At 37.4% G+C, this 72,089-nt stretch overlaps 2 protein-coding genes across 2 annotated transcripts; both read left to right on the top strand.

Moving 5' to 3' along the window:
• Positions 1 to 31,525: 31,525 nt before the first annotated feature.
• LOC118486782 (transcription factor RF2b-like) lies at positions 31,526 to 33,951 on the top strand. The gene is made up of 4 exons (XM_035983538.1): positions 31,526 to 32,089; positions 32,954 to 33,086; positions 33,211 to 33,295; positions 33,400 to 33,951. The coding sequence occupies exons 1-4, from the start codon at positions 31,644 to 31,646 to the stop codon at positions 33,756 to 33,758; spliced, it is 1,023 nt and encodes a 340-aa protein (XP_035839431.1). The 5' UTR covers positions 31,526 to 31,643; the 3' UTR covers positions 33,759 to 33,951.
• Positions 33,952 to 52,511: 18,560 nt separating this feature from the next.
• Positions 52,512 to 53,824, top strand: LOC110904929 (expansin-A8). Its single transcript, XM_022150792.2, has 3 exons — positions 52,512 to 52,671; positions 52,766 to 53,078; positions 53,174 to 53,824. Exons 1-3 carry the CDS (start codon positions 52,551 to 52,553, stop codon positions 53,475 to 53,477), a joined length of 738 nt encoding a protein of 245 aa, XP_022006484.1. The 5' UTR covers positions 52,512 to 52,550; the 3' UTR covers positions 53,478 to 53,824.
• Positions 53,825 to 72,089: the final 18,265 nt, after the last annotated feature.

The following is a 72,089-nucleotide window of genomic DNA, read 5'->3' as shown; positions in this document are numbered from 1 at the left end:
GCGCCGTTAATTACTAAAGTTTATTTAAATTGCGCTAATTAGCATAACTCTCATTCTAGACCTCGGATTGACGTGAAACTTTAAGGACATGCTTATAATTTAATAAGCAAGGTTATGGTCCGTTCACGTGTCCGAAATACTCGTTTTATTTTATAAAGGCCGTTACGGTCAACTTTTAGGCGAATGACGGAAATACGTAAAAGACTCGGATAACTCATGAACCGACCACAGAGGTTTATACCAACATGTGACCTGGTCCTAAGAGAGTGCTAAGGTATATTTATACCTCACTAAAACGGGTCAGAACTGAAGTCAAAGCAAAAGTCAAACTTTTGCGACATTCGGCTCCGAACCGGGTCAATATAGCAAATGATCGATTCAAACGAGCGCAAACAAGTTTATATACTTATTATCATATTTTATAAGTGTCAAAACAGGTTTCATAACATATACATTACAGATTATGCATAAATCGCTAAAATAGCTTTCTGTTGACTTTTTAACCGCACATTTGACTCGATATTTGACATAGTTAGAGTGGTGATCAGGGGGAACCTTTTTAGAGGTTTATTACCCACATAAATACCAACTCATAACCACTTTTGATTCGTCATAAGACTGAACCATTACTGATTTATTGTAAAGTCAAACCGTAGTTACGACGGTTTGGTTCTTAGCCATTTACTAAGGAAATGTGAAACCACAAAGGGTTAGATCACTTACAGAAGTTGTGTTCTTGCTTATAGAGCAGAGAAAAGGACTTGAGAGCTCTTGCAATGATCAGAGGTGTGTGTTTTTGATGTTGTGAATGTTATGTGCATAAGGTGACTATTTATAGCCAATGCCAAGCAACTATGATCATTGCAAACACTCACAATAGTCCAGAGATGATGGGTAGGTGTCCCCTAAGTGTTATGGGTCGAGCATAGAGTGCCCATGCCCCATTAATTGGTTGTTGGTCGTTCAAATGGTCCAAAGGTCAAGTAGTTACAATGTTTCTGCATCTGGGCGTCTAATGCGGCCCGCATGGAAGTTCCATGCGTTTATAATGCGGGCCGCCTAAGATTCAAAGATCAGACGCGTAAAAGAGGAGGCTCGCGGCCCGCCTCAACTTAACCCATATGCAATGCGGGTCGCGTGGGGTTAAGATTTCAGAAATTTTAAATCTTTTGTCATGATTGCGAAATCCTGGTAATTAATAACGAAATCTTTCGTAATGATTTACCTGACCTTTCGGTTTTGAAGGGGTAACTTTGCGGTTTGGCCCTCGGTTATTTACCGATAGGGGCCTCGTGTTATTTACCCGCATTATAAAGTCCTCGGTTAGTTTATTAATTATTCAGAAAGCCTTAACTTTCATTATTAACGCTTTTAACCCTTCTTATACGAACTTGAGTATAACTCCTTCGTTTTAAGACGGAACTTCGCGGTATTTATACAGTATATTCTAGTGAGCGTATAATACTGTTACAAAGCCTTGGGAACGTTAAAGGGTCACTCAGAGGTAATATTAAACATGTTGACACAGTTAACCCCTGTAGCTCGTAATCTCTCACTTTCTTCCGCGTTTCGTTTCCGTACGATTTATGATTTATTCGTTTAAAGGTACAAGCATTTATTTAGGGTTACTATATAGTATATTTACCCTTGTTGACATTTATAACCCTCGAATTTATATACTTTCAAGGTTTGTCAAAATCAGTCCTTTATTTAATATCAATGCCACGTGTAAACAAATGACACGTGTTAACACATTATTGGACACAAAAATTCGAGGTGTTACATCCTCACCCCCTTAAAATAAATCTCGACCCGAGATTTACTCAAATAAATAGGGGTACTTTTCTTTCATTGTTTCTTCGACTTCCCACGTATATTCAGGACCTCTACGAGCATCCCATTTGACTTTTACAATCGGTACGTGTTTTCTGCGAAGCTTCTTCACCTGTCGATCTTCAATCGACAAAGGTTTTTCTATAAATTTTAAGCTCTCATCTATATGCACATCTGTGTGTGGAATCACCAATGATTCATCGGCGAAGCACTTCTTGAGATTGCAGATGTGGAACACATTGTGAATTCCATTGAGCTCTTCAGGCAAGTTCAACTTATAGGCGACTGATCCGACCCGTTCAATGACCTCAAAAGGTCCTATGTATCTCGGACTCAGTTTGCCTTTCTTGCCGAAACGCATCACCCCCTTCCAGGGTGATACCTTAAGCAACACTTTTTCACCTACTTCGAAGTGAAAATCCTTACGCTTTGGATCAGCGTAGCTCTTCTGCCTATCGCGGGCAGCCTTGAGACGTTCCCGGATCTGGACAATCTTGTCCGTCGTCTGGAAAACAATCTCTGGTCCCGATAATTGGACCTCTCCTACTTCCGCCCAACAAACAGGCGATCTACATTTCCTACCATATAATGCCTCGAAAGGCGCAGCCTTTATGCTGGTGTGGTAGCTATTATTGTAGGAGAATTCGATCAGGGGTAGGTTCTTATCCCAGTTACCACCTAAATCGATCGCACATGCACGAAGCATGTCTTCTAGCGTTTGGATAGTACGCTCACTTTGACCGTCCGTCTGTGGATGGTAAGCCGTACTAAAGTTTAAACGCGTGCCCAAAGATTGCTGGAAACTCTTCCAGAAATGAGATGTGTATCTAGTATCCCTGTCGGAGATAATAGACACAGGTATGCCGTGTAAGGCTACAATCTTATCAACATAAAGTTGGGCTAACATATCGGAGCTATACGTCTCCTTGATGGGTAGAAAATGAGCTGATTTAGTCAGCCTATCGACTATGACCCATATTGTATCATTTCCTTTCCTGGTTTTGGGTAACTTGGTTATGAAGTCCATAGTTACGCATTCCCACTTCCACTCGGGAAGTTCAGGTTGTTGTAGCAAGCCAGACGGCTTTTGGTGCTCGGCTTTGACTTGAGCACAAGTCAAGCACTTTGCTACATGGGCGGCTACAGACTTTTTCAAGCCTATCCACCAATAATTTGCCTTTAAGTCTTGGTACATTTTGTCAGCACCAGGATGGACTGAGTATTTGGAACTATGGGCTTCCTGGAGAACAACATCTCGTAGTCCTCCATAAATCGGAACCCATATACGTCCGTTCAACCTAAGAATTCCATCCTTGCTAAGAGTCAACTGCTCCTCAGTTACTCCCAGCTTTTCATTAGGATAATTAGCTTCCAACACAGCCTCTCGCTGTGCAGCTAATATCCTTTCAATTAATTTGTTCTTGACCTCAATGCTTTTGGCATTGATTCGAATAGGTTTTACCCTTTCTTTTCTGCTCAAGGCATCGGCGACTACATTCGCCTTGCCGGGATGGTACCTGATTTCACAGTCATAATCATTCAGGGTCTCCATCCAACGGCGTTGGCACACCCCAACCAATGGCGGAAACATCGGGATGAGACGAAGTGTGAAGATTGCTCGAGACATCATAACGCTATTTGTGACAATAATTTAATAATCCAAATTTCATTTCCAAAATAAATTGTCAAAACATTACAAGAAAGCAAATAACAACATTGTTCAACATAACATAAACAAAATTGATACAACACTTTAAACCTAAACGTCTAAGTGAGTATCTAGGCATCTTTGCTATCCGTTTTCATTTCATCATCATCAACCTGTAACATGTTTGAAAATACAATTCAATGCAAAAGCAAAGGCGAGTATACAAGTTTGGTACGTACATAGCATAAGATAAAAAGTGTGAACAATTCCTCATGGCAAGCATATCATTCAAGATAAACATTAAATATGGCATGTGTCTAACATATCAAACCAAGAAAACGCAATATGCTCAAGACATAACCTCAAGTTTACGGGCGGGTCGTTAATCATATAGCGCTACATATGTCAAGGTTTGGCTCGTACGAAGTTAATGATAAGTTCAACACATAAGAATAACCCAAGTTTAAAGTATCAAGCCATCACGTATACAAGCATGTTATAGGAACGTTCATGTGTTTAACAAAGTGTTCATGTGTAAGTTTTCAATAGGTAAACATGTTACACCCCAAAAGTGGTAAAAGTAAAAAGGGGGAAAATACGAGTATACTCACGGTTTGCAAGTCTTTAGCTTGAGGTCCGAGAGTAAGTTGGTGGTTTAGCTAGTTGGAGCACCTTGTTCCTCTACACAAAGAAACAAAGTGTATGAGTTTGGGGGATTCGGAAGATTCGGAATTTAAGTAACATGAAAATGTAATAGAATATAATATCAAAGTATTCATCTTCCCTTCAACACTTGCATGACACTTGGTAACCACAAGGGTCTTAGTGATTTCATGAGTTGAACACTCATAAGAATCATGACAAGGTTTTAGGTCCTTAGATGATTATCAAAGATGTGTATGTACATATATATTATTTAACTTGTAGGATATATATATTTTAAGTATTCAAGTAAGAGGTAGAAGATTTATTCTTCATTTAGGTACCTCAAGATGTGTCATAGATGTCACGTATGGGGTAGGAAGACAAGCTTCCATTTAGGTACCCCTTTGATGTTCACCACTACACTTGATGTAAAAACAACCAAGGAGGGTCATGAACTAAGCTTATAACAAGTACATTAAGTAAACTAACTATTAGAAATCATCAAACCATGTGAGGATTTTATGTTTGGAACAACCCAAGTTGTTCCATAATCACTCATGTATCAAAGCTTAAGTTTGACATGATTTGTGGGTTAAAACCCTAAATAAAACGCCAAGTTTATGAGGTTTAATCCTCTGATTTTTAAGTGTCTCAACCTTGTTTTTAAGCCTAACCAACCACAAAAAGTGTTGTAAGCATTAGGACATAGGAATGAGATGAGTAAACTCAAGTTTGATAAGGAATAACAAGTTGTTGAAAAATAAAATATAAAACAGAAAGTTTTGGTCCATTTTAAGCCAAATCCAAGCATGATTCTTCCAAGGAAAAACCAAGGATTCAAACCTAAGGACATAATGAAGCATTAGGAAGAAGAACCAAGTGATTTGGTTAAGAAATGAGTGAGTTACACTCACTTTAGTAAAGATACGAGAAGCTGTCCAAACTCAGATTTTCTGCAGATTTGAGAGTGTTTTAGTGAAGATTAGAGAGTTGTGAAAGTGTCAAATGGGTTGGAGAAGGTGGGTATTTATAATTAGGGAGTTAGAAGGTGATTGGAGGTGATTAGAGGTGGATTAAAGGTGATTGGGTGAGATTAGAACTTGGGATTTCGTGCAAAATTTGAAAGAAACACAAGTCTGCCGAAAACAGGGGCTCGCGTGACGCCAAGGAGCCTCGCGTCACGCGGCGCCCTTGATCTCCAGACTTTCGTTTTGTTACAATTTAGCCCCTGAAGTTTTGAGTTTGATGTTTTTAGGTGCAAACTTGAGAGTTTAGGGACTTGTTTTGACATAAAAGCATAGTATAAGATGCAATCAAGCACGATAATCATAACCGAAGTATAATTAAGCGTATAAGTTTCATAATCAAGTATTGTTTACGTTCAAAATACGTTTAATGCACAAGTTTCATGTATTTACAAGTTTAGTACATAGTTTCCAAGAATTACGAATAAGTATCAATCGTTCCATAAAAGTGAATGTTTGAGCATATAAAAAGTGTGTATAACATATTTGTATCAAAATACGAGTTTCATTAATGATCCAAGTCTCGGTTTGATAATGATTACAATGAAAGGAGCGATTACAAGAATACAAGGTTTCCAAAAATAGAAATACGAACAAAACTTTCTAAAAATGGAAAGTACAAAAGAGCCGGGCGTTACAGTCTCCCCTCCTTTAGGAAATTTCGTCCCGAAATTTAGGAAGACGTAGGGAAAAGATGAGGTCTCGTCAAGGATAATCGAATATAATGCGTTTGTGAGTTGTCTAAGGTTGTAACAGGTCTAAATGGTCTGTAAAACACTGAATTTCTCATGGCACGTTTTACGAGAGTTTGGTACATGGTGAAAACACTTATATATAGGAAGTACCAGCGGCGTATCCACCATGTTTTGACCATGTGACGTCCGTTTCGTATCCGGTGTCATGTTACGTTCCGTGTCTTACCATACACAATAGTACACTCTATGGTTCTCATACGACTATCACTATAATCCCGTGTGCACCCCCGACTACATTGATCGTCACATGATCCGCATAACTTGTACTAGTTGCGTATGAATTAAGGTATAAATAAATTCTAAAAAAATAAGATTGCGTGCATAGAGGCATAGCATATAAGCATGCTTGTGTTCCAAATAGTATAACAACGTAAGCGAATCTCTCGGGTTTCGCCCGCGTATAGTGCGCAAGTATAAATTTTGTGTAAAAAGCATGAGTCTAGGATAAGTTTAAATATGAACACGCACGAGAGCGCATGCCAGGAGTATGAGTAAAAATATGAGTAAATATATGTGAGTACAATTTTGAGCACAAACGAATGAGCGTGATAAGTATGAGTCTATCATAAATTGTATAAATGCGAGTATAACTATGAATTTACGTATAAACATAATTGTATTGGTATGAGGAAAATATATGGATGTGAATATAAGTTCAAGCATAGTTGCATAGGTACAGGTACAAATAGGATATATGAGTATAAACACGAATATGAATATTAGTGTAGATGTAATTGTATAAATGTGAGTGTAAGTATAATCGTATTAATATAAACTTGGAGATAATTATAATGTAAATGTATAATTTGGGAACACGAGTATAATATAAAACGTATGAATATAGATATGATTATAAATGTGTAAATATAAATATAGGTGTAGACATAAGATGTAGAAATACGAATATGGATATGAGTGTAATACGTAATGATTTTTGTTTATGATAGAATCGTAATATACGAATTTAAACATGAAAGAAAAGGCCAAGAAGTTTTGAGTATGAAGGTAAAAATGGGGGTATAAGTGTAATTGTCACGAGATATAAACTAAAGCACATAAAATGATATACATATATAGTTGTTTTGAGAAAAAGCGTGACGTTTAATTAAAATCAAAATAGATCGAGTTGACATGACATATAGAATCTAGTTCATAAATGTACGGAGAGCATAAAATATTTATTAGTTATGTGCGTTATACTTTTGAAAATTTCGTGGGCAATGGATTTATTGAACCAACTAGGTTGATAAGTAGCATTTCGTAATTTTTGAAAATCGAGGCATAAGCGTTTATGGTAAAGGTTGAGAATTTTTGTGTGTATGAGCAAAAAAAAAAAAAAATAGATTGTAGAATAAGAATTCCGTTCATATAAACAATGCATGCTGAAATAAATAGAGATTTGCCTAATGATAAACGATTTAGTTATAAACGTGATCATGTTTACGTAATATAGTCTATTAAGGAAAATATTGGTAACGATCACCTAAGTAAGGGAATCACCCCTAATTCATTGGCGAGGTCGTTGTAAGATGAGAAAAGAAACGGAGTTAGTCGTCAAGGTAAGGAAATCACTCCCATCTTGATTATATGTCTCCATTTATTGTTACAAGGGGGTATAAATAAAATTATGTGAAATCATGTATGCGGATAATGTATAAATGTATGATAAAGTATTTGTACGTGATATGAGTAAAAGTGAAATTTCAAAAATAATTCGAATTTGAAAAGAGGGAGTAGATGAGACTTGGTCATAATGTTTGTTTAAGAAATAATGGTTGAACAGGTGCTGAAGGCTTTTGTGATCTGAATAAATCACAAATTTAATACCATAGAGGTAATGCCTCCACAACTTTAGTGCAAATACAACGGCACCCAACTCCAAATCATGGGTGGTGTAATTCTTTTCGTGCACCTTTAATTGCCTTGAAGCATAGGCAATCACCTTGCCCTTCTGCATAAGAACACACCCCATGCCTGTGTGTGATGCATCGCAGTAAACTACGAATTCATCAGTACCTTCTGGTAATGTTAACACAGGTGCGTTGCTTAGCTTTTGCTTCAGTATTTCGAAGGACTCTTGCTGCTTTGGGCCCCATATGTACTTTTCTTTCTTCTTGGTCAAGGAAGTCAAGGGCGCAGCAATCCTCGAAAAATTTTCAATAAATCTCCGGTAGTATCCTGCTAATCCCAGGAAACTACGGATTTCGGTAGGCGTCTTTGGCTCTTGCCAGTTCATGACCGCCTCTACCTTAGCGGGATCCACTTGGATACCACGCTCGCTCACAACGTGTCCTAAAAATTGAACCTCTCGTAGCCAGAATTCACATTTCGAGAATTTGGCGTAGAGTTTCTCACGCTGTAGTAATTCGAGAATGCAACGGAGGTGCTTCTCGTGGTCTGCTTGGTTCTTGGAATAGATAAGGATATCGTCGATGAAGACTATGACGAATTTGTCCAAGTACGGCTTGCAAACGCGGTTCATGAGATCCATGAACGCAGCCGGTGCATTTGTGAGCCCAAAAGGCATCACTAGGAACTCGTAATGACCATAGCGAGTCCTAAATGCTGTTTTGTGTACATCTTCATCTCTGACCCTTAGCTGATGATAACCCGATCTCAAGTCGATCTTGGAGAAGTAGCTTGCTCCTTGCAACTGATCGAATAGATCATCGATCCTTGGTAAAGGATATCTATTCTTTATGGTAACTTTATTCAGCTCTCGGTAGTCGATGCACAACCGCATCGATCCGTCCTTCTTCTTTAAAAATAGGACAGGAGCTCCCCAGGGAGATGAACTAGGTCTGATAAAACCTTTCGCCAGCAGTTCATCCAACTGGGTCCTCAGTTCTTTCATTTCTGTTGGAGCTAGCCTGTAAGGTGCTCTTGCTATCGGAGCTGCTCCAGGAATGATGTCAATTCTGAACTCCACTTGTCTATCTGGTGGCAAACCAGGTAGTTCTTCAGGAAAAACCTCGGGGTATTCAGAAATGACGGGAAGATCCTCGATCTTCGGCTTTGGTTCTTCTATTATCACCTGAGCCATGTAAATTACACAGCCTCTGTTCAAACACCTTGAAGCTTTCAGCATAGATACATCTTCGGGCAATCCGTAATGCGTATCCCCCTGAATGGTAAGAGATTCACCACTCGGAGTCTTTAAGACTATCTGCCTTTTGCCGCAAATGATTTGGGCCTGATTATGGGATAACCAGTCCATGCCTAGCACAATGTCAAAACCCGCTAATTTGAAGGGAAGTAGAGATAAAGGAAAAGAATGGTTCCTAATGGACATTTCACATCCTTCTATAACAGTTGAGACGGTTTCTATCGTGCCGTCTGCTAACTCTACTTCGTATTTCACGTCAAGGGTTTTGATTGGCATATTTAGTAGTTGGCAAAATTTCTGGTCTACAAAGGATTTATCGGCGCCAGAATCGAATAATACTCTTGCAAATATATTATTTACGAGAAAAGTACCTGTAAGCACAGTGTCGTCCTTAACCGCTTCCTTTGCATCCATGCGAAAAACTCTCGCATTCGACTTCTTCGTCTCTTCCGCCTTCTTGGCATACTTTGGGCAATTACTCTTGATATGTCCCTTTTCATTACAACCATAGCAGGTTGCATCCTTTATCTTTTTGCACTCCACGGTCTTATGATCCTTGGACTTGCATAGCCCACAGGATGGAGTCTTTTGTTGCGACTGTGATCCAGACGCAAACCTACACTTCCCGGAGTGAGGTTTCTTGCAGACCTTGCAGTGAGGTCTTCCATCAGTTTGCCCCTCCTTCTTTGCCTCCGACCCTCTCTTGCCCTCACCGTTTCCATGGTGCTTTTTCCCAGACTTTCGTGAGGTATCATCCTCACGTTTTCGCTTTTCAGCCTCCTTGCTCCTTTGTGCCCTCAGACGGACAGCATCAAGTGTAAGAGACAAGGAGAGGTCAGTAACTGACCTGAAGGTCGTCGGCCTAGAGGCCTTCACACTGGCCTTGATCGCCGGCTCTAAGCCCCCAATGAAACGGGCAATTCTTCTGGGTTCTGGTGTCACCAGGTATGGAACTAGACGAGACATGGTATTGAAACTCGTCAAATACGCCTGGCAGTCCAGGTTCGTCATTACCAGTGAGACAAAATCAGCCTCTATCTTCTCAACCTCGTGCTGAGGGCAGTAGTTTTCTTTTATGAGGGCAATAAACTCCCCCCATGACATTTTGTATAAGGCAGACTTACCTGAAGCCTGCACCAGAGCTCTCCACCACGCCAGGGCCTCGCCCTTGAATGACTGGGACACAAACTTAACCACGTCCCTCTCAGCGCACCCGCTGATGTCCACAATCGTGTCCATCTCGTCTAGCCAGGTGATACAGTCAACCGCACCTTTCTCCCCTGTAAATTCACGGGGCTTACATGATACAAAGTATTTGTAGGTGCAACCCTTGGCACTGGATGCATCAGTATATTCTCTATCGCGATGAACGCTGTGCTCAGTGGACGAGTGTTTGTCGTCATCTTTCTTGGGTTCAGAGGGTGGTTTGGAGTGTGTATTTGGTTTAGAGGGTGGTTTTGACACGGTTCTGCCTTGGGACTCAGTATATTGACGATCAATAGCTGCCTGAACGGCATTGTCAATTAGAGCCTTCAGTTGTGCGCCGGTCAAATGCACTGACGCATTGTCATAGTCATCTTCATTTGTGTGGCTGTTCTCTCCATTGGGATCCGCCATTGTAATTTGAATCTGTTACAGAAGATAACAAAACTTTTATTTAGGCGATTATTATATAATTGTCTTTTATGACAATTCGTCAACCATGGTACAGAGACCATATTTGGTTAACTTATTATTTTATTACATATTAGGATTTGAATATATCCTATTTCAGCTATATAGATAGTATTGGCGGCATAAAGCCTAATCATGATGATGTTTTATAATATTAGCCGAGATTTCAGAGAATCAAAGGCATAGAGATTTGAACCGTAGTTCTTTTATCTCTTTCTGACAGAGAGTCATAGACTACCACTGCCTTTTGTCTTTATAAGACAATTATTATGGCCCATAGGCACTACACCTCAAATGGATGTTTTAATATGGTTGGCCCGTAGGCACTACATCTCAAATGGATGTTTTTAATAAAGTTGGCCCGTAGGCATTACATCACTAATGGATGTTTTAATATGGTTGGCCCGTAGGCACTACATCACTAATGGATGTTTTTATAATACTGGCCCGTAGGCACTACATCACTAATGGATGTTTTAATAATATTGGCCCGTAGGCACTACATCACTAATGGATGTTTTAATAATACTGGCCCGTAGGCACTACATCACTAATGGATGTTTTAATAATACTGGCCCGTAGGCACTACATCACTAATGGATGTTTTTATAATACTGGCCCGTAGGCACGACATCACTAATGGATGTTTTAATAATATTGATCACCTTTATTGGTGATTTAACCCACGATTTATAAATCATTTAGTTGGGTTTTGAAATCCTTAAAGGATCATTGTATAAGAATGACGTGCGTGATTTTAACGAATCACATCTGCCATGATTGTTAACATGCGTGCAGAGGTTAACATGGAATCAGAATCTTTTCAATTAGGTCGTACCATCTTGACTGGATCTTAAAAGACACCAAGCTAGGTTTCTCCTTTTAAGATTCTTTATTTAGGCAGATCAATATAAAAGGAATGGTTTTGATTTATTTTATACATATTAAAACAAAATTCGTAACATACATTCCAAAAATCTCAAATACGAGTACATATTGCCCTAAACGGGTCTTTCAAATAGTACATACCCCCATAGGAGTTTAAAATAAGTGACAAGTCCACGCAGGGACTAATACAAGACAGGTGTCCATGCAAGGACTAAAGATAAGTCCACGTAGGGACTGAAATATGATAAGTTGTCCACGCAGGGACTTATTTCAAAGTAGAAATTACATTAGTACAATTATCAAGGGCTAGTGGTCACGTTTCTTCTTTTTGCCCTTTAGTAGATTCGCCAAGCCTTTGAGAAATCCTCGATGGCTTTTCTTCTCTTCCTCGAACTCTCTCTCCACACGATCTAGTCGATGGAGTATTTCTTCCTGTTCAGGAGGAGAGAAACGTGGTTGTGGCGCTTGATGCGGAACTGAAGGTCTGGGAGCTATTGGATACCCATGAGCTGAGTAATCCGGTGGCCCCATGTTTCCATGTAACACCTCAAATTTTTGTGTCCAATGATGTGTTAACACGTGTCATTTGTTTACACGTGGCATCTATAATAAATAAAGGACTAATTTTGACAAACCTTGAAAGTATATAAATTCGAGGGTTATAAAAATGTCAACAAGGGTAAATATACTGTATAGTATCCCTAAATAATGCTTAAACCTTCAAACGAATAAATTATAGATCGTACAAAAACAAAACGCGGAAGAAAGTGAGAGATTACAAACTACAGGGGTTAACTGTGTCAACATGTTTAATAATACCTCTGAGTGACCCTTTAACGTTCCAAAGACTTTGTAACGGTATTATACCCTCACTAAAATAATATATATGAATTTCGCGAAGTTTCGATATGAAACGAGAAAGTTACGATCGAATTCGTAGAAGAAGGGTTAAAAGCGTCAACAGTGAAAGTTAAGGCTTTCAGAATAATTAAATAAATAAACCGGGGACTTTATAATGCGGGTAAATAACACGAGGCCCCTATCGGTAAATAACCGAGGGCCAAACCGCAAAGTTACCCCTTCAAAACCGAAAGGTCAGGCGAATCATTACGAAAGATTTCGTTATTAATGGCCAGATTCTGTAATCATTATAAAAGATTTGAGAAATTCAGAAAATATAACCTCTCGCGACCCGCGTGAGGTTTAGACATAAGTTGAGGCGGGCCGCGAGCCACCTCAGATACGCAACTGATATTTGATCTTTAGGCGACCCGCATTAAAATGCATGGGAACTCCCATGCGGGCCGCGTAAAGTGCCCAGATGCAGAAACTTTGTAGTTTCTTGCCTTTTGGAGCTTTTGAACGATCAAACACCAATTAATGGAGCATGGGCGCCCCCTACACGACCCATAACCCTTAGGGACACCTGCCCATCATCCATGACCAGTTGTAGGGCAATGTGGAATGATCTTGGAGCCTAAAATGCACTATAAATAGCCATGTTGTAGTTACAACATTCACACAACTCAAAACACAACTACTGATCATTCTAAGAAGCTCCAAGCATTCTCTTCTGCTCCATATTCAAGTACTAACTTCTGTAAGTTACCTTGATCATCCATAGTTCAGCTTATGCTTAGTTTTTAGCTAAAAACCAAACCGTCGTAACTACGGTTTGACTTTACAATAAATCAGTAATGGTTCAGTCTTATGACGAATCAAAAGTGGTTATGAGTTGGTATTTACGTGGGTAATAAACCTCTAAAATGGTTCCCCCTGATCACCACTCTAACTATGTCAAATGACGAGTCAAACGTGCGGTTAAAAAGTCAACAGAAAGCTATTTTAGCGATTTATGCATAATCTGTAATGTATATGTTATGGAACCTGTTTTGACAATCATAAAACACGATAATAAGTATATAAACCTGTTTGCGCTCGTTTGAATCGATCATTTACTATGTTGAACCGGTTCGGAGCCGAAAGTCGCAAAAGTTTGACTTTTGCTTTGACTTCAGTTCTGACCCGTTTTAGTGAGGTATAAATATGCCTTAGGACTCTCTTAGGACCAGGTCACATGTTGGTATAAACCTCTGTGGTCGGTTCATGAGTTATCCGAGTCTTTTACGTATTTCCGTCATTCGCCTAAAAGTTGACCGTAACGGCCTTTTAAAATTAAAACGAGTTTTTCGGACACGTGAACGGACCAAAACCTTGCTTGTTAAATTATAAGCATGTCCTTAAAGTTTCACGTCAATCCGAGGTCTAGAACGAGAGTTATGCTAATTAGCGCAAATTAGAGAAAGTTTTGTAATTAACGGCGCAATTAGCATAACGCCTATCTAATCCAAGATTTCGTCACCAAAACTTTTACCCACTGTGGTAAAATAATATTTTGGGAATTTTAAAGATTTTTAATAATTTTTACCTTGCTCATAACCTGCGGTTATGGCTACGGTTCGGTAAATACCGAATATGCCCTTTTTGGCCAAAACGGGAGTTCTACAAGGTCTTTTGACCCGATTCCAATTGCCACTGGTTTTAAATAATAAATAAAGTATTTTAAGCTTTCTAAGCTGTTCGGGAAACTCAGATTTCCTTTAGAACTCGAGAAGCCTTTTTAAAGTCTTTAAAATGACCGAAAAGCCCCTACGGGGCATAATATTAACTTAAACTCGTTACGGGCGTCACGGAAGGTATCCTACTGATACCACAATACTTTTAAGGCATATTGACTTAGGAAATAAGCGTAGGACACTTATGGTTAACCGTTTCGCCTATTTGCGCACACGGTACGGCTCATGGAACTAGTTTTCGTGCAATAGCCGATATGGGTCAAATTATATTATTTGAACCCCAAAATCCAGAGTGTGAACTATAAACCCCTATAAAACAAGTCTCTGAACTTGTTGGGTCCAGATCATACTCCACTCCCGGTTTTCGCCTTTTCGTGCGAATTAACCATATCTATATATCGGAATCAACCGGTTTAAGCTACGGCTAATATAAGGACCGCTAGGATTCTAAGAGGTTAATTAAAACCTTCGTTCCAGATTAGGAGCCCCAGTAAAAGCTATCGGTGACTTGATCTAAATTAAGGGTTAATACTTGCAAAGGTAAATACTTAAACTTATTTCCCCTATATGGGCTTGGGTTACGGTATATTAATACCGCTTGATTGAGCATTATATAATTCCATCGCTTAGGTGGTTATTTGATTAAATATGATCGGCTCATTTAAACAGTTTTGTTGCTTATAAGCCTTTGGGGGGTTTAATGACCGTTGTCCCGGATATCCTTGGCATCATTTTACGAAATGGCCACGACCATCGACATCCCGGTGTAGGCGTACACCCGGTATAAAGTGTCGACATTAAAATTAAAAGACGTAGCCGTTGGTTTTTGTACTACGGTTTTACGCAAACGTGGTGTGTCTATAAATCTTTAACCCGGCACGACCCGGGCTACTGAACGCATAAAAGAACATGTAAAACGTTCACAAGATCATTATGAATTTTCCCAAGTTATAAAAGAGTTTGTGCCTTGTGCATTCAAATCAATTTTAATAAACATTTTCAAATGTGTCAGTTGAATGTATTTACCAGTGTAAACTGACGTATTTTCCCCAAAAAATTAAGTGCAGGTACCTAAACGTAATTGGCTGGTATTAGCTCCCTAGCGCCGGGATAAGCCTCGCAAGCTTGATTGCAGTATCTAATGGAACAATACTTTACCTTTATTTACGATCCACTGTGGATATTCAACTTCTGTAATACATTGATATTATCACCAGAGGTTGAAATATATATATTTATCTTATGCTTCCGCTGTGCATTATATAATTGTGTGGTTTGACTATATTGTTGCCAACATCGTCACGGTAATCCCCCACCGGGCCCACCGGTGAGACACGTGGAAATCGGGGTGTGACATTCCATGTGCTCCGTCAGGGTAGCGCGTATTATATCTAGCCGACACCACATATGGGTCGCGCTCATAGTCGTAGTTGTATTGTGCTTGTGACGGTTCGAACGGGTTGTAAGCCGTCGAACCCGTATAAGCAGGTATGGGTTGGTCATACCCGAATGGTGGCGAATTTCGTGCAGCTGGTGCGGAGTTCGCCTCCTGTATAGGACTTGAAGGTCCTTCTTCTTGTAGCGGCGGATAGTGGCTACTACTAGAATGTCGAGGAGTGCTGAAGTGGATACCCCTTCCTCCTCGTGTAGACATACGAGCATTTGTCCTCCTACGCCTCGGCGGATCAGGTATTACTGGTTGTGCCGGTGGCGGAGGTGGTGGCGTAACTGCCTCAAAGCGTGAATCCTCAGAGGGATCCTGTGGATGTCTCGGTTGTTGAGATGTCTGTTGAGGTGGTGTGTAATACCACTCATGTCGGTCAAACATTGCTTGGAAACTGTCTGGTCCTTGATAGGGCGTTCCACGGAAGGATGACCCATCAGAAACTTCTATCGGATGCGTGGGCGTACCACGAGCTGGTTCAGTAGGATCCTCATCTTCCTCCATGGGATCTTCAGAAAAGTGGTCTTGTGGACCAAGCGGAACAAATCCTGAAGGTTCCTGTATGTAGTCAGCTGGATTAAACTGACCTATGTAGTATGGAGTAGGGTCGTCATAATTCCGGTGCGAAACCGAACGTTGTAGAGGTATGAAGGAAGGTTGTGGGTTGTTGGGATCATTTTCTGAATTTGGCCCAAAGGAGTGCCGGTAGGATGGCGTCGAGCTGTGCGAAGTGGAATGCCTCGCGGGTTCGTAAAGATCTCTTCGTCGTTGTGGTTCTTCGCTCCGTGTCATCGAAGGATGTCTTGTACCAGATGGTCCAGCCTCGTTATCGTGATGTGTCACGATTTCTCCTCGGCCTCTTCTTCCCCTTCCTCTTCCTCGGAATATAACAGGTGGCATTTTCCTGCTCCAAAACTTATTAAAAATCAAATCGAAAATAAAGACAAAAAGGAGTGATAATCCGAATTTGTCCTAAGTTATTGTCTAGACTCAAGTATGTGCAATTGTATCATTGAGATTAAACACAATAGGATAGTGTTTAATTCACTCAATGTTGGCTCTGATACCAACCTGTCACACCCCGATTTCCACGTGTCTCACCGGTGGGCCCGGTGGGGAATTACCGTGACGATGTTGGCAACAATATAGTCAAACCACACAATTATATAATGCACAGCGGAAGCTTAAAGATAAATATATAATCTCAACCTCTGGTTGTAATATCAAATGTATTACAGAAGTTGAATATATCCACAGTGGATCGTAAATAAACATAAAGTATTGTTCCATCAGATACTGCAATCAAGCTTGCGAGACTTATCACGACGCTAGGGAGCTAATACCAGCCAATTTACGTTCAGGTACCTGCACTTAATCTTTTTGGGGAAAATACGTCAGTTTACACTGGTAAATACATTCAACTGACACATTTGAAAATGTTTATTAAAATTGATTTGAATGCACAAGGCACAAACTCTTTTATAACTTGGGAAAATTATAATAAAATCTTGTGAACGTTTTACTTGTTCTTTTATGCGTTCAGTAGCCCGGGTCGTGCCGGGTTAAAGATTTATAGACACACCACGTTTGCGTAAAACTGTAGTATAAAAACCAACGGCTACGTCTTTTAAATTTAATGTCGACACTTTATACCGGGTGTACGCCTACACCGGGATGTCGATGGTCGTGGCCATTTCGTAAAATGATGCCAAGGATATCCGGGACAACGGTCATTAAACCCCCCAAAGGCTTATAAGCAACAAAACTGTTTAAATGAGCCGATCATATTTAATCAATTAACCACCTAAGCGATGGAATTATATAATGCTCAATCAAGCGGTATTAATATACCGTAACCCAAGCCCATATAGGGGAAATAAGTTAAAGTATTTACCTTTGCAAGTATATTTCCTTAATTGGATTAAATCACCGATAGCTTTTACTGGGGCTCCTAATCTGGAACGAAGGTTTTTAATTAACCTCTTAGAATCCTAACGGGTCGTTATAATGGCCGTAGCCTAGACCGGTTGGTTCCGATATACATAGATATGGTTTAATCGCGCGAAAAGGCGAAAACCGAGAATGGAGTGTGATTCTGACCCAACAAGTTCAGAGACTTGTTTTATATGGGTTAATGGTTCATACTCTGGATTTTGGGGTTCAAATAATATAATTTGACCCGTATCGGCTAATTTATGAAAACTAGTTTCATAAGCCGAACCGTGCGCACAATAGGCGAAACGGGTAACCATGAGAGTCGTACGCTTATTTCCTAAGTCAATATGCCTTAAATGGGTTGTGGTATCAGTAGGATACCTTCCGTGATGCCCGTAACGAGTTTAAGTTAATATTATGCCCCGTAGGGGCTTTTCGGTCATTTTAAAGGCTTTAAAAGGGCTTTTCGAGTTCTACAGGAAATCTGAGTTTCCCGATCAGCTTATAAAGCTTAAAATACTTTATTTATTATTTAGAACCAGTAGCAACTGGAATCGGGTCAAAAGACCTAGTAGAACTCATGTTTTGGTCGAAAAGGGCATATTCGGTATTTACCGAACCGTAGCCATAACCGCAGGTTATGAGCGAGGTAAAATTTATTAAAAATCTTTAAAATTCCCAAAATATTATTTTAATACAGTGGGTAAAAGTGTTGGTGACGAAATCTTGGTTTAGATAGGCGTTATGCTATTTGCGCCGTTAATTACTAAAGTTTATTTAAATTGCGCTAATTAGCATAACTCTCATTCTAGACCTCGGATTGACGTGAAACTTTAAGGACATGCTTATAATTTAATAAGCAAGGTTATGGTCCGTTCACGTGTCCGAAATACTCGTTTTATTTTATAAAGGCCGTTACGGTCAACTTTTAGGCGAATGACGGAAATACGTAAAAGACTCGGATAACTCATGAACCGACCACAGAGGTTTATACCAACATGTGACCTGGTCCTAAGAGAGTGCTAAGGTATATTTATACCTCACTAAAACGGGTCAGAACTGAAGTCAAAGCTAAAGTCAAACTTTTGCGACATTCGGCTCCGAACCGGGTCAATATAGCAAATGATCGATTCAAACGAGCGCAAACAAGTTTATATACTTATTATCATATTTTATAAGTGTCAAAACAGGTTTCATAACATATACATTACAGATTATGCATAAATCGCTAAAATAGCTTTCTGTTGACTTTTTAACCGCACATTTGACTCGATATTTGACATAGTTAGAGTGGTGATCAGGGGGAACCTTTTTAGAGGTTTATTACCCACATAAATACCAACTCATAACCACTTTTGATTCGTCATAAGACTGAACCATTACTGATTTATTGTAAAGTCAAACCGTAGTTACGACGGTTTGGTTCTTAGCCATTTACTAAGGAAATGTGAAACCACAAAGGGTTAGATCACTTACAGAAGTTGTGTTCTTGCTTATAGAGCAGAGAAAAGGACTTGAGAGCTCTTGCAATGATCAGAGGTGTGTGTTTTTGATGTTGTGAATGTTATGTGCATAAGGTGACTATTTATAGCCAATGCCAAGCAACTATGATCATTGCAAACACTCACAATAGTCCAGAGATGATGGGTAGGTGTCCCCTAAGTGTTATGGGTCGAGCATAGAGTGCCCATGCCCCATTAATTGGTTGTTGGTCGTTCAAATGGTCCAAAGGTCAAGTAGTTACAATGTTTCTGCATCTGGGCGTCTAATGCGGCCCGCATGGAAGTTCCATGCGTTTATAATGCGGGCCGCCTAAGATTCAAAGATCAGACGCGTAAAAGAGGAGGCTCGCGGCCCGCCTCAACTTAACCCATATGCAATGCGGGTCGCGTGGGGTTAAGATTTCAGAAATTTTAAATCTTTTGTCATGATTGCGAAATCCTGGTAATTAATAACGAAATCTTTCGTAATGATTTACCTGACCTTTCGGTTTTGAAGGGGTAACTTTGCGGTTTGGCCCTCGGTTATTTACCGATAGGGGCCTCGTGTTATTTACCCGCATTATAAAGTCCCCGGTTAGTTTATTAATTATTCAGAAAGCCTTAACTTTCATTATTAACGCTTTTAACCCTTCTTATACGAACTTGAGTATAACTCCTTCGTTTTAAGACGGAACTTCGCGGTATTTATACAGTATATTCTAGTGAGCGTATAATACTGTTACGAAGCCTTGGGAACGTTAAAGGGTCACTCAGAGGTAATATTAAACATGTTGACACAGTTAACCCCTGTAGCTCGTAATCTCTCACTTTCTTCCGCGTTTCGTTTCCGTACGATTTATGATTTATTCGTTTAAAGGTACAAGCATTTATTTAGGGTTACTATATAGTATATTTACCCTTGTTGACATTTATAACCCTCGAATTTATATACTTTCAAGGTTTGTCAAAATCAGTCCTTTATTTAATATCAATGCCACGTGTAAACAAATGACACGTGTTAACACATTATTGGACACAAAAATTCGAGGTGTTACATGGTCGGATCTCTCTGCCGTTGTTTGGGGCCACCGGAATCACGCGCCGCCACAACAGTTGGGTGGCCAGCAATTACTGTCGAGACGGAGGGGAGGGGTGTTTGGCTAGTGGTGGTCGCCGGAAACAGGGGCACCTTGGGGTGTGGGTGGGTTGCAGGTTTGTGATGAGAGAGATGAAATACAAGCTCAAGCTTCAGTTTTAAAGACAATAAATAAGAGAGAGGATAGATAAAAGGTCTGATACAATTAATGAAGATAGAGAGAGAGATTAGACAATTGGAGTAAATGACCAAAACACCCATTTTGTTGGTGTAATCTGATTGGTGGAGAGTGGTTCTTTTGGTTCTTACAACTGGAGGTGGTTTTCATATAGGGGAGGGTTATCTTGAGAACGCTAAATATTGCGAGAACCGTGAGAACGAATTAAAAAACCAATTTTTTTTATACAAACCTCATTGTAATTAAGATACAACATCATAACAAGAATTTATAACATCAAATAATTTATTTCTCATTTCAAAATCATTATTTTTAGATTTTTTACACATGTGTAAATATAGCAGATTTACATATGTGTAAATGGTAAACTTACACATGTGTAAATTTTCTTTATTATTGAATTCACGTAAATTTAAACGTGTAAATTGAATTTCTAACATTGTATTCGAATAATAATGATAAGTGTAGAAAAAAAAATTGAATTTGAATTGTTTTTGACCAAGTTCTCATGGTTTTTTCATTTGTTCTCACGGTTCTCACAATATTTAGCGTTCTCATTTAAACCCTCTCCTATATATATATATATATATATATATATATATATATATATATATATAGGGGATGGTTCAAATGAAAACCACTTTTATTGTGAAAACTCGAAAACTAACTAAAAAAAGCCTAAAAAAACCTAAAAAAACATACAAATTTTTTTTTTTAATTTTTTTAGAAAAATTGTTACTTTTTATATATGGAAAATAAATTTCAAAAAAAAAAAAAAAAAATTTTGGTTGTACTGCACATGTGCACTAATACGGAAAGCCTAAACCAGTTAACCCACCCCCCACCGACACCCCCCAAAAACCTAAACCCCCCACCCCCCCCCCCCCCCCAAAAAAAACCTAAATTCACCCTCCCACCAAAAGCCTAACCCCCCCCCCAAAAAAAAAAAACCTAAACCCCCCCACCCTCCCGAAAACCTAAAACTAAACCCTAAACATAAACCCGAAAAAAACCTAACCCCCCCACCCCCACCCCCCAAAAACCTAAACCCCCCTCCCCCCACACCCAAAAACCTAATCCTAATCCTAAACCTCCAAAAAAACTAACCCTAAAAGCTAAACTAGAATCAAAAAACTAATTTTAAGCATGTAATGCACATTGTAGTACATGTTATATTGCACATGTGCACTACTATAATAATAGTATTGAAAACAAGACGACACCATAAATCTTTTTTTATGTCATAAAAAATATGCTCGAATATACTTGAATGAAAGATAAGAAAATTTGTGATCTTATGGTGCCATTTTTGTTTTAAAATGATAACGTATGGAGAAATGAGAAATGTTTGAAAAGTTATATATTTTTTGTTCCAATTTTACCCCTCCTTCATTAAAAGTCTTCCCTCCCTCCTTTTTAGTGGGTTTTAGTTAGTTTTCTAGTTTTCACAATAACTAGTGGTTTTCATTTGAACCTTCCCCTATATATATATATATAGGGAGCCGCTAGAATGAAAACCACCCCGAGTTGTAAGAACCGCGAGAACTACACCATCCGGGTCGTCGTTTACCATGATTTTTTTTTACAACTACATGTGTATATTATAAAGACATCCGTAAAAAAAAAATTCAAGCGCCCCCCCCCCCCCCCCCCCGAGGGGTTAGTTTTTTACACCACAAGTTTGGTGAAAAATAAAAAGAAAAATAAAAACACCAAACTTGTGGTGTAAAAAACTACCCCCTCGGGGGGGGGGGGCGTTTGAATTTTTTTTTACGGATGTGTTTATAATATACACATGTAGTTGTAAAAAAAAATCATGGTAAACGGCGACCCGGATGGTGTAGTTCTCGCGGTTCTTACAACTCAGGGTGGTTTTCATTCTAGCAGCCCCCTATATATATATATATATATATATATATATATATATATATATTCAATTTAAGAGAATCTATTATTTCATATTCCATTTGTATTAGTATTATTTACACATTATATATTTAAAATTTGTTTATTGAAGTTTATTAAAGATTTTTTTAAACGTCAAATTAATTTATTAGTTTCTTTTATCGATATAAATTTGTCTAATATTTTGATTTTATAAATACATACTTACATATAAATAAAAAATACCTTTTAGTTTGAGTAGTTTTATAACGTCCGTTATAATATATATAATTATAAAAATATTCCAGATATTACAGTAACTTTATTTTAAAAGAATTTGTGTTTTAGTTATAGTTTATATAAAAAGTAATTTATCTTATCATTATTATCTACTTTATAAAAAATATTAAAATCATATTTTTTTAAATAAATTTAAAACTATTTTTATATATGTTTATATATAAATATATAATTATTAACAAATAATAATGATTTTGCAAAAAGAAAAATATTTTACTATATATATAATAACATTTTGCATAAATCAACCTGTATGTTATAAAAGACCATCGTATTTGCATGTGAGGTAACTTAACTGAGTTTTTGGGCCGTTAGTTGTAAATGTTATAGAATGTTACAATACATGAAGATAAAGGTTGGGTTTTGCCGATTTTATAGTGAAAGGTATGAAGTGCAGTTTAGGTATAACATAAAGGTTGATTTATGCAGTTTTGTCTAGATTAATAAAATTCAATCAAACTCACCTTCTTCAATTTATTTTGTTAGAAATTAATTATCTTTGTTATTTACCATTTTCTATTACTATCGAAGTTATAGTACATGATATTGGTTAATTTTCATTTGCTTTTTATTACTATTATTGTAACAACCCTCCAAAAATATCCCCAATAAAACCGTAATCAAAACCACAAGTGCGTGCAACGAAATGTAACACTGAAACAAATAACTTGGCGCTCGATGGACCAACCCGCACAAAAATACCCTTACCAAATTCAAAACTAAAAACCGAACCATTTGGGATCAAGACCCGAGCATACGCGATAAGAACAGATACGAAAGTCGAGAAAAACGCGCGATCAGACGAAAAAGGCGGCCGATGACACGTGTCACGCCCATTCGCCACGTGTCAGACGTACATAGGTGACGTGGCAGGTCTAGGCCAGACGGGCCTCCCAGGCACCACGCAAGAGAGACCATGTCTCTCCCGTGACGCGCGGAAGAAACCCACCTGGGCTATATAAAGGCCGGTATGGGATAGTTTCATTCGCACACTTTCGATCAGAAATCGATACTTCTTTCTCTCTTGTTCTGTTGTTCTAATGTCAGAACCCCTAAACCTCGAAACTCTGCTCCGTAGGAAGTGTATTAAACCCTAATCGCTGAAACGATACCCTATCCGATTGATCTAAAACCCTAACAACGAAAAGCTGAAGTTTCGTCTGAATAAGGTGATGCTTTATACGTTGCCGTTTTGATCTCGTAATTATCATTTAAGTTTGATTTGGTTTCTTTCAGTAGTTAGAAACTTACCCGGGGGACAATTAAGAAAACTTAGCATTTAAGAAAGGTTAATTTGTATGACAAAATAAAGGAAAATAAACTTCTGGGTTGTGAAAAATATGTTTTCGGTGTTTAACTACACAATGTAAAAATAATAACAATGCTTCCTAAAGAATTGATGATTAAGCACTTTATAAACAAGTTGGGTATTGATTAATATGAGCAAAAAAATTGCAAATTTGTGAGATGATTATCATATACATCTACTTGTCTTATTGTGTTGTGCAAACAAAATAGTTTTCATTATTTAAATCGTATAATACAGGGGACTCTAATCTAGTATACTATTAAATTAGCTTTTATATTTTGGAGTCTGTGGATCTATGGAGAAATAGTTAAAACGGTGAAATTAAGTTGAACATGAAATAACGAAATGTTCTTGACCGATGGATTATAAACCTCAAACCATTTTCATGCCATATTAAATGAAAAGGAAAAAAAAAATCATTACTTAAAAGTGGGCTTAAACTGCTTATTAGTAATTGGGCTAATCTTTTGACCTTTGCAATAAATTCTTGTGGGCTCATAGTGGGCTGCTTCAGATTAATAGAAAGAAACTCAAGGCAGGTCCAGCTTTTCAGGGGATCGCATAACAAGTTCGACATCGTCAGTTTGGGCTTTGGACGGGGTTTTTAAATAACTTGTAGAATAAATAGAGATTTGAGGAGGTGTCTGGGATTGCTTATTTTAACCAACTTATAACTTAGTGATATTTTGAAGTTAAATGGTGTTTGGGATTGGGAATATATGTGAGGGGAAAAGTCAATAAGTCACTCCATTGTGCCTTATTGACTTTGGGGTTGTTTGGCAGCATCTGAATGGTTAAGTGTTTAACCAATAAGGGGTCTGCACCATTAAATGCTGAACCAGTAAGAGGTCTGAACCATTAAGAGCCTGTATAATGTTTAACCGTTCAGAGGCAAATGTCTGACCAATTCAAATTAGAGGTCTTAAACATTCAGACTCTGTATAATACTTAACAATTCAAGGCAAATGTTTGAACCATTCATACATCTGCTCGTGAAACAAATAGTCTGAACCATTAAGTGTTGACCAGTAAGATGTCTGAACCATTAAGAGCCTTATTAAGAGTTAAACAAACAACCACTTTGTGACTTGTTGACTTTTTCAAAAAGTCATAAAAAGTTTGAAAAAGCTAGGGGGTGTTTGGCCTAGCTTTTATTTTTTGGCTTATGCTTATATTTTAAAGTAGCTTATAGCTTATTTTCTATCATTTCATAAGCTATTTTTAAGTGTTTGGATTAGCTTATAGCTTATTTTCTATCATTTGTCCTTACACAAATAAGATTCTTCAAATAAGCTAAAAAACCATCTTCACACAAGCTTCTTCAAATTAGCTTATATAAGCTAATAAGCATAAGCTTAAAAAGCTAAACCAAACACAAGTTAAGCTTATTTTGTAAAAAAAAGCTAAAAAAGCTATAAGCTTTGTTAAAAAAAACTAGGCCAAACACCCCCTAAGTCAAACACCCCTTTAGTAATGAAAAATTGTATAGTTAAAGTTTCAATTTCTTTTATTTGCATGGTTAGCTCATTAGTTTCATGTGATCACAATTGGGTGTAAGGTTTTCGAAGCCATTGTGTTCAATATGGCCTTTTAATTTGTATGCCACATGAATATGTTTTGTTATTTTTGCTAGCAAATGAGTCAAGTAAATTTACGTGTTTGATATGCGTATGTGGTTGTCAAAGGCATATTAACTAGGATCACCTTATGTATACTTTATCTTTATCGGTATCTCTTCGCTAAATGGCCAATCATAGGTCCAAAATCAAATATCGGTTAAGGGGTCAAGGGCTGATATCTAAGATATATAGGTTATCACGGAGGGATATCGGTAATTTTAATATCAAGCTGAATTTATATATATACATATATAAAACTAAAACATATATAATATTAATAGTAATATCAAAACTCAAAAGTGTCAATATTTGAAACATGATCTAATCGTAAGCCATGAAATCTTCCTCCGAGTCCAGGTCAACTAAGGCATCCAAAATAACGGTCAGCATCGACGATAATATCGGAGCCATTCCATACCAATATTTTGTAGAGGGTCGATAACCGATATAGTGGAGGTTATGTTAGCGTTGTTGGTCGAATTTTAAGTCCAATATCCCAAGCTTTAGTTAGGGATAATGAATGTTGAATAGGTCTAGATGAAACCCGAACACACATATTGAAGTTGGATTTCTATATATGCAATGCTCAGTGGCGGAGCTTGACTAAAAGTTCCGGAAGGGGGGGAGGGGGGACGGAAAGTCGTGGGATTTTTAGGCAAAATAATTGGCGGGGGTAGGCCTATATAATTTTAAAATTTTCGGACGAAAAATTTAAAATATTACATTTCTAACCGAAACATTGACGGGGACGGGTACACCCCCGTCCCTTCAAAGCTGCGCCCTTGACAATGCTTTATTTGTCATTGTTGATTTTAAATTTAAAAACCTACCGTTTGTAAGTGCAATAAGTTGGCTATAGGTAAGATGGAACCAAATCTATGTTGTTTAAAATTTTGAAAGAAATATTCTGGGGCCGAATTTCCAAAATTAGTTTAAGCTAAAGTGTCATTAAAATTTTACAGTGTTACTGTTTGTGTAAATACATCTTAAAGAAAAACATTTATTTTTTACAGGCATTACTCATCTTCTAGAAAATATAAACTTTTGTTGACATGGTAAAAGAGGACGATGAACATGTATTTTGGGTCAATTTGATATATCCTTGTGCTATATGTTAGAACCCGATCTCATTTGAACGTCACTTTTCCTCTGTGGATGCTCTTTTATATAATTTTATCCATTCACACCTAAAAAGTCAGTGGTAGCATTCAGTGGCGAAGCTTGGCCCGAATGACCGCGGGTGGAGGTGTCGAAAACGTATATACCCAAAAATTTCTATAAAACTCGGGGGATCGAAAACGTATATACTCAAAAATTTCTATACAAAAACTACATATATAACTACCAGTTATCTCAAATAAACGTAAACATTATTGTTCCAAGGTATATAGTTTTTCAGTGTGAATGCATAATTGCATATTGTGTGTGTCCATAGTTTCGTAATATTTACGCCTGAAGGCTAAAGGCAGAGGTGCAAAAAATAACCGCTTAATTAACCGTAACCGTTTAATAACCAGTTAGTGGTTATTTTTAACCGTAGGTTAGTAACCGGTTATTGATATTCAGTATAGGAACCGGTTATTAACCGGCAGACCGGTTAACTGGAAAAAAAAAAACAAAATAACCGAACCGGATAAAGTAATTAACTCGACCAATTAAGTCAAAAAGTCAAATTAACCGATATAACCGGTTAACTGAACCGGTTATTAAAATCCGGTTTGCGCAATTCTAGCTAAAGGTGATTTTTCTTTTCTAACTAGGATTTTGCCCGCCGCGCGTTGCGGAGGTGCGCGACGAGTTGAAACATATAGTAAGACAAAACACGATTCGTAAAACGCAGTGCGTAAATGACAATTACAAAAAAAGTGTAAATCACAAAGGTAGACACAAAGTGTACAAAACAATGTCAAAGACATTTCAAAAAACACAATGCATTGGCATTTGCAAAAGTAGGAGTTATAGTCTAGGGGTTACAATTGCAAATTTTTTAAAGTTTGACGGGTGTAAAAATGGAGTAATAGTGCAAGGGGTAAAAAAGCAAAGTCTAAAAAAGACAAAGTGTAAAAGTATAGGGGTGGTGGCAAAAATGTGTAAAAGCTGAGGAGGTGTTGGTGGAAATGTAAAAGAAAAAGGTTGGTGGCATAACTGTGTAAGAGCTAAGGGGGTGATGGTGGAAAACCAAAGTAGAGGGTTGGTGCTGGCAAAGTTTGAAAGATGAGGTTGTGGTTTTGGAAATCCAAAGTAGAAGGTTTAGGGACTAAATTTGTCATTTTATGAAACTTTGAATATAGCAAAGTCAAGGGGCTAAAATTGCAACATCGTGAAAGTACGGGGGCAGGGAGGCAAAGCCAGTGGGAAACCCGCGCGCGTTGCGGCGCAAGTACATTGCAAACATCGGATAGATTAGTCGAAGCATTATGTAATGCGTTAAACATATGAAAACGCACATTTTGACGTATCCAATTTAACTCAATAGCATTGTAGCTGGATAAAAATGTAAAGTATGTCGTATTTATATGTGACCCGACTTATACATAGGAAACGTACAAAAAAGCATAAAATGTGTATCAAGGGAAAACTAACAGGTGTAATCAAAAGTGATATTCATATCAACGGAAAAAATTATACCCTTAGCGTGTTGCGGTAGGGTAAAAACGTAGAATTGGAAACGTACATAAAACAATAAAAAAACAAAATATATTTGACCTGACTTGTTCCCCAAAAAAGTTTACATCGAACGTATACCAACTCGAATTTATACCGACACGTAAATTTTAATATTCATAATACAACCCGCGAGTGATGCGTCGTAGGCACGTTGCAAACAGATTAGTCCAAGCGCTATGTCATGCGCAAACCATATGAAAGCGCATGCCTTGACGTATTCAGTTCAACTCAATGTATGATCGAATCCAAATGTTTAGTTTTTAAAAAAAGAAATTAGCGAACGAAAATAGTTAAATAAAACAATAAGCTAAAAATGTATAGATATACGGTACAACGATAAAGTTGAAACATTATAAACTTTTGAGATTAAACCTCAATGGTCTAATATTGCAATGTAATTGAAGTTTAACTTGGAAAAGAAATGGACTCAAAAATACAATTTAACAAAACTAAAAGCAAAGGGTCAAAATGTATTTTACTCAAAGTATGGGTGAATTTAAAGTTTAACTTGGAAAGAAAAGAGACTTAAAACGCAATTTAACAAAACTAGAAGCAAGGGGTCAAAATGTATTTTACTCAAAGTATGGGTGAAAAAAGAAAATGTCGAAATGGACTCAAAACGCAATTTAACAAAACTAAAAGTAAGAGGCGTAATTGTATTTTACTCGAACTATTAAACCATTATAAAGAAGCAACTTTTTGGTGCAATAACACTTGTACATTTGGCTTTGGGTGCTTTTCAAAAAAATTTGACTCATCTACACCGCAGTTCACCAATGTCTCCTTCTTCCCCAAAACAATCCTCAGTCATAAGAAAATCCCCAACCATCTTGTCGCACAAGTCTAGATAGAGAGAGATCGGGAGAAAGAGAATCAAGAGAGAGAGTAATCCGACCACACTCCATCGGCCACCGGTATCGCTGACGACGGTGATGATATAGGTTACCGACAATGAAGACGACGGTGGTTCCGGTGATTGGTATGGTGGTTGTTGGTGAAATCACTTGTCTTCATAGTTGTTGTTGCCTCCATAGTTGTTGTTGCATCCACATCAACACACAGCAGGGAGATAGAGAGAGGAGTAAGAGAGACAAAGTAGAGAGGTAGAGAGAACTGAGCGACTGTGATGGAGGAACCGGCGCCGTCGAGGAAGCGGGAACTGTTGTTCCGACGTCAACAACCGCCGCCGACTCGATAATGATAGGTAAGTCATTTGTATTGTTCTTTAGTTTTCAAATTGTGCTATGGATGATTCTTTTGTGAATGATTTCGCGTTTCAATCCGTATCAGGCTTTCGCGATTGGGCTTGAAGTTGGAACTCTTCTTGATTTGGTTTGTGATTTTGATTTCTGGAGGTAAGTTTTTAAGCCCTGTTTGTTTTTTTAGGCAGTTTAGGTTAGGTTTTTTGCTGATAATACTATAAAAGTGTTTTTTGTTTTACAAGTTCATTTTTTTTACTTCTTCTGCTAACTAATTAAGCCTAACCACGTGATTATCGTGATATATTAAATAATTAAGCTACCCTAATCTCGAGATTATCACATGTTGAATGTCTTTGAAAGTAAGAATCCAATGGCCGGTGCAGCTGCAACTGCAACTTGGTAGTAAGATATATACACATGGTAATGAATATAAATGTTGGGATGAGAGGATATGTATGTAAGATAAAAACAACTGAACAAGAAGCACGAGATGCATTAGGCTCGAAGTTGGAGAAACCAAATAAATAATAAATAAACTATAATATAGCGATGAGAAAACCATGCTGGATGTTCTTGAAAAGATCAAATGTAGGTTTTCTAAAGGGGAATATCTTTCACTTTCAGCATGAAAGTTATTTAAATTGTCATTTAGCCAGATATGTTTTCTTATTTGTTTGAAAACATGAAACTGTAATATAAGGGATTTTAGATGTTAAAATAATAAGAGGGACACGAATAACATCATCGAAAACGTCGCTATATAGGGTGGTGTATCGCAAAAATGTTGTGATATTATCTTAGCAAGCGAAAACCTTGCGCTCTTTTTTAGCCAAGTAGATATGGTGATTTTATGGTTGAATCAATAAGAGAGCAACATGTGGTCACATGGCTGAGGTTTTCACGCCATTTATAGCATACATCTAATTAGATATTGGCACATGTACATGGAATTTCGTATTTTTTTCTTAAAAAATTAAGAGCATCCACAATGGGGGCTCTCTCTCCTCCACTTGGCATGTTGCCCGCTCTACACTCGGGTATTTGTCGCAAAGAGACACCCCACCCCCTCCTCCCTTTTCACGGTGACAAATACTCCTTCAACATCTATCAACCATTTAAACTGTTTTGGTCTCAACTATAAAATAGAATTTTTTTAAAGTGTCAATTTGAAAAGTTTTAAAACTGACTATATATTGGAAATGCGGTTTGATTAGTAACAAGGGAGGAAATTAGACCCGCGCGCATTGCGGCGCGGGCAACGAATGTTGAAATATCGCCAGCACGTGCTATAGGGCATGAAATCAAGTGAACTTTTTAACTTCATGTTTGCTTTGTTTTTTTTGACCCATTATCTGTTTATTAATTTTGCATTTTTTTTGTAGATATACTTGCGGAACTGAAGGACCTGGTGTGCTATTAGTAGGTATGTATTTTTTGTTTTTCATTAAATATAATTATTAAATAATCCATGGTGTGAATGGAGCTGGACACTTGAATAATTCTGAATTGATTGCAATAGCCAAGCTATGCTTTCTTCAATTGCGTTTATTATTATTTTTTTCAAACAACTTGCTCTTTCTATGTAGGGGTTTGTCGAAGAAAAGGTTAAAGAAAGAAAGAGAGCTAACCATGAGGTAGTTTTGTGAAAATTATTTGTGATTCTATTGGACATATAGTTGGTTGTTTTGGTTTATATGAGTGGGTCCCATTGTTATTTTTTATCCGGAAATAGTCTTTTCAAAACATTAGATTATTGGACATTAACCCGACCATTTTGTATTGTAGACAATACGGAAACGAAAAGAAGAGTTGGAAGAATTGAGGAAGACTGATACTAAAGCTGCTGCATTTGGGAAGATGCGGTTTTATAAATATTATCCTGTTGCCACACCCGATGTCCCAGATTTTTCTCCTTACAAGGTTCAGTTTATAGTGAGAGAGCGAGACGGAGTAGAGCCTCCTGCGTCCGGCTCTGCGTTGGAGAAGAAGATAAGGACGAATACTCGCATGTAAGAACCCCGCCGCATTGCGGCGGGTACTAATTCCTAATTGTGTAAAAAAAGGAAATTACATGCATGAAAAAAGGAAATGGCATATGCATGACTTTGTGCTTTAAGTAAGTTTAGAATTTATGCCTCAAAAGCCCAATATAAAATGTCAGAAAAAGGGCCCAGTTTAATGACTAATACTTTCACTTCAGCCCAATTACATTTTTCCAAACCGACCCGGTTTATGGAATCAGAATAACGCGTCAACCCGAATCACCAAACGAGATCCAAACACACACACACCCATCCCTTCTTCTGCAAAACACTCAAACACCACACCAAAATTTGCAGACAGAAAGTAAACAAACACTATACGCTATTGATTGCAAAATGCAAGATCCAAACCCTAACCACCAAAACGGACCTTCGTCGTTTCCGTTACGACCTTCACATCACCGGCGAGCACACTCCGAGATGAACTTCCGGCTACCGGACGATCTAGATCTGACGTCAGATCCATACGACGCACCGTCAGAAAGCTTCGAAGAGTTAGGATCTGAAGAAGATCAACTGTTCTCTACTTACATGGACATTGAGAAGCTCGGATCCGGCGGCATTTTGGATAACGGTCGGATCGGAAATGCCGGAGGTATTGGCGGACCGTCGGAGGATGAAACCGGTGACGGAGAAAAGAGCGGCGGAAGTAGACCTAGACATCGGCATAGTAATTCGGTTGATAGTTCGAGTTTTTTGAGTGAAAGTATTGAAGCGAAGAAGGCTATGGCTCCTGAAAAGCTTGCTGAATTGTGGACGCTAGATCCGAAGCGAGCTAAGAGGTAATGATGTTACGTATGAATTTGTTTTACAGTTTTTGATGATGTTATTGCGGTTAGTAATTTGATGAATTGATATAAGATGATATGGATGAATAGGTAAACTGTATTAGAATGTATGAAGCTAATTATATGTGATCCTTAGCAAATCTGATGCTTAGGTAGTTAGGTTTAGTATAATTGAACCAAAACTGATGCGAATTTATTACTGATGACTCAATTGTTAGAGATTATGTCTTCAATTCTGTCTGGATAGACTGAAATTGCATTTGTAGGTTTTGTATTAATTGACTGCTAGGAGAACATGTTAGTAATAAATATTAAATAATTAATAAAGTGTTAGGATAATAGATTTAACGTTCTAAGCGTACAAATAGCTAGAGTAATTACAGTATAAGAACTAGGTATTAAAAACATTTGATATATCGGATCCTATCATACGTAATAACACGCTAATCCAAATCTAAGCAAAGACTTTGTGGTGATCATCATGTTTCAAGTGTTGTGCATTCTTAAGCTTTGAGAACTGAGAAGTCTCATAATGGTTGAATAATGGCACAATAGTCTTGTATGTCAGAAAGATCGTTATCTTCAACAAGTTCTACGTTTATCAGTCACCTACATTAGTATTACAGAGATTTTGTATTAAACTATTTTAATTTAACACCATTCATACACATATCCATCATCAGCAAAAATCCCCTTTTACTAAGTCTATAGGTAAGAACATAAATTCAGTCAGCATGCCTTCTTGTTCTTGAAGCATAAGATGCTAGAGAGAGTATTTTGTGTAACATCTTGATGCTTTAGTACTCCTCCGTGTAGTGCGTTTTGTATTCAGTCAATCTTATGCTTTGTAGTATACAGGATATTGGCAAATAGGCAATCTGCGGCCCGTTCTAAAGAGAGGAAGGCTCGTTATATGTCTGAGCTTGAGCGAAAGGTTCAGACCTTGCAAACAGAAGCAACCACCCTTTCAGCACAATTAACTCTTTTTCAGGTGACTGTATCATAATTTCAAATCCATATTTTCCTATCGTATATCCAGCGGACCAGCATAGTGTTTACCGTTATATATAACGAAACCTATTAAATTAAGCATGTGTCGGTTTTTTCTTACACAGAGAGATACAACTGGCTTGTCATCTGAAAACACTGAGCTCAAGCTTCGATTACAAGCTATGGAACAACAAGCTCAGTTACGCGATGGTAAAATTCTTTAAACATCATCGCACCTTGCAATACATTTCATTTGCAATTGTTTGAAGATATAATTTCTCATAACATTATCTATCTTTTTAATTAAATTACAGCCCTAAATGAGGCGCTGAAGCAAGAAGTCGAAAGGCTGAGAATGGCAACCGGCGAAGTAGCAAGCTGTTCAGACGGTTACAATTTAGGAATGCACCATGTTCCATATAACCAATCAAACTTCTTCACAAACCATCAACAACAAGAGGCGCAACAGTACCACCACCTCCACCAGTCCAACATGTCAAACCACCACCACAATCTACTTGCAGCCGCCCACTCTCAGGCTTTTTCTGAAACACTCCAACAGGATCCACTTGGCCACTTTCAGGGGCTCGGTATCAGCAGTAGAGGCAATCCTCATATTGTCAAATCCGAAGGCCCTTCAATTGCCGCCAGTAAAAGCGGCAGTACATTTTGATTTACGTTGTTTTTCCTCGTATTGTGTTCAACCAAATTCTTTAAAATTGTTCATAGACTAACACCTTGTTAGTAACCGTAACACTGTTTTTTTTTTTCAAAATTATTTATTTTTATATTGCCCGTGATGGGATCCAACATTGTTCTTTATTGTTGTTATGGTAGTGATTGGGTTTATTGTGAGATTTTTATTATGTTGGTGTTGAAAAATTTTAATTAATAGTCTTTTAAATCTTAGTGCTATTATCTTTTGTTAAAATTATAATAATAAGACACGTCTCAGTGGTTTGTCGAGTTATGCCCGTTCAAGCAAATTTCAAATTTGTACAATTTAAAACTAAAGTTGAATCGAATAATTGGACAAACCACAGAGACGAATATGGCAGTTAACTCATGTTTTTTGACGGAACTGTCATGTTTCAAGAATATCAGAGATGAAACAGTACAAATCAGAAATTTGGTCTGAAATGGCATAATTGGACAAACTATATGGAAGAAACTGCACTTTAACTCTAATAATAATATTAGGAAAATGTTGTAATCTAGACTATGTGGTGCCTAAAAAGACTGTTAGTTAATTCATATGACATTGTCCATATGGTGTGAGCCAACAGACCATTTAAATGCACATGGCACACTAAAGCACCACCTCCAACAGTGATGTGAAGGGTGCACCTTGATGGAAAGGTCATGTGGGGGCTGGGCTGTTTGTGTCTTGGGGCTGACCATGTTGATAACTACCCTACCCCTTGATGGCTTGATGGCTATTGCTTCTTGTTTCCCCACAATATGTCCCAACTTGTTGTTTTTCAACTAAATTGGACCATTTGAACTTCATTTCAAACCATACCACTTTATTTTTTATTTTCTATATTTTTTTTGTATTTAATAGAATTTAAAGTATTTTTTTCATTTATTTCAAATTTCTTGGTCCATATTTCTTGGTCCTTAAAAGTTTATGGAAATAGAGCTTCTATGTTAAAGTTTATATTGGATAAGTTGTGACTCCGGTCCTGAGGGAATGCATGTCGCAACAATAGAGAAGGTTTGAAAAACCCATCCGAAACCAATAGTGAAACTGGTTTGACAAAAACTGTTTTTTCAAATCTGATCCATTTATACAACCATACATGTAGGGTTTGTGAAAAAAAAAAAGCAACGGCCAAGGTTTGAGAACGATGGAAGGCGACGGCTAGTGAAAAGAAGAGAGAGAATCGATATTAGGCGATAGATGTAAGGTTTGCGAAAATTCAACAAAGTGAATGATTTATCATTTATTATTATTAAGGGTGGAGATACAATAGAAAGTTTATTTGGCTAAGAAGGCTAGGAAGTGATCTTGACCATCCATTTAGTTAATCAAGGGCTAAGATTAAATGATGGAAATTGAAGGGAAGAAAAGAGGCGTGTAAGTTTGTTTAGGGGCATATTAGTCAATCAAAGTCAATAGTTTCTCTCTCCTCCAATCCCCCCCCCCATTTTTTATACGTTAATAACTCTTTCATACGACATTATTTTTTTTATAAAAATTGCACAAAAAACGAGCGTTTTTTATCTTTAAAACGAGTATACTATTGCTATATTTTCGATTTTTTTTTTTTTTTGAAAACCCAGTTGCGTAAAACGCAATGGAAAAAAACCTAAAAAATGACATTTTTCTAAAACGCAATGCACCAAAAATACAAATAAATGTATTATTTGTAAAACGCAATGGCCAGAAAACACAAAGAAATGTGTTATTTCTAAAACGCAATAGCCTAAAAACTCAAAAGAAAGTGTAGTTTCTAAAACGCAATGGACTGAAAACACATAAAAATGTGTTTTACCTAAAACGCAATGCACAAAAAACACAAACAAATGTCTTATTTTTAAAACGCAATGACCAGAAAACACTTAAAATGTCTGATTTTCTAAAACGCAATGGACTGAAAACACATAAAAATGTGTTTTACCTAAAACGCAATGCACCAAAAAACACAAAGAAATATCTTATTTATAAAACGCAATGGCCAGAAAACACTTAAAAATGTCTCATTTCTAAAACACAATGGCCTAAAAAAACAAAAGAAAGTGTTCTCTCTAAAACGCAATGGACTGAAAACACATAAAAATATGTTTTACCTAAAACGCAATGACTAAAAACCCTTCAAAAATGTGTTTTACCTAAAACGCAATGACTAAAAACACTTAAAAATGTGTTTTTTCTAAAACGCAATAGCCAGAAAACACATAAAACTCTCTTATTTCTAAAACGCAATGGACACATAAAACTGTCTGTGAATTGTCTGAATTGTCTACGAATTACTATCTTCGAAATGAGCCAATTTCTGAAAATTAATTTTTCTGATGCATTTTTATTAAAGAAATTTAATCGGAAAAAAAAAGCTCAACCCCAGCCAGGGGCTCTGCCCCTTGGAACCCGCCAGGGGCTGCCGCCCCTGGGACCCTGCTACCAGGGGCGCTCCCCCCGGACCTCCGCCAAGGTCGTAAAACGCAATGAGTAAATCAAAAACCTAGATAATAAAAATGAAATTAAAGAATTTCTTACATGGATCGAAGTCGGTTTCTTCAACGATTGACGAAATTTGAATGATTGAAACACTTATCAGCGATCGAATCGAACGAATCGAGTGATTATCTTCAAAATCACTGGAAAAAACGAGATTTTGTATGAAATTAAACTGGGTTTTCTTCAAAAAAGCTGAAGAACACGTTGATCGGGTATTTGAATCATTGATTGGTGACGAAAATCGCACTATAATGTAGTGATTATTGAGATAGAAAGTGAAGAAATGGTTGAAGATGGTGGGTTTTAAAAATGGTGGGTTTTGATGTTACTGGGAAGAAGAAGAAAGAAAAAAAAATGATAAGATTGACTAAAATACCCTTACTATTTATTTTAAATTTTGTCACATGTCATAATCCTATTGCTTTCTATACTTTCTAGCCAAAATAAACTTCTATTTGATCCTTTCCCTTATTATTAATCATATAAATACAGTTACAATTTGGATAAATACATTGAAATTTAATCAAATACAATCTTCTATTTTACACAAGAGGTACAAAGTAGATAAAATTATCTACTATAACAAACACCATAGCCGGAAATAATGCTTACATTGGATTGGTGGAGTTTGGCGGCCACCACCCAGCCACAATTTGTTTTTTTTTTTTTTTTTCAAATTATGATTTTTTGCCGTTTATATTTATAGTCATGCATAACACTCCCCTATTGGCCCAACAAATTTACAATTTTATCCTCTTTTAAAATTACGATTTTACCATCAGTTCAGAATTATGCTTTTACCCTCACTTAAAAATAAATTTACGATTTTGCTCCCAGCTAAAAATTTTCAATTTTTCCCTTGGTTCAACATTATGATTTTGCCCCGTTTAAATTTACAGTTTTGCCATTAGGTTTTTTTCTTATAATAACGATTTTGCTATCTGTTAAAAATTATGTTTTTACCCTCATTTTAAAATAAATTTATGTTTTTTTTTCCCAGCTAAAAATTTCAATTTTGCCCTCAGTTCAAAATTACGATTTTGCCCCGTTTAAATTTACAGTTTTGCTATTGGTTTTTTTTCTCACACAGCCAAGTTACGATTTTGCCCTCAACCCCATTGGTCCATTTAATTTACGATTTTATCCCTGAAACAAAATCATGATTTTCCCCTCAGTTCAAAGTTACGTTTTCCCCATCGTTTTAATTTTTCTAGCAAAACTATAAAAGTTTTTTGTTTTAGTTGGTTCACTCGATTAAATTTTTTTTTCGTCTAAAGGATCTGCCTAACACTCGCTCATTAGTTCTGAAAAATTACAGTTTTGCCCTGAGCTCAAAATTACAGTCTTATCATCGTTTTAGTTTTTTTTCTAGCAAAATTATAGTAGTGTTCTTTTTAATTGATTGAGAACTATTCGGTTATCGCCCCGTAACGCGGACGGAGAATCAACTAGTTAGATAACATTTTTGAGGTAAATATAACAAAATAGATAAATTAAATAACATTTTTATGTGATTTCAACTTTATCTCTAAAATTAGTGTTTATTCTCAATTTCTCATCGTATTTTCACAACAACATCAATTGGTTGGTGCAGTATCATCCTCGAAGTGAGTATTTTGGATAAGTCGTGATCGTCTTTTCCTTTTTTTCTTGATTTTTCACAAACGAAAGCAAAAACAAAAACAAAAACACTGATACTTTTTTTCACTAAAAGTTAAGTAGGATAATTATGAAAGTTACGTGAAAAATATACAAAGAGACAAAATCGTTTAAATATTGAGAAATGAGTAATTTCCGAACTTTTGCTATAAAATTCAGTTTGGGTTGATTTAAATTTTATTTATTTTATTGAATTATTAATAGAGTCAGTATAATTAAAAAAGTTATAGGTAAATAATATAGAGTTTTAAGTTTTATAATATAAGAATAAATCATTTTGAACTATTATTTTACATGTTAATTAATATGTTTAGAATTTTTTTTAAAGGAAACCTTATATGATTAAAAAAATCTAGTAAAAATTAGTGAAAATCTATCAAAAGAAACATCTGAAAAAAAATTCTTGAATCCGCCACTACAGTCAACGAAAATAAGGGTGTTCAGGGGCTGATTTTGACGGATTAAGGTCACACAATAAGCCAAATTGTTAGTAACGGTTTTTATTATTGGAAACCCAAATCAAACAGTTGAGTTTTAAAACCGAACCAAACTTAACTGTTACTAACTAGTGGGTTTCGGTTTGGTTTCACAGTTTGAGCTTTATGGCATGTGTTATAAAGTGCATAATATATAAAATAAAACTACCAAAATAAACATTGTTGAAAATTCGATTAAGTTGGCCATAATACAAGTTTAAAGGGAAAATTATCAAAATGTCTCTTAACCAAGTGCATTTACAAAAATGTCACGCTGCGTCTTTGGAAGGTCCTCCGAGCCTCGGAAGCGTCCGCCTTTCACGTTGAAGCGTCCGCCTTTTACTTGAAGCGTCTGTTTCCATTCAAGTGACACGTGTCCGATGTTGAAGCGTCCGCCTGTCACGTTGAAGCGTCCGTTCCATTTCAAGCGACACGTGTTGAAGCGTTCGTTCCGTTACGAAATTGCGTCAGTCATCACCGACGCATGATAACCATAATTTTTTTAATGCGTCCATGTGTACATTTCCGAGGCCTGGCCGACGTTTCCGAGGCCTGGCCGGCGTTTCCTAGGCTTGACCCCGACGCCCCCCCGATGCTTGACCGACGCTTCCCGACGCTTCGGTAAAAAAAATGAAAACTCAAAAGCCGTTTAACTTTTACCGTCGCACACATTTACCCCCCTATATAAACCGTTCACTTATCACTTACCGCAAAACACCCGCCGTTTTCAAAAAGATTTGCAAACAAATATCAGCCATTTCACTAGAAAATCCGACTCCATCAACGACCCGACAATGGCCGCCTCCTGGACTGACGTTGAAGACATTGCTCTATGCGAAGCATGGGAGCAGGCAATGATCGATCCTCCACCTCGATGACAGGGTGGGCTCTAGGTCCGTGTTCAACAAAATTTCGCCGAACTACGTGGTCCGGAACACAACCGGACCATTGACGCACTATCCTCTAGGTTCCGTGTGCTGCGGTTGGAGTGTGAGAGATTTGATCGATATTTCAAGAAACTGGAGACGGAAATGCCGGACCTTGGTGAGGACGATCAGAAGGAGGTGGCCCTCATCAACTACCGCCATGAAGAGAGACATGATTTCAAACATGCCTCGGAGTGAGAAGCTATTAGGATATGGTTTTAGATAAATATATATTTTTATGTGTTGTTTTTTTTTATTATGTTATGTTTTTAATGTTTAATATAAAAAATTTTAACTAAAAAATAACATGTTTTATATCGTTTAAAATTTGCTCCGTTAACATACATATAGATAATTTTTATAAAGAGAATACACATGATCCCATGTTAGAAAAATGTTTATAAGTTATATATATATATATATATATAAAAAAATTGAACCTGCGTCGTTGGCCGACGCTTAAGAAGCTTCGTCGTTGGCCGACGCTTAAGAACCTGCGTCGTTGGCCGACGCATTGCATCGGACACGTGTCGCCTGAAAGGAAAACGAACGCTTCAAGTGAAAGGCGGACGCTTCAACATCGGACACGTGTCGCTTGAATGGAAACAGACAGTTCAAGTAAAAGGTGGACACTTCAACGTGAAAGGCGGACGCTTCCGAGGCTGGGAGGACCTTCCAAGGACGCAGGAAGGTGACATTTTTATAAATGCACTTGGTCAAAAGACATTTTAGTAATTTTCCCAAGTTTAAAACATACTAGCATAGCACATATTAGAAGTCCAAAAAAGTTGTCTTGTGTTTAAAACAAACATAATGGATGTGATGTCCAAATTATTAAAGAAAAGTTGTCTAGTGTACAAAACAGTTATTTTTGTATTACCAAAAATAAAAAAGAACACAAAAACTTGAAAGATACAAATAATTAAATATGTATAAAATGAATTATCTAAAAATTAAAATTATATTAGTAAAAATATAAGAACATGAAAACGTTAACACATACAAAGAATTATGTGACGAATAAAACTTTATTTCTAAACTTATACTTATATGGTTGGTATATAAGACAAGGATGGATTTGGAGCAGTCTTGATTGATTTTAAGATGTCACAAAATCACATGCAACATTTTCACGAGTACAACATTATAAAGCAATAACATTGTAGATTATCTAAAAAAGAAAAAAACTGAAAGGCCTGTAACTATATTCTACTCTTACTACCCATTCAGTGGCGGATCTAGGATTCACGCCAAACCGTAACGTTTTATAAATAAGCCGTAACGAAATCGAAAAAACATCAAATTTTTCCAAAATTTACACTAAAAACGTCAAATTTTTCCGAGCCAAGCCGTAGCGAAGGTTACCCCCCGGTAACCTCTAGGTCCGCCCCTGTACCCATTTACACATGGGTCACCCATTTATACATGCTGTTTTGTAGGATTTGAAATTTTCACCTTTTTAATAAACGATAGAATACTTTAATAACCTTCACATAGACTCATTTGTATTTACGAAATTTAAAACGAGGAATCGAGATGAAACAAACCTAAAGTTTTTAGTTTGAAAGCGTACTTGAAACGAAGAATCATACATGTCAAACTTATGAGCGTTACGAAACTCATAACGTTAGTAAATTTTAACCGGTTATTAATGCAAGATGGATGGATATACATTGTAGCAAAAACTTTCAAGTGGCCATTTTATTTCTTTATTTTGGGTGCAATACGAAAACTTTCAAGTGGCCATTTTATTTCTTTATTTTGGGTGCAATACGAAAACTTTCAAGTGGCATTTTAATTCTTTATTTTGAGTGCAATATGAAAAAAAAAAAAAAAAAAAAAAAAAAGAGGTAAGAGGACATGAGGGTGTTTTCCCTTTCTTCAAATGGATGCATTATTCCAAAAACAGACAAGAGATTGTGAGCAGGGCTTTCATTGGACCCCTTCGGTTACCCTTTTTTCTTTTCCCTTTGTGGCTGCAATTTCTCAAATTTGCCTCGAATAAAATACTTTTTTTGTCGTAATATATCTTTTAAAGATTCGGAATAACGGCTAATATCCACCCATGAAAACTAGTCAAATAAGAAATAAGTGAATAACAAACGCCCATGGTTAAAGAGCACACCTTTTTTAGGGGTATTTCATTTCAGTTTTTTTCATTGTTTAAGTTTATACGGTACGACTTAAGTTTTAATGACGTTACCAGAAATTTCATGGTCATCCGAAATACATTCATGGGAAAACTATTAATTTCTTCGGTTTTCATTTTATAGAAGGTTAACAAGTAGTCATCTTCTCCAACGAAACACCTTCTCTAGCTAGACCAATCTCTAAGCGCATTTTACTAACGAGGCTAGTTTCTCAATTCCAAACCATGAGACCATCTTAATATCATATGATTTTTTCAGTGTTAAACGAGAAAGACGTATGAACCATGAGACCATCTTAATATCATATGATTTTTTCAGTGTTAAATGAGAAAGACGTATGAAGAGACCATCTTCTCCCAAATAAAAAAAACCTTTAAAAGATTTTATAAGTTGTTTGGTGTAAAGATAACCAATTATGTTATATGATGATAAGGAGTGTACATAATGGTTTTTCTTTCTAAGTGATGAGGATTAGGGGCTGTTTGGTAGTTTCTTAATGACCATTCAGATGCTACCTCTTAATGGTTTAAAACCTCTGAATGAATAAGAGGTAACCTCAAGTCTGAATGGTTAAGAGGTAACCTCTGAATGGTAAATCATCACATGTCACATTCTTCTACCTTCTCATTGGTAAAATTCTTAATGGTTCCATTAAGAGGTAGCATCTTAATGACCATTCAGATGCTACCTCTTAATGGTTTAAAACCTCTGAATGAATAAGAGGTAACCTCAAGTCTGAATGGTTAAGAGGTAACCTCTGAATGGTAAATCATCACATGTCACATTCTTCTACCTTCTCATTGGTAAAATTCTTAATGGTTCCATTAAGAGGTAGCATCTTAATAACCATTCAGAGGCTACCAAACAGCCCCTAGTGGACAAATGTATGACTTTAGGGGTACGATTAGTAAGTGTGCGAGTTTGTCGTTCAATTAAAGAAATATTCTTACGTTGCAGGGGCGGATCTACCTCTTAACAAGAGGTAACCCACGTTGACACTTGACGCTCCAGCGGTAGTGTAAATTTAATGTGAATTTTGGAAAAAATGACCTTTTTTCGATTTCGTTACCCTTTGTCTTTGAAACGTTGCCCCTATATGAGTTTTCTAGATCCGCCAATGTCACGTTGTCCATCATAAGGCTAGAACGCTATCACGCCCTAAACTAGGATACATACAACCCATTTTATTCTTATTTGTTGTTGAATAAATAAAAAGGTTATGTGCAACTGTGCAAGTGCAAGTGCAAGTATCAACATATAACTTTTTTATAAACGAGGGTCAAAGAATTATTAAATTTTATTTAAGAAATACGGCCGCAATAAAAGGGGGTTGCATGTGCTAGTAACGTGGTAGGACATTTTATTTTTGACAATTACATCACACAAATACATAATCAAAATTCCTAATCATTGAATTTTGGAAAATGTTATCAAAGTTATTAATTAATAATTTAATCGACACACGAAACCTTAATATCCGCATCATATAATATTAATGGTTAAACAAAACCATATATATCAACTAAACGACAATCTTCTTCATATGATGCTAAAAAATAGAGGAATAAAATTTTATTGTTCTAAGGACGATTCACGTGTGTTAACCAACATAATTTCTTATAATTTATACTTAAACACGACACTTTGTAAATTAAGAAAATCAGATTGATTAATAATTATTAATTATATCGTGAATTCTATTTAAAGAACCGGCAAATGAGAAAAGAATCGTTATCTCCTAGCTATTCCATATGTGTACCAACGACCCCTTTTAAGAACTTACAATCCCATGTTCATATTTACGTAACCCACACGTTAAATAACTTGAAAAATAAAGATATATTAACAACTTATCGAAAGAATTGTCTTCATCAAGAAAATAAAAGCTTCACATGTTAATTTTTTTCTGAACGGCAAATTTTATTAAAAAGGGAACTAACAAGATGCTAGGCCCGAATGATTGTTATAAATATGTCATTAGCTTTCGCCCGGTTTTTAATCCTTAAAAATATGTATGATTTGATCTCTTCAACTACCTTTTCCGGGTGTGTAATTATTGAAATCTTTTTCTTTACGTGCCTTCCACATACACCACATTGAACCACTAGGTAGAGTTGCATGAATTAGCTTCTTGATCGTTTTGGGATAGGTTAGTGTCTTCGAAAGCGAGCGAGTTTTCCCAATCGAAGAAATTTTGCACAAAAAATGGATTTGGTCCAATACTCTTTTTGCGAAGTTACATGACACCAACATACGATCAGTATCAAGTTCGTAACTTCTTAAAAGATATTACCAAATTTGTAAAATACTACCGTGCTTGTAATTAACTACGCTATAAATTACAAAATGAAACTAGACTTTGAATATATGTCATTTTGTATGGCAATTTGAACTTATAAATATGGTCTCATATTTGTGATCATAATCCATGATGCTTAAATTTGATAATTATGATTGAAAAGTAACGATATTGGATACAAAGTGACGACTGACGAGCCAAAAGATTCAATGATTAAATAAATAATCTAAAGAGTACATATCATTTGCCAAAAGATTAAATGATTAAATAAATAATCTAAAGAGTACATATCATTTTAGTCAATAATGAAGTTAAACATCTTGTTTGTAGTTAAAAATAACTCTGTTCTGAAATATTAGAACACTTTTAAGTTTAACATCTATAAAAGATAACTCTATATATTTCAACGTATCTATGTGTTTAACACTACTAATAAGTAATAAACTTTAATTATGTAGACATAAAATATCGACTTAAATTACTTAACATAATAACTTTTTTTAAACGAATATTTCATTAAATATCAACTTAAATTACTTAAGATAATAACTTTTTTAAAGGAAAATTTCATTAAAACACAGTAGGCCCGCAAAAACTACGGACTGTCCAACTACAAACGCTTACAACATATACAATGGGTATTTACACTAATCTTTTCAGACTATGTCCCTATGTTTTGATCTACATTTTAACCATAGGGATCCCAAAGCTTTAACTTCTCCAGACCCTAGTTATCAAAGGGTTTGAAGGTAACACCGACCACCTCGTCCCCCTCCCATGACACGCCGCCACCTCATTTCTCCAAAGACTGTCTTCATCCATCCTAAATCTCCAAACCCACTATGCTAAAAGCACCTTGTTCACCATTTTAAGTTTATGTAAACGCAAACCTCCCAATTTTTTAGGTAGAGCCACATTATCTCATGCAACCCAATGCATTTTCGCTTTATCTCTTAAGCCACCCCAAAGGAAATCCTTCATCAAAGATTCTAATTTACATCACCTTCACCAAAGTTTATATGTAGAAAAAAGGTACACAGGTAGCTTTCCAAAACCGCTTTGATTAGAGTAACCCACCCCCTATCGAAAGTGACTGAGCCTTCCAAGAAGCAAGCCGATTTTTAAAAATCTCAACTATACAATCCCAGTTATTCACCTGGTTCATTTTCAAATTTGTAATTTTTTCGATTGTTCGGGTTCCCCAGCTTCTTGTTGGCCCCTTGTCCTATTTTATGTGTTAAATAAAATAGCCGCCGTTTAAAAAAAAAAAAGTCCTACACCCCACCAATCCGGCTAACTCCTCGACCTCCCTCACCCCTATCCCAAGGAGGTTAAATCTATGGAAGTTGATTGGAAAGATTGAACTTCTTTTGTGAATATGTAATTTTGTAGTGTTTGGTGTTTTGTCGGCGTTTGTGTTTTAATGAAAGTTACGTTTCAAAAAAAAGAATAATAACTAAAAATTACATTACCAACAACCAGAGTCTTAAAGGGTCAAGTATAACTGAAAATTACATTAACAACAACTAAGAGTTAAAAAAAAGTCAACAATGACATCTAGTTCATTTTTTCTCTCTCGAAATCATTAATAATTTTCATCTATTTACAAAATTACCAATGGTTTACACATCGTATTAAACCTGATAAGATTTCGAATCAGACCTTTATAAACTTGAGCTTGCTTGCTGAATATATGAGTTTGTTTTTCATGGTCGGACTCTATAAATATTCAACTCAAACACAAGCCCAACTTGAATAGCATGGTGAAAACTAGAATTTTCCTCATTATCAAGTGACCTTTTTTTAACGACAAATTTGGATCACTGACGGACCACTGGAGTATCATCGTGCCACCAGCGGAACCATTCGATCATATCCATCTCTAGTAGGCATAATGCCTATACACCAATTAAGGAGGAAATCCAATAAATATGGGAAAACCCTTGTGAGTATCGAACCTAGAACCTATCAGTCTTAAAGTCTTATCTCATCCCTAAAATGTCACTAGCCTATAACGCCATAGACTATCAAGTGACCTTTTAAGTTGACCTCTTTACAACACCATCCATAGTTTCTTTTTTCGTACAAAAATGTCCTCTCCCATAAGTTTTGTAATATAACATATTTAAAATATGGTAGGCATAAAAAAATATATGCATTTAAATGTCTTAAATGTAATAAATTGCTAACAAATAGAGGGTGGGGGTCTAGAGATATGTTCACTGCTTCCTGCCGCTGATTTTCTCATACATTTGAGGCTTGGAGATTTGTTTAACCGGTGTAGTCTTCACCCAAAAAAAAAAAAAAAAAAAAACATTCAATTCCTCAAAATGGGGATAATATTTAGGTCCTAATGATTCATTTTTGGTCCATATTTTGTTTGTTTTCTACGAAAAAAAGGACATAAAAATAATAATTATAGCAATATTAATACTAACAGTAATAAAGAAAAGTTGTTTGTATATATTATACTCATGAAATATATAATTAAAAGTATATATAAACATGTAGTGTCCTTATAATTTCTTAAAATTAAATACAAAGTGCTTATAAATTATTTTTATTTTCTGTTTAATCGCTAAACTGTCAAATCATAAAACAGTTAAAACCGTCTGCTTCATCCGACCCAACCAACCTTGCATGTTCGGTCTGTCTTCTTTCAAAACATAGTTAGTGATTCAATTCAAAATTATTGTCAAAACTGGAGCTTTAACGCCATAAATTATACTTGGTATCCATTTATATCGGTAATATTGTGAATTTGTGCTAAGACTATGGGGTATGGGCGGGGGTTGGGGCGTAAGTTGGGTACAAACGTTCACGTTACCTCCCCGGGTGGGCTTGAGTTTCGGCGTGGCCCCTTGGGCGGGGGTTTCAGCCAGGTCGTTGGGCGGGGCTACGAACATTACATGGCGGAACCTCGTTGGCCAAGAGTACTATCCCTTTGAAATTGGCTTTTTTTCCACGCCACCCCAGCCATGCTCCACCATACCTCTTTGAAATTGGCCTTTGGTCTTGGGTGCCCCATACTCCACGTGTCGCACCATGCCCCCAACCCACGCCCCACCATACCTCACGGTCTAATAGATGAGTTCTATCAATGAACTAAATGTCTAAAATACCTATTTTAAATAACTATAACTTTTAAACCTGAACTAAATGTCTAAAATGAAAAGTATAATATAATAAAAGTTTCATTTATATTAACTATTTGTTAATTTGTAAACTATAAAGTGTGAAGGAAAAAAACTAAGAATGGTTGGTGTGGGCGTGGGTTTTGGGTATTTTGGCTCTTTAATGCCGGGTGCTCTACCCTAGGTTGCTGTTTTGGTCAGCGTTGCTCGCTTGGTTTGGAGATTCTGTCTGACGTGGGACGGGGGGTTGGGTGACATAACGGCTGTGGTTGATTGGTTCAATGTAGGTTTTTTTAATTTTCTTTGTAGCTTTTTAAAAAATTTCACATGGCTGGCCACGTCCGGCTAAACGACGCCCCACCGCACCCCGAGTTTTTTAGTATTAGCTTGTGGATCTTATCCTCATCATGTGTTAAGCAATACCCTAACCCAAACCCCTTCACACTCTGCTTTCTAAATGGTGGTTTATAAACAGGGTGGGGTCTGAGATGCTCACTGTTTCCCGCCACCTCTTTTACCACGCCCCGCCCGTTGATTTTCTTGGATTTTTTAGGCCTTTCAATGCTTGGAAGTTTCCTTTAACCCGAAATAAATGGATCCATGTGTTTTTTTATTGTTTTCTTACAACAGTTTAACCCGTTCAGATGTAAACTTTCTCTCCTATTAAACATACATTTAATACTTTTTAATAAGTCTATTTTTCATGTTAACTAGTTAATTTATGCCCGCGCGTTGCGACGGGGACCCAATGACTGCAAAACATGTGTCAGTAACGGCAATCAGTATAAATAAAAATGCCGTGAAAAGGATAGTCAATCCGTCCTAAAAAAAGCGATTTAAAATAACCTAATATATAATAATAGGACCCGCACATCCTACACGTTGAAAATTCGGTTGTTTTCAGTTCAGTTATTACGGTGCTAACACGTTAAAATATGGATGAGCTCGGTACCTGTAATGACATCGAAAGTACCGATCCGGAAAATCATCGAAATTAGGTACCGGTACCGAAAATGTTCGGTGCAATACGGTATGGTATTTGAAGGTAAAAAACAATAAATATAGGTATGGTGCTAGCCCGGTGTCGAACCGAAAGTAACGATTCTGAAAACGTCAAAAGGTTGGTACCAAATTGGTACCGAAAATGATTTGGTATAGTGAATTTGGTATCGATATGATACCGGTTTGATTACCGGATTCGATACGATTTGCTCATCAATAATCTAAATATCCAAGTTAATTTTACATGCTACAATTCATTCATTACGTAAAAAGACAAAAAATAAAGCAAAATAAGTTGTTGTGTATATAAAACTTCATTCAAACGAAATACAGTTTACTTACTGTGTGTATGAAAACTAATCTAAACTGTGCAATTACTTGCATTGCTACATTGCTACAGGATTTGATAAGCTCGGCACCAACCGGTACCGAAAATCATCATCATCATCATCATCATCATCATCATACTCAGTAAATCTCACCAATAGCAAAGCAAAGGTAGGGTATGAGGAGGGTAAGATGTAGACAGACTTACCTCTACCCCGTAGGAATAGAGAGGCTGCTTACAGTGAGACCCCCAGCTCGATAGTAGTTTTGCATCAAGCCTTGGACATAAGGCACACATAACACTCAACAATCGGGACAAAGACCGATTAGTGCATGTACCCCTTTGTCTTTCAGCTATCAACGCCACCACATGATGCATGATTAACCGTCCTCAGCTTTTAACGTTATTTTCACGAAATTAGTAAAATAACGTTAAAATTAGTGCACTTTCACGTTTGCCCCCGATGGCCCACACATATATACATTATATGCGCATACCGCAAGCGGGGCGTAACCGGTACCGAAAATACCGTTACCAAAATCCTCAAAAATGGGTATGGGTACCGAATATACCTTGTACAGTATGGCTTGATACGGTCGGTACCGGTACGGCACCGGTATTTGAAGGTAAAACCCGATGAATACCGGTGCCGAACGGATACCGAAAATATTCTCAGTTTGATAAATTTGATACCGATACCGGTACCCGATACCATTCATTTATTTCTATTTTTATATTTTTTATTCAAAACTCTTTTTAATATTTATTTAATGTCACTGTTCATTTCGTTGTCTTTTTAATATATAGGGAAATTAACTGTATATTTTTTAGCGACTAACTCTCACATTCGCACTTAAGGGTGTTCATCGGGTTTCGGCGTTTGGCTTTTTCGGGATTTTGTATGGGAAAATTTGACCCGATAACCGACCCATTTAAAATTCAGGTTAGTCGGGTTCAGGTCGGAGTTGTTCTGTTTTCGGGTTTAGATGTAAAATGGAAATAAATGTTTGAGTAAACTGCCAAAATGGTTCATAAGATTTGGTCACTTTTGCCACTTTAGTTCAAAACTCAAACTTTTAACATATGGGTTTCCGTGGTTTCAATTTTGTTGACATTTCATCCAAAATCAAAATCAGGTCAGATTTTTCAGTTAACATCCAGTTTTTTGTCTTTTTCCTCCCTTTTAATGAAGGGCAAAATAGTCAGATTTTTTAATTTGTTATAATAAAACGTTAAAAGACCATTTTGTTATTCATTAAAAGGGAGGAAAAGGACAAAAAAATAGCCGGATGTTAACTAAAAAATCTGACCAGATTTTGATTTTGGATGAAAATGAGAACAAAATTGAAACAACAGGGACCTAGATTCAAAAGGTTTTAGTTTTGGACTAAAGTGGCAAAAGTGAACAAACCTCAGGAACTATTCTGGCAGTTTACTCTAAATGTTTTTTAGAAGATATCATCAAAATTCATATTATTGTTTTAAATATATCATCAAAGTTCAAATATTATTTGACAATATGCTATTATAATATTTAAAAGTCCCAAAACTTAATGTTCCACGTATTAAAAACTCCAAACGAAAATACTTCTATAAGAAAAACAATAAATGTTCAGGTTTTTTTCGGCTTTCGGGTTTTTTCGGGTTTTTTACCGGGAAAAAGTGACCCGATAACCGAACCATTTAAAGTTCGGGTTGGTCGGATTTGGGTTTTTCAGGTATACGCTAATTTAGGTTTGGGTGGCATTGAATTCGGGTTGGGTTTTGGATAAAAGTGAACATCCCTACTCGCACCCACTAGTGTTATTTTTGAGTTTATACATTTGTTCTTAATAAAATTAGAACTCTCAACCACGGATAAATATCTTAGTATATGTTTTTGATACCGTTAGGCTATAGCCTATAGGTGATGTAGTATCTACTTTTACATATGAAAGAAAAGTTAAAGCTAGGATATTGTCAGCAAAAATTGTACAATCAAAGAAACACCTTTGCTTTCAAGGCAATGTAGGAACTTTCATTTATTCGATTCGATAAATGTAGGTTACAGTTTATTGTAGTGATCTTTAATTTGTAGATGATACCTTAACTAACATGAAAGTTATTATATTTTTACCCTTGTAAAATATAAACTAATCTCCACTTGTCATATTGATCAATATTATTATCTTTGTCATTGTAACATTCACTTTCTCATATTGATCAATATTATTATCTTTGTCATTAAAAGCTCACTATTTGTTTTTACTACCTTAGGTGGAAATTTGTTAAGAGATCACCGATTATGAGTCGATTTTACTAAAATATGTTAATTATGAAGTGTTCCTTTGATCGCAAATAGACAAGATTGCTAGTGTACGGTATTACCGTTTATCCCAACAAATATTATTTATTTTTCCTATTAAGAGTACGTAAAAAGATAATTTGGTTACTCGAGTGAAAACTTTATAGACATCACAAATTGCTACATCTAAACACATTTAACTGTAAAGTTCTCATTCATAGTAATTTACCAAAAACACATTGATGATATATAAGACCCAATTAACATAACTTGTACCCCGGTATATAATTTTAGTTAGATTTTACGGTCATCCTATGATCATCTAATTTTTCTTTTGAATTTTCATTTTTCGTAAAACTTAAATCTTCTCATCTTTGGTAGTCAATCTTCAACTGCGGCACCAAATATTAAAAAAGAAAAAAAAAAACAAAAAAACAGGTCGACATATTGCACGTTTTCTTTATATAACGAAATTAATATGCTGCAATTTCAACAATAGCTCAAAAGTATTTAATATTAATAAATATGTTTATAACTAATATGTTACAAAACACCTTTCGGAAAACAATAATCAAATAATATCGTTATATTAAGCCCCGCTTACGGTGTGCACATATAATGTATATATGTGTGGGCGCTCGGGGGGCAAAAGTTAAATGGTACTAACTTTAACGTTATTTTACAAATTTCGTGAAAATAACGTTAAAAACAGCGCATGGTTAATCAAGCATCATGTGATGACGTTAATAGCTGAAAGACATGGGGGTACATGCACCAATCAGTCTTTGTCCCGATTGTTTGAGTGTTATGTGTCTTAGGTCTAAGGCTTGATACAAAACTACAATCGAGCCGGGGTCTCACTGGAAGCAGTCTCTCTATTCCTATAGGGTAGAGGTAAGGTTGTCTACATCTACCTTCCTCAGACCCTATCTTAGCTTTGCTATTGGTGGAATTTACTGAGTATGATGATGATGGCCGGGCAATACATGTTAGCTCCTTTTATTGTTACTAGAGTTATTGATTAACATTTAACACTTGTAAAAAGATATTAAGTATATAAGATGTTGTTTAAGCTATTCTACTATAACTTAAAAGGCTATTTCGGTGGGGTGACCCACCGGCATTTGCCTTACACCCTTAAAGTTTTTCCATTTTGCGTTTTAAGCCCCTCAGCTTTGCCAGTCCCCTAAACTTTTTCAATATTTATTTCAAGCCCCTCAGCTTTGCTACGACCCCTCCACTTTTAGAGTAATCAATTTTAGTCCCTTATCAATTTCAGTCGGATACTTAGAAACGCACATTATTATATGATTAACACATCACATAACGCTTGGACTAATCCGTTCGACGTTTGCGATGACCCGCGCCGCAACACGCGCGGGTCTTATTACTAGTTTATATAAATACTGTATAATTTTTTTAAATAACATAATTACTTATTTTATCAATAAAAATATGTAACCAATGTACGAAGTGAACATTTTATTATATTCACGCAACAAATTAGTTAATAAATAAACCAAAGAAAATAAAAGGAGAATTGAAAGAAACAGTTAAAGAATCGCATGTGCTGGTGGGCACCATCAATTTGGTAGTTCAGTAGGAACAAGTGCATGTGTTCAACTTGGATTCATATCTCTTAAGAATTCATAAAATATTAAATACATCACCAATACGACCTAAAAATCAGAATATACTTCTAAAACTATGGGCATAGATAATATTTATATGTTGTTGTTTAATGTTTAATATTTTATAGTGAGTTTAAATACTATTTAAAAATGATATTACCTTTTTAATGGAAATATTTGACTTATTGGATACTTATAAGTTATGTATTCAAATAAAAAAAAATACAATGATTACATTCGTTTTTAGACTGATGACTCCTGTGGATATGATATCTTCAAACGTATGCTAAAATTGTCACTTTCTAGTGCAAATGGTCCCCAAGTCTTTTGCAACTTCCCTATAAATATAAGGTAGTTAAGCCCTTCATTTCCATCCACTCCACATCCTTCTTTCAATGGCCCTTTCAACACTTACCATTGTTTCTTTACTTGTATGCTCCTTCAATGTTGTCTATGGAGGTTGGGAAAATGCCCATGCCACCTTTTATGGAGGCGGAGATGCCTCCGGAACAATGGGTATGCACGATAACCTAAATAAGAAAATACTTCACTCGAACGTTAAAAAGTGTATATTGTAATTATTTCTTAACAATCGTGTTTGGTCTTGTAGGTGGTGCTTGTGGATATGGAAATTTGTATAGCCAAGGATACGGTACAAACACTGCTGCATTGAGTACAGCTCTTTTTAACAATGGATTGAGTTGCGGGTCATGCTATGAGATGAGATGCAATGACGACCCTAGATGGTGCTTGCCCGGGTCCATAATTGTGACCGCAACCAATTTTTGCCCACCTAACCCTGGCTTGTCTAATGACAATGGCGGGTGGTGCAACCCTCCTCTCCAACATTTTGATTTGGCCGAACCCGCTTTTTTGCAAATAGCACAATATCGCGCTGGAATCGTGCCTGTTTCATTCCAAAGGTAGTGTACAAAACTTTTTGTCCAATTAATGTGACTTAAATTTAAATTGTATGATATATTCAACTAAAAAGTGACTAAATTTGTTTTATATATAGGGTGCCTTGTGTAAAGAAAGGAGGAGTGAGGTTTACAATAAATGGACATTCATACTTCAACTTGGTTTTGATCACAAACGTCGGCGGTGCAGGGGATGTCCACTCGGTTTCTATCAAAGGGTCGAATACCGGGTGGCAACCCATGTCAAGGAACTGGGGGCAAAATTGGCAAAGCAACTCTTATCTTAATGGTCAAAGTCTATCTTTTCAAGTCACCACCAGTGACGGAAGAACCATCACAAGCTTCAACGTGGCACCATCTAACTGGCAATTTGGCCAAACGTTTCAAGGGGGACAATTTTAAGCTCTCCTTTTTAGTTAAAAAAAAAAGAGAGAGAACTCGCATTAAAATTAAAATTAAAATTTAAAGTTTTAAAACCAAAATTTTAAAGAACTTTATAATTTGTATATGTTTTTTATCGCCTGGATTGCGGTGGCGGTGAGAGCACTTGCTCTATTGCTGAGGTGACTAGTTAGCACCCGCTTAGAATTGTATTTGAAACTAGTGTTATTACTGTTTTCTCCTTATGGAAGGGAAACATGCCTTGTTCACTTATTTGGATTAGAAGGCATCTCATAATGTACTTGTCATAAAGTTTGTAATTTCACCTTTAAACTTATTGAATTGCAGATTAATAATTTCTTTGCTAATTGTTACTTTTACTTTAATTGTAATAAATATTATGGTTATGTAATAATTTACGTTTTCCCTCCATCATTTTATTTTATATCAGTACTTTGTATAAATGTATATATGGTTCGTAAGATACATATACATGTATATATAGACATAACATACATACCCGCACACACATCAATAATCCAATATTGTGATTAAAAACGCAAAACCAATACCGCGGTTTAAAAACAACACATAGCACGTATGTGGACGTCCTGGTTTAATTCAAGATAAGTAATGTGATAATTTTTTTATTTTTAATTCTAGGTTCACTATGATAAATTTTTATCGCTATATATACTAAGGGGTTGTTTGGTAGCCTCTTAATGACCATTTAGATGCTACATCTTAATGGTTTAAAACCTCTGAATGAATAAGAGGTAACCTCAAGTCTGAATGGTTAAGAGGTAACATCTAAATGGTAAATCATCACATGTCACATTATTCTACCTTCTCATTAGTAAAATTCTTAATGGTTCCATTAAGAGGTAGCCTCTTAATGACCATTCAGAGGCTACCAAACAGCCCCTAAGACTTACACTTTGCCATTCAATACACTATGTTACATGTGGTTGTCACAAGTTCATGAATAGCTTTTGATATAACTATTTTATACAAAATATATGTTTTAATATATTATTTAACTTTTTGCTAGTATATAGAAATATAAACCTTATTAAAAGTAGTGGATTAATGTGACACTTATTAAAAGTAGAGAGGTGGTTATTGTTAGTAGCCCGGTTGGTAAGTAGAAAAGGTCACGACATTTACTTTGTTGGTTTTGAAATTTATTACTCTTTTTGTGAAACGGAAGGTGGCCTTAAATACCAATAAAACTAATTAATTTAAAAGGAAGTCATAATTGGCTAAAGTTTAAAAACAAATTAACCATGTAGCATTCTTCACACAACTACTTAAATGGGGCGTAGCTATATAGAAGGGTACAAATTTGGCCGAACCCGTATAAAAAAATTAGTGTTATATATAGGGATATTTTGATACCGCATCTGTAGAAATTTCGTCTAAAAACCAGTAGAATCCTTTAAATTGATCCTTAGAAAATTTCCGAACCAATAGAAAAATTTTCTGGCTACGCCCCTGTATATAAACTTTAAACTTTAGTAGCTCTATTCACACAACTCATGTCATATTGTCATCCCTTCTAAATTATTTACCACAAAGAAAAAAAGTGAATAAGCTAATGGTTCAATGCACTAGTGTTAATCATGATAAATAAGTAGTTGCTTATAAAAAAGCTGGTACACCTTATACTGCACAAAGTACAACTCGTATTGCACAAACTTGTTGCTAATTACAACTCGTATTGCACAAACTTGTTGCTAATTTATAGGTTATAATAGCTTGAAACAACATTGAATTTGAATCACATACGAAAAAGGTAAAAAAAAATTGTTTTTTAAAATTTCCTATGAAACACCATCAGTATAAACAAAAATAAAAGATAGAACCAACAAGGGGTTGGTAGGGTTGGCATATCGTGTCAGACACGACCTGTTAAGATACGAACACGATAAAACACGAACACGAAACAGGTAAACACGAACACGATACGATATTTTATGGTGTCAGATTTTCCAAACACGAACATGATAATAAACAAGTAACACGAACAGCTGTTAAGACACGAAAAAACTTACAGTCATACCATATGACCTGTTAAAACACAAACATGACTTGTTAAGAAACACACTCGCTATGTAGGGTGGAGTGTAGAGTCTATGGTTGTCATATCGTGTCAGACACGACATGTTAAGACACAGACACGATAAGTCACGAACACGAAATAGGTAAACACAAACAAGGGTTAAACACGAACTTGTTAAGGTCGTGTCTTTTCCTATCGTATTTTCATGCTCGTGTCTTAAATTTAGGGGCGTAGGATTTAAGGGGCGGGGAGGGGCGTCCGACCCCCCGAACTTTTGGGCCAGTAGTGTTATATATGTATGTTTCGTATAGGATTTTGTAGGTATATACGTTTTCGACCCCCCGGTTTTATTAAGAAAAAATTAGGTATATACATTTTCGACCCCCGTTTTAATTTTTTTTATTTATATAGCCCGAATAAAATATTTAATTAGCCCAAATATTATAGCTCAAATCATTGTATTTGGTAGAATACTAGAATGTATATTATATAACTCAAATTAAATCATTATATAGCCTAACTTAAAAGCCCAACCTATATATAAAAAAAAAACCCAAATTCGTTTACTTTGGGACATCGACCAGAAGAACAGAAGCCACAAGCCAGAACTGCAGAAGGGGAGGAAAACGCAGGTTCCATAACTGTTCGACTTCAGCTTCTTGTTCGAGAACAGAAGCCAAAACGCTGCTCGTTGTTGTGGTCTAGTACTCTTGTTCGACTTCTTCAATCTTCATAAGGTTAAAGGTATATGTTTTTTATCTATAGGTTTAATTTATGGCTGCAATTTATGTGATGTAGGTTGAACTTGGGGGTGAAATTGGTTCGAATTTTTGCTCTAAACTTGTTGAATATTTTTGTAACTTTGTCTAATTTTATTTGTTTAATCTTATTGTGATTTGATTTAGGTAGTAATTAGAGTTTGAAATTTAGGATGATTTGTTAACTTGTTTTGTTATTAGGTTATGCTATGGGGAAGAATAAAATGATAACTTATTTTTTAATGTTTGAGAACGTTTTTTATTTGATATTAATGTTTGACCCGACCCGAATCGAATCACCGACGTGCGACCCGAACATACACCTCAAAACTACGCGATAGAAAATTTTTTTTAGGTCCGTTACCTTCCGACCCCCCGAACTTTTTTTTCAAGCTTCGCCACTGCTTAAATTGCCAGCCCTAAGGGTCGGGTTGAGTTGACCATTGAGTATTACACCAACTACCCATCAGTCCATCACTAACTAGTAGAAACAAAAATTAAAGATGGAACCAACAACTCAACAAGGGGTTGGGTTGAGTTGTGTTGAGTTGAGTATAACACACCAACTACCCTACAAACAAAATACTTAAAGTGCACGTGCATGATGATAAACCGTCACATATAAAAAACGACACAGTAGATATGTCTTAGGGCCATAAAATAAATCATAGCATCTTATACCATATCTTATGATACATTCATACATCCTTCAAATACCCAAAAGATTACTCCACGAGCATATAATCACAGGAATGAAGAGACCGCGAACTAATCATATGTATGTGTAGGATCAGATATTGACATCACAACTACATGTTCAAAATAATAATAAGCATAAGTGTTTTTAATAAATAAAACCTAATCTTGTATCAAAGAAAAACCGTAAACACAACAAGAAAACACAAAATCAACATGGGCGTCTTAGAGGGTGTGCCACCGAATAGCGCCCAAATGTTATTAGGCCCCCCAAAAAATTATCTTTCGTCATATTAGAAAATATTTACAGTCCTAAACGAAACATTATCATTGTTGTAACTCAAATGGTTCTACACTTGTCAATATAGGGTCTCTGATTTTATATTTTTTATTTTCACTTAGGGCTTGGGGCCCTAAAGCCCAAACATAAAAAAGAAGAAAAAAGTTATAAATTACTAAGTTTGTAATCCAATGTATATAGTATTCATATTTGTAAGTTTTTTTTTTGTTTATATTAATTATTTGTTTATGTTTATTTTTATTGATGTTAAAATACATGACTCCTGTTTTTTATTCATACAGGACTCGAAGGGCCCTCGAACCATCGGGGACCATAATCAACTGTTCACCCTTTTTTGTAAAGTGGTGCCGTGGTGGTTCATATTTGTATGTGAAAACCATATTTCGACAAGTAGACACCTTCTAATAAATGTAATGTAACAAGGCATGAGCACATGGGTGTCTCTAGTGTGTTTGATCATACCTAAAAATCAATCACTTTCAGAATCCATTTTATTTTTTTGTTTTTTGTTTTTCCCTTTTTTTATCTGTTAGAATTAAATGAAATGTTTAAACACGTTTTATTACAATATTTTTTTTCCGTAACTACTGCGAATTTTAGAGAACATCTATATTTATATAATATAACTAGGTTATAACCCCGTGTATTACACGGGTTGAATAAATAAATTTTATATACTAAATAATAAAACAGTATATCTTTAAAAACCTTCTTTATTGCACGGGTTGAATAAATATAATTTTATATGTTAAATAATAAAAAGTTATATCTATAAGAACAATATTGTACGGGTTGAATAAATGTAATTTTATATACCAAATAAAAAAGTTATATCTTTAAAACACGTGTATTGCACGAGTTGAATAAATGTAATATTGTTTACCAAATCATAAGAATAATACATCTTTAAAGACCTCATTTATTACACAGTTTGAATAAATATAATTTTATATACCAAATAATAAAAAAAAAAATACATCTTTAAAAATATGCGTATTACACGGTTTGAACAAATGTAATTTTCTGTACTAAATAATAAAAAAAATATATATATATCCTTAAAAAACCCTGTGTATTGTACGAATTGAATAAATCTAATTTTATACATCAAATAATATAAAGTTATATCTTAAAAACTTCTTGTATATCAGTTAATTTTATATTAAGTTTCATAAAACCTGTTTGACCCCCAACGTCTAGCCCAAACAATAATTTTTTAACATCTAAACCCTCGTCTTTTTTTTTTCTAACCTTTTTGGCCCCTAACGTCTTTTTTTCTAACCCTCTTGGCCCCTAACATTTAATGGATGGGGTTAGTGTTGGGGACCAAAAGGGTTAAAAAAGAAGACGTTGGGGGCTCAGATGTTAAAAATAACATTTAATGGATGAGTTTAGTGTTAGGGGCCAAAAGGGTTAGAGCATTCACATCCATTCCATCAATTTTTCACCCTAAATTACACTAAAAAACACTACATCTTCTCTCTCCTGTTCAATTAAATAATATTTTTTATACCTTTATCATTACTTTTTCTCTCTTATCCACTCACAATCACTTTCAAAATATATTAAAAAATTATAGGGGGTGAACAGTGTCCCCTCAAATATACAGATGAACAGTAACATTTTCTCTCTCCTCCACTCACAACGACTTTTTATACTATTTATATTATAAAAACTCCACTCACAGATTTTAGTGGGTTGGATGTGAATGCTCTTAGAAAAGAATATGTTGGGGGCTCGGATGTTAAAAAATTCTTTTTTAAGCTAAAAGGGTAAAAGTGATATAACCACATGGGCCAAAATCGTAATTACTCTAAATAATATTATAAATTAGAAGAAGATTAAACTAAATGATAATTATCCATAAGATATTAAACTAAATAATATTTAGTAAAAGGATTATCTATAATTAAATAGAAAAAATTAAATTAAAATAATAATTATCTATAAGAGATGCTCTAATATAATGACAAGTGTCCCAAAAGTGGTTTCTTTTATTATATAGTATAGATAAATGAGATGCATCTGGAATACTTAGCGTGTTATGGTTGAGCCTCAAGGTGATTTTGGGAGGGAAGCAATATTTTTTTTGAAAAGTAAACTTCATTAACACAAAAGCCGACCCAAGCCGGGCTGACACAATACAACAAAAAACAAGACTACATATCTACAAAAGAGCACCACTCCCTCCAATCTATCCCTTTATGTTTCGATCTATTGGAAAACCAAAGAAAACCTATAGCCTTAATCTCACTTAATATACTTTCTAATCTAGCCGGAATATTAGAAAAAATGATATTATTCCTAGCTCGTCATAAACTCCAACACACGATCATGATTATACCTTGAACTACAACCTTCTTCTTCTCTGAAATACTAAGATCTTTGTGGAAAGTGAGGAGGTCTTCCATAGAAAAAGCAAAAATATTGGGAATTTTGCACTACGAACTAATACCTTGCCACACATTCGAAGCGAAAAAGCAAGCAACAAACAAATGATCGACAGTTTCTTCACCCGAATTACATAACCGACACGAAGAATCCCCGATCGCAATGTTCCTTTTTTTAAGAGCATCAGCCGTAGGCACTCTATCCATCTCTAATCTCCAAGCATGAATATTGACTTTAGAGGGAATCCAGCTGCACCAATCCAAAACAAAATTATTACCCTGTTCTTCTTCCTTTTTCAGCAACCTCTTTACAACCTTGACTGAAAAACAGCCCGCTGGATCAGCGGACCATTTCCATCGGTCCAATTCAGCGGAAACTTAAACACCGATAAGCGCAGAAACCAGCGCATCCAGATTTGGCTGTTGACCCGCGACGGAAGGGTCCGACTTCCAGCTCCAAATGTACTGCAACTCGCTGTCAATAAACTTAATTCGATCTGCCACCTTACACTTCTTATCAGTTTCCAATCTGAACAGATCAGGAAACAACGACTTTAGCGGTTCAATTAATAACCAAGAATCGAGCCAGAAAGCAATGTCTTCCCAGCATTATGAGCAACTCTCTAGAATGTTTATTTTTGAAAATTTTATTTTTGAAAAATATTGATTTATTCACTCTTTCTTAAATACTGAAACATAACATGTAACAACCCGCACCTTCGTGCGTTGTTACTACTCGATACACTCGTTACGCCTAGCACCAGAGATTCGGATCATAATGTAACTATATCAGATACATCGCTAAATCGAAGTATAATAGAATAATTACGCATATTCTATCGCTATTACAAGCTATTTTTCATAAATAATAACACTCACGACAATGTCGAGTGAGGAGCTATTCTGCCCTCCTCAATAGCCGTGGGATGTCGAAACGTAAACAATCAACGCTAACAAAGACTATCGGGTGAGCACCATGCCTCCAGCCATCGTGACGATGACGGCAATACGAGCAAGTAGTACCCCGATAATCATTGTGGCACATCACATCGAAGAACGCACTCGAAGGCACGCGTAACTCGATCATCGCACCGGATATTGAATATATAGATACGTATATACGACCCTTTTGTGATAAATTATAATAAATAAATAAATAATAATATAAATGTGGCCCAAACTATCTCAACGCACCAAAGACGAGGATCGAAAGGCCTCCGATCGGCAGGCCAGCCGGACGGCTGGGCCGGCAGATCGGACAGGCCAGCCGGACGGCTGGGCCGGCAGATCGGACAGGCCAGCCGGACGGCTGGGCCGGCCGATCGAACGGGCCATCCGATCCAGGCCAATCTGCCCTCCTTTCCTTCCTCCTTGCCTATAAATACCCCTTATTCACCCCCAAAACACTTGTTGTCACTGTTGCTGCTCGACCAGAAGTTCCAACCCCTTTATCTATCGATTTCTCGCGATTCTTGTAAGTTTCCAACCTAAATCTTGTACTTCTATGATCTATAGTCAGTTCTACACCTTTCTACCTTTAAAATCTCCACTTTTAACCATGAAACCTCTGGATTTTGGACATTCTAGGGTGATGTCACCATGGAGTTCTTATGAACTTCAAGAGTGATGTCATCCCATGAAGAATGACTCGGATCCGAGTGGTTTCCATACGATTTTACATAAATCTCGTCTAAACCTATGTTTTCTAATCAAGAAGCTATGTGATTTCTATGGAATTGAGATGTTTCAAGGATGATGTCATCATGAGTTCACATGAACTTCAAGGAGTGGCCTCATTTTTTTTTACCATAAACAGCTCGAATCTAAGTGACTTCACCCGTCTTATAATAAATCTCAGCTAGATCTACGTAACCTAGCCAAGGTGTGTGTGTATTCGGGATAAACATGAGAAAAACCATCAAGAACGGCCAGATCTGAGGGAACGGGGTGGCTCCCGGCCGTTAGAACGGGTCGGATTTGATGGGACTTCAGTGGTTCAACACGATGACACGCCACCTCAGTCTCATCACCTGAAATCTTTTCAAAACCCATTAAGTGTGACATGACCAGGACGATGGAACGAATTGTCATTCGATCAGACTACTGTCCGATCGAACAACAACCAAGGTTCAACCGATCGAACAATGTGTTAACCGAACGGACCACATGTTAACCGATCGGCTAGCACGTTAACCGATCAGATAACATGCTAACCGATCGGCCAACATGCTAACCGATCAGCCAGCATGTTAACCGATCGGACATCATGCTAACCGATTGGCCAGCATGCCAACCGATCGGACAGCATGGTAATCGATCGACCCACATGTCCAGCCGACCGAACGAGCCCAAGCGTCAATGTCCGAACCAATTTTGGTTCTCTCGCCACTATTTAACGCGTTATTCATCGCTTAACAATCTGTAAACCAGGATAACTCAGGCGCACTCTGTAACACCTCGAAATTTTGTGTCCAATGATGTGTTAACACGTGTCATTTGATTACACGTGGCATCTATAATAAATAAAGGACTAATTTTGACAAACCTTGAAAGTATATATAAATTCGAGGGTTATAAATGTCAACAAGGGTAAATATACTGTATAGTATCCCTAAATAATGCTTAAACCTTCAAACGAATAAATTATAGATCGTACAAAAATAAAACGCGGAAGAAAGTGAGAGATTACAAACTACAGGGGTTAACTGTGTCAACATGTTTAATAATACCTCTGAGTGACCCTTTAACGTTCCCAAGACTTTGTAACAGTATTATACACTCACTAAAATAATATATATGAATTTCGCGAAGTTTCGATATGAAACGAGAAAGTTACGATCGAATTCGTAGAAAAGGGTTAAAAGCGTCAACAGCGAAAGTTAAGGCTTTCCAATATAATTAATAAATAAACCGGGGACTTAATAATGCGGGTAATTAACACGAGGCCCCTATCGGTAAATAACCGAGGGCCAAACCGCAAAGTTACCCCTTCAAAACCGAAAGGTCAGGCGAATCATTACGAAAGATTTCGTTATTAATGGCCAGATTCTGTAATAATTACAAAAAGATTTAAAAATTCAGAAAATATAACCTTAGGCGACCCGCGTAAGGTTTCAACATAAGTTGAGGCGGGCCGCGAGCCTCCTCTATTTCGCGTCTGATTTTTGAACTTTAGGCGACCCGCGTTAAAATAGCATGGAACTCCCATGCGGGCCGCGTAAAGTGCCCAGATGCAGAAAAATTGTGTTTTCTTGACTTTTGGAGCTTGTGAACGATCATGCACATAATTATGGGGCATGGGCACCCTATGCTCAACCCTTAACACTTAGGGGACACCTACCATCACCCCTGGTCTGATAGTAGTGCTTGCAATGATGAATATGGCTTGGCATTTGGCTATAAATAGCCATGTTGTAGTTACAACCTTCATCACACTCAAAACACACTATCTGATCATTCTAAGGAGCTCTCTAGCTTTTCTTCTGCTCCATAAGCAAGAACACAACCTCTGTAAGTGATCTAACCCTTTGTGGTGTCACATTTCCTTAGTTATGGCTCATAAACGCAACCGTCGTAACTAACGGTTGTCATTGCAATATCTTGCAAATGATTCAGTCTTATGACGAATCAAAAGTGGTTATGAGTTGGTATTTATGTGGGTATTAAACCTCTAAAATGGTTCCCCCTGATCACCACTCTAACTATGTCAATTATCGAGTCAAACGTGCGGTTAAAAAGTCAACAGAAAGCTATTTTAGCGATTTAAGCATAATCTGTAATATATATGTTATGGAACCTGTTTTGATAGTCATAAAACATGATAATAAGTATATAAACATGTTTGCGCTCGTTTGAATCGATCATTTACTATATTGAACCGGTTCGGAGCCGAAAGTCGCAAAAGTTTGACTTTTGCTTTGACTTCAGTTCTGACCCGTTTTAGTGAGGTATAAATATACCTTAGGACTCTCTTAGGACCAGGTCACATGTTGGTATATGCCTCTGTGGTCGGTTCATGAGTTATCCGAGTCTTTTACGTATTTCCGTCATTCGCCTAAAAGTTGACCGTAACGGCCTTTTAAAAATTAAAACGAGTATTTCGAACACGTGAATGGACCAAAACCTTGCTTATTAAATTATAAGCATGTCCCTGAAGTTTCACGTCAATCCGAGGCCTAGAATGAGAGTTATGCTAAAAGGCGCACTTTTAAGAAAGTTTTGTAATTAACGGCGCAATTAGCATAACGCCCATCTAACCCAAGTTTTCGTCACCAAAACTTTTACCCACTGTGGTAAAATAATATTTTGGGAATTTTAAAGATTTTTAATAATTTTTACCTTGCTCATAACCTGCGGTTATGGCTACGGTTCGGTAAATACCGAATATGCCCTTTTTGGCCAAAACGGGAGTTCTACAAGGTCTTTTGACCCGATTCCAGTTACTACTGATTTTAAATAATAAATAAAGTATTTTAAGCTTTATAAGCTGTTCGGGAAACTCAGATTTCCTGTAGAACTCGAAAAGCCTTTTTAAGTCTTTAAAATGACCGAAAAGCCCCTACGGGGCATAATATAAACTTAAACTCGTTACGGGCATTACGAAAGGTATCCTACTGATACCAAAATACTTTTAAGGCATATTGACTTAGGAAATAAGCGTACGACTCTTATGGTTAACCGTTTCGCCTATTTGCGCACACGGTACGGCTCATGGAACTAGTTTTCGTGCAATAGCCGATATGGGTCAAATTATATTATTTGAACCCCAAAATCCAGAGTATGAGCTATAAACCCATATAAAACAAGTCACTGAACTTGTTGGGTCCAAATCATACTCCATTCTCGGTTTTCGCCTTTTTCGTGCGAATTAACCATATCTATATATCGGAATCAACCGGTTTAAGCTACGGCTACTATAAGGACCGTTAGGATTCTAAGAGGTTAATTAAAACCTTCGTTCCAGATTAGGAGCCCCAGTAAAAGCTATCGGTGACTTGATCTAAATTAAGGATTAATACTTGCAAAGGTAAATACTTTTGACTTATTTCCCCTATATGGGCTTGGGTTACGGTATACTAATACCGCTTGATTGAGCATTATATACTTCCATCGCTTAGGTGGTTAATTGATTAAATATGATTGGCTCATTTAAACAGTTTTGTTGCTTATAAGCCTTTGGGGGGTTTAATGACCGTTGTCCCGGATATCCTCGGCATCATTTTACGAAATGGCCACGACCATCGACATCCCGGTGTAGGCGTACACCCGGTATAAAGTGTCGACATTAAAACTAAAAGACGTAGCCGTTGGTTTCTGTACTACGGTTTTACGCAAACGTGGTGTGTCTATAAATCTTTAACCCGGCACGACCCGGGCTACTGAACGCATAAAAGAACATGTAAAACGTTCACAAGATCATTATGAATTTTCCCAAGTTATAAAAGAGTTTGTGCCTTGTGCATTCAAATCAATTTTAATAAACATTTTCAAATGTGTCAGTTGAATGTATTTACCAGTGTAAACTGACGTATTTTCCCCAAAAAGATTAAGTGCAGGTACCTAAACGTAATTGGCTGGTATTAGCTCCCTAGCGTCGGGATAAGCCTCGCAAGCTTGATTGCAGTATCTAATGGAACAATACTTTATCCTTAATTACGATCCACTGTGGATATTCAACTTCTGTAATACCTTGATATTATCATCAGAGGTTGAAATTTATATATTTATCTTATGCTTCCGCTGTGCATTATATAATTGTGTGGTTTGACTATATTGTTGCCAACATCGTCACGGTAATCCCCCACCGGGCCCACCGGTGAGACACGTGGAAATCGGGGTGTGACAGGTTGGTATCAGAGCCAACATTGAGTGAATTAAACACTATCCTATTTGTGTTTAATCTCAATGACACAATTGCACATACTTGAGTCTAGACAATAACTTAGGACAAATTCGGATTATTATTCCTTTTTGTCTTTATTTTCGATTTAATTTTTAATAAGTTTTGGAGCAGGAAAATGCCACCTGTTATATTCCGAGGAAGAGGAAGGGGACGAAGAGGCCGAGGAGAAATCGTGACACATCACGATCAAGAAGCTGGACCATCTGGTACAAGACATCCTTCGATGACAAGGAGCGAAGAGCCACAACGACGAAGAGATCTTTACGAACCAGCGAGGCATTCTACTTCGCACAGCTCGACGCCATCCTACCGGCACTCCTTTGGGCCAAATTCAGAAAATGATCCCAATAACCCACAACCTTCCTTCATACCTCTACAACGTTCGGTATCGCACCGAAACTACGACGACCCTAGTCCATACTACGTAGCTCAGTTTAATCCGGCTGACTACATACGGGAACCTTCAGGTTTTGTTCCACTAGGACCACAAGACCACTTTGTGACAACCCGTACTCTAGACTTATCTTGTGTAACGTTATATGCTCACGTGAACTATGTTACTTGAACGAATACCTGATATGTTATGTGTTACACGGTTGTGTGATTTCGTGATTATATTGAATGTTGCATGTTACGTGATTTAATGTGATTGCATATGTTATTACTTGAACCGATTAGTGAAACATTTATAAGAACCCACTCGGTCCATATGGTTGGACTCGAGACCATGAGGAAACCCAAGTGGGGGTTTCGGCCCACTTCCCTTCACACGCATATATACACACATTACCTCTAGGGTTTTGGTTTTACAAACTTAGCAATCAAGAACACACACACACACCAAACGCTCTCTCTCTCTCTCTCGATCGGAACACAAGGCAGCCGACTCTCTCAAGTCTTGAAGTTTCTTGTAATCGGATCATCCCTCGTGCACACTCTTTAATCGGTTAGTGTCTATGGTTGGTTGTTTATACTTGTTGATGATGTTTCTTGCATGATAATCTAGGGCTATTGTATGTGATTAATGATGTTCATGTAATCGGCTCATGTATAAATCGGATAGTGTTGGTATAGCTCGAACAGATTGATAATCATATTAGCAGATTTATTTACACAAAGGCTAGGGTGCATGCTAGATAAAATCGGCTGGTTTGATAAATCCGATTGCATGTTTGTTCGATTTAATTGCTATTGTTCTTGATGATAATATGAATGTATGATGGATCGGTTGTTATGCATTGTTTGATCGGATATGTTTATGTATTGTTTTAGACAAGTGTTCTTGATATGTTTGGTATTAGGGTTTATAAGAATTAATGTTGCATTTCCCTGTTTGATCGATGAATTCTTGAATGGCAAACTGTTAGTTGATAATTGATTTTCGGAAACTGTTAACGATGATTGAATTGCCTAAATGAATTGCATAAAATCAGGAAAGTCGTTACACACATGGTTGCGACTCGGTAATGCTCGTTGCGAGTCGGAACCCCACTCGAGACCAAACAGCACAAGCCGCAATCATGGTTGCGAGTCAGATTGCGACTCGTAACCAAACCAGGATGAACCGAGACCATCTATTGCGACTCGTATCCAGCCGTTACGACTCGTAACCCCGTTGCGACTCGAGACCTGACTCGAGACCACCTAGTCTCGAAGGATATGCATCTGTCGAGATCTCCCTTGTTGCGACTCGAGATCTCTAGCCTCGAGTCGAGACCATGCACGTGCACATGATTGGACTTACACACTGACACGAGCCCAAATGATTGGGCCGGATAATTGGACTTGTTTATATCTCTGCTAATTGGACTGCTTATCTGGTTGGGCTAATATTGTCATTGGGCCGGGTTATGGTTGGGCCGAACACTTGGATTGTTTATCGGATTGATGTTACGTGTACATGTTTACCATGATCCTTGCATGCTTGCAACGTGTTAGCTTATGTGATACATACGTGCAATACTTGAACCAAACCTGACTTATGTAATAACCCTGTTAGGACGTGGTTGACCACTGTTAGTTCAAGAACTCTCTTTTTCTCTTTGTGTATCTGCCGAGCAACCCAAGGTGAGTTCACACAGCCAAGGCATGGGGTTCCCAGGGTGGGAATGGGATTGGATGATTATATGTGCATACTTAGTAAATGGAACTTAATGAGATAGGCCTCAGGGTGAGGTTGGTAAATGATGAGATACAGCTAGACTAGTATACCTACTTGAACTGATCTTCGCACACACGCCAGGGGTTGGCTGCGATATTATGACTGATCTTCGCACACATGCCTTGGAAAGGCCGCGAACTATATACTAAAACTTCGCACACATGCCAGGGTGGCTGCGATACAAATATACATAGTCTAGAATACTTGAGAACTTTCCCTAATCTTCGCATACATGCCGAAAGGGCCCGCGATACGAACCAATGCTATACATGAGCAATGAACGAACTAGTACGATGCATGATTAGATAAACGAACGCAATGCTTGCTATACTACTCCATTACTGAACTTACTTACTGTGAACTCGCTCAACTAGTTTGTTGATTATTTGCTGCATGCCTTGCAGGACCTTAGGTACATTATGGAGCTTGCACAGGGAGGAGCAGGTCGTTGTGGGCAAAGGATCATGAATGATGTTTCAACACTTATGTTAAATCATACATACTATTGTTTGGGTTACTTAAATGCTTCCGCTATACTTAACTACTTTATACGTTCTATATGATTGGTGGTTAGGATCCTGGTCATGTCACGCCTCCAAGCGGTAATACTCCGCGTGTGGATTTTGGGGGTGTGACAGATTGGTATCAGAGCCATTGGTTATAGAGAACTAGGTTTTAATATGGGGAAAACGTTTTATTAAAACCAGACTATAACCAGAACAGTGCTCTCAACGATCCACAACGACGCTTCGCTCCACGTGCAAGACTCGACATCCTAGGTAATAAGGTTTGTGTTTATTGCCTGTTTGCTAGAACTGCTTAGAACTTGCTCGCATTACACTTAGATACACATGATGCTATTACATGAGAATACCTACGTGCTTACACTTTTCTGTCATCGCCCTACTCGCGAACCACTCTCATTTACGTTACTTTTACCATGAAGATCATGTCTGGACGAATCAACATGACTCAAGCCCAGCTAGAGGCTCTCGTTCAAGCTCAGGTTGCTGCGGCACTTGCAGCTGCTCAAGCAGGTAGTATACCCTGTAGTCATAACTTGCACTAGGATCTTTAGATCCTACATTCCTAAGCTAGCCCTTGTATTTAAACTTTGCCCTATTCGTACACAATAGGTCAACACGCGCAGCAGCCTGTCTGCACGTTCAAGAACTTCATGGACTGTCGTCCAAATTCCTTCAGCGGCACAGAGGGGGCAGTGGGACTCCTCCACTGGTTTGAGAAGCTAGAATCCGTATTCGAAATGTGCGAGTGCCCTGAGGCTCGCAAGGTCAAGTTTGCCACTGGCACGCTAGAGGGAATAGCACTGACTTGGTGGAACGCCCAAGTTCAAATCTTAGGGTTGGCAGCTGCTAACGCCACCCCATGGAACGATTTTAAGGAACTCATCAAGCGTGAGTATTGCACGCGTGAAGACATTCACAAGCTGGAAGACGAGCTGTATAATCTGAAAATGATTGGGTCAGAGATCGAAGCGTATACGAAACGGTCAAACGAGCTGGCAGTTCTGTGTCCTACTATGGTGGACCCTCCATACAAGCGCATTGAGTTGTATCTCAAGGGTTTGGCGCCAGAGATTCAGAGCCACGTGACGTCGGCTAATCTCGAAAACATTCAGGAAATTCAGCGCCTCGCTCATCGCATTACCGACCAGGCAGTGGATCAGAATAAGCTGCCAAAGCGTGTCAACGCTACTGCTACAGTCACCCCAGCTGCTACTTCTGCTACACCCAACGACAACAAACGGAAATGGGATGGGGATTCCGATCAGTCTCAAGCACAGCAGCGCAGAACGAACGACTACCAGAACCCGAGTCAGCAATCATCTGGCAGTCAGGAGCAGGGTGGATACAGGGGAGTACACCCACTATGTAACAAGTGTAACAAGCACCACAGTGGAAGGTGTCGCAAGGAACGTTGCCAGAGATGTTTCAAGATAGGACACGAAGCCAAAGATTGCAGGAGCTCACGACCTGCAAACCAGAATCAGCAACTTCCACCACCAGCTCCTCAGAACCCACAGCAGCAGCAGCCACAGCGTGGAAATCGGGGATGTTTCCAGTGTGGGGCAGAAGGTCATTACAAGCGCGATTGCCCACAGTTGAACCAGAATCAGAACAACAACAATAACCAGGGCAATGGGAACAACAACAACAACAATGGCAACGAGGCAAGGGGTCGAGCTTTCATGCTAGGACAAGGAGACGCTGTTTGAACTCATAACTCGTTTTGGGATTTCCTTTGTTATGTCTCTGTTACTCAAACAAAGTTTGGTTTGAACATGAATCGTACTGGGTTTTATGGACTATTTTAATTACTATACTTTATGTTTGATATGATGGATGGTTTTATATTATTTGAACGCTCCTGCCGTATTTAAGGACCTTATGAACAGGGTGTGCAAACCCTACTTAGACAAGTTCGTCATAGTATTCGTGAAGTCCACTTCTTAGGCCGTGTAGTGAACAAGGATGGGATCCGTGTCGATCCATCCAAGGTAACCTCAACCAGAAACTGGCCTGCACCACGAACTACAGACGGTTTACCAAGGATTTCTCGAAGATTGCTCAGCCACTTACGCTACTGACACAGAAGGGTGTCACCTATTGCTGGGAGAGCCCCAGGAGACTGCTTTTCAGCGCGACAAGGTTATCACTTTCGCTTCACGTCAACTTAAGATTCATGAACGCAACTACACGACGCACGATTCAGAGCTGGGAGCTGTTGTTTTTGCGCTTAAGATATGGCGACACTACCTGTACGGTACCAGGTGCACGATTTACACCGATCACAGGAGTCTCGAGCATATCCTTAAGTAGGAGGACTCGAACCATGCGTCAACGGCAATGGGTTGAACTACTTAGCAACTACGAATGCGCCATCAAGAACCATCCAGGCAAGGCCAATGTTGTGGCGGACGCCCTCAGTCGGAAGGACACTCTACCTCAGCGCTTGCGAGCGCTACAGCTCACGATCCAGACTAGCCTTCCAGCACAGATACGAACTGCTCAGATAGAAGCACAGAAGCCCGAAAACGTCAAGGCTGAATGCCTTACGCGGCTCACGACAACGATTAGGACAGAAGGCAGACGGCGCCTACTATGTAACGGGGCGTAATTGGGTCCCACTTTATGGCGGTCTACGCGAACTTGTGATGGATGAAGCTCACAAGTCTCACTACTCAGTACATCCAGGGTCGGATAAAACGTACTACGACATCAGCACTACTTGTTGGTGGCCTAGCAGGAAGGCCCACATTGCTACATACGTCGGAAAATGCTTGACCTGTGTGAGAGTCAAGGTTGAATACCAGAAACCAACGGGCCTACTTCAACAGCCTAAGATACCTCAGTGGAAATGGGAAGAAATTTCCATGGATTTCGTTACAGGCCTACCTAGACCACAGCGTGGGAACGATACCATATGGGTGATCGTGGATCGACTCACCAAGTCTGCACACTTCCTACCTATAAAGGAAACGGACAAGTTCTCCACTCTCGCAGACGTTTATCTTAAAGAAGTTGTCTCGAGGCACGGGGTGCCCACATCTATCATTTCGGATCGCGATGCACGATTCACGTCAGAACTTTGGCAAGCAATGCACAAACCATTCGACTCACGATTTAACATGAGCACAGTAGCATACAAGCCGCTCCATTCGAGGCATTGTACGGGCGTAAATGCCGGTCACCTCTCTGTTGGGCAGAGGTGGGGGATAGTCAGATTACGGGTCCAGAGATTGTAATGGACGCCACGGAAAAAGATTGCACAAATACGACAACGCATGGCGGCAGCACGCGACCGTCAGAAAGCCTACGCGGACAAGCGTAGAAAGCCATTGGAAATTTCAGGTCGGGGACCATTCGAAGTCATAGAACGCATAGGCAGGGTAGCCTATAGATTGAACCTACCAGCTGAACTCGGGGCAGTTCACAATGTCTTTCAGGTATCGAACTATCGACGAGCGGTTGCAGTTCGTCGGGAAACCAGTTGAAATCACGGACCGGGATGTGAAGGTCCTCAAACACAAGAGAATCCCTCTTGTTCGAGTTCGTTGGAACTCCAACGTGGCCCAGAGTACACCTGGGAACGCGAAGACAGGATGACAGAAAAGTACCCCAGTTATTCGAAACCAATACAACCACTACTGAGGCTGAAGCTACTACTTCGGAATTTCGGGACGAAATTCCAGATCAACGGGGGGAGGATGTGACACCCCAGGAAAACCAGTGAACGATTGAACTTACCTAGCTTCCTCAGTGAGTGCATACCAAATTTCGGGACGAAATTTCCAATTAGTTGGGGATAATGTGACAACCCGTACTCTAGACTTATCTTGTGT

The sequence above is a fragment of the Helianthus annuus genome, chromosome 14 (genome assembly GCF_002127325.2).
Source record: "Helianthus annuus cultivar XRQ/B chromosome 14, HanXRQr2.0-SUNRISE, whole genome shotgun sequence".
Classification (NCBI taxonomy): domain Eukaryota; kingdom Viridiplantae; phylum Streptophyta; class Magnoliopsida; order Asterales; family Asteraceae; genus Helianthus; species Helianthus annuus.
Note: the sequence above shows the minus strand (reverse complement) of the source record. Positions and strands in the feature narration are given on the sequence as shown.

Bases quoted from the DNA above. Each gene is read 5' to 3' on its own strand.
- LOC118486782 (XM_035983538.1), top strand. From the start codon at position 31,644: ATGCAAGATCCAAACCCTAACCACCAAAACGGACCTTCGTCGTTTCCG. The intron at 32,090-32,953 runs GTAATGATGTTA...TGTAGTATACAG, and splicing joins GATCCGAAGCGAGCTAAGAG to GATATTGGCAAATAGGCAAT. The intron at 33,087-33,210 runs GTGACTGTATCA...TTTCTTACACAG, and splicing joins CACAATTAACTCTTTTTCAG to AGAGATACAACTGGCTTGTC.
- LOC110904929 (XM_022150792.2), top strand. From the start codon at position 52,551: ATGGCCCTTTCAACACTTACCATTGTTTCTTTACTTGTATGCTCCTTC. The intron at 52,672-52,765 runs GTATGCACGATA...TTGGTCTTGTAG, and splicing joins AGATGCCTCCGGAACAATGG to GTGGTGCTTGTGGATATGGA. The intron at 53,079-53,173 runs GTAGTGTACAAA...TTTTATATATAG, and splicing joins GTGCCTGTTTCATTCCAAAG to GGTGCCTTGTGTAAAGAAAG.